Here is a 72089-nt window from a genome sequence, read left to right on the forward strand (position 1 = left end):
TGAAGGATTAATGGATTTTATTCATAATCTTTAAGGCATGGTTACATACTAATGATCATGAAGTAGAGACACAAAACATAGATAAACACAACATTAAAAACCGAAAACAGAAAGAAATAAAGAACAAGGAATGAATCCACCTGAGTGAGGGTGGCGCCTTCTTGAAGGTCCACTGGTGCTTTTTGAGCTTCTCTATGTCTCTTCCTTGTTTCTGTTGAATGATTCCTAATGATTTTGGTACTCCTATCCATAGTTGCTCCCAATAGTTGTGCGGAGGACCATTTATTCCCTGAGGTATCTCAGGGATTTCTTGGATTTGCATTCAAATGTTCTACCACTGAGCTATGACGGCTTATATTTTCCATCTCCCAAGACTCAGAGGTGGAAGCTTTTGTCTTCCCTTTGAGGTTTTTCTGGCCTTAGGTGCCATTAATGGTAATGGAAAAGCAAAAAAAGCTATGCTTTTACCACACCAAACTTAAAATATTGCTCGCCCTCGAGCAAGAGAAGAAAGAAGAGAGGAAGAAGAAGAAGAAGAAAATGGAGGTGAGTGAGGGAAGATGAATTCGGCTATATGGGTGGGATTGGGTGGGAAAGAGAAGTTGAGGTGTATGGGGAAGAGTGGATAGATGTAGGTGGTGAATGAAAAACAGAAGGGATGACCATGAATGGAAAGAGAGAGGGCGAGGTAGGTGGGGATCCTGTGGGGTCCACAGATCCTGAGGTGAAAAGAAATACCATTCCTTCACCATATAGGCATGTAAAATGCCTTCATGCATCATTCTGGCGTTCAAACGCCCATTGGTGCATGTTCTGGGCGTTCAACGCCCATGTAATGCATGTTTCTGGCGTTGAACGCCAGTTTCATGCTTGTTACTGGCGTTCAGCGCCAGTTTGTCCTCTCTGTGCACCATCCTGGCGTTTAACGCCAGGTTGTTGCTTGTTTTGGGCGTTCAGCGCCAGAATGGTGCTCTGTTCTGGCGTTGAACGCCGGCCAGATGCACCTTCTGGGCGTTGAACGCCAGCCCGTGCATCCTCCAGGGTGAAAAATTTTTTTCTTCTGTTTTTGACTCTGTTTTTAATTTTGTTTTATTTTTTCGTGACTCCTCATGATCATGTACCTAATTAAACACAAAATAGCAATAATATAGAATAAAATAAAAATTAAATAAAATTGGGTTGCCTCCCAACAAGCGCTTCTTTAATGTCAATAGCTTGACAGTGGCTCTCATGGAGCCACAAGGTGATCAGGTCAATGTTGTATAGTTGTCCACACCAAACTTAGAGTTTGGATATGGGATCTTAACACCAAACTTAGAGTTTGGTTGTGGCCTCACAACACCAAACTTAGAGTTTGACTGTGGGGGCTCTTCTTGACTCTGAACTGAGAGAAGCTCTTCATGCTTACTCTCTTCTGTCACAGAGGAATGGCCATATGCCTTAAACACAAGGTAGTCCCCATTCAATTGAAGGACTAACTCACCTCTGTTGACATCTATCACAGCTCCTGCTGTGGCTAGGAAAGGTCTTCCAAGGATGATGCAATCATCCTCTTCCTTCCTAGTGTCTAAGATTATGAAATCAGTAGGGATGTAAAGGCCTTCAACCTTTACTAACACGTCCTCTACTATTCCATAAGCTTGTCTCAATGACTTGTCTGCCAGTTGTAATGAGAACAAGGCAGGTTGTACCTCAATGATCCCCAGCTTCTCCATTACAGAGAGTGGCATAAGATTTATCCCTGACCCCAGATCACACAGAGCTTTTTCAAAGATCATGGTGCCTATGGTACAAGGTATTAAGAACTTGCCAGGATCTTGTTTCTTTTGAGGTAGAATTTTCTGAATCCAGGTATCTAGTTCATTAATGAGCAAGGGAGGTTCACTTTCCCAAGTCTCATTACCAAATAACTTGGCATTCAGCTTCATGATAGCTCCTAAATATTGAGCAACTTGCTCTCCAGTCACATTTTCATCCTCTTCAGAGGAAGAATAGTCTTCAGAGCTCATGAATGGCAGAAGGAGATTTAATGGAATCTCTATGGTCTCTGTATGGGCCTCAGATTCCCTTGGATCCTTAATGGAAAACTCCTTCTTGCTTGAGGGACGTCCCAGGAGGTCTTCCTCACTAGGATTTTCGTCCTCCTCCTCCCTAGTGCATTCGGCCACTTTGATTAAATCAATGGCCTTGCACTCTCCTTTTGGATTTTCTTCTGTATTGCTTGGGAGAGTACTGGGAGGAGTTTCAATGACTTTCCTGCTCAGCTGGCCCACCTGTGCCTCCAAATTTCTAATGGAGGATCTGGTTTCATTCATGAAACTGAAAGTGGCCTTTGACAGCTCAGAGACTATATTAGCTAAATTAGAATTATTTTGTTCAGAGTTCTCTGTCTGTTGCTGAGGAGATGATGGATATGGCTTACTATTATTCAGCCTATTGCGTCCACCATTGTTAAAGCCTTGTTGAGGCTTTTGTTGATCCTTCCAGGAGAAATTTGGATGATTTCTCCATGATGGGTTATAGGTGTTTCCATATGGTTCACCCATGTAATTAACCTCTGCCAGGATCATAAGCTTCTTCAGAAGCTGCCTCTCTAGTACTAATGGATGCATGTTGCAATCCATTCAGATTTTGAGAGATCATGTTGACCTGTTGAGTCAACATTTTGTTCTGAGCCAATATGGCATTCAGAGCATCAATTTCAAGAACTCCTTTCTTCTGAGGTATCCCATTATTCACGGAATTCCTCTCAGAGGTATACATGAATTGGTTGTTTGCAACCATGTCAATGAGTTCTTGAGCCTCTTCAGGCATTTTCTTCAGGTGAATAGATCCACCTGCAGAATGGTCCAGTGACATTTTCGAAAATTCAGAGAGACCATAATAGAATATATCTAATATGGTCCCTTCTGAAAACATGTCAGATGGACATCTTTTGGTCAGCTGCTTGTATCTTTCCCAAGCTTCATAGAGGGATTCACCATCTTTTTGTTTGAAGGTTTGAACATCCACTCTCAGCTTGCTCAGCTTTTGAGGAGGAAAGAATTTATCCAAAAGGCAGTGACCAGCTTATCCCAGGAGTCCAGGCTATCCTTAGGTTGTGAATCCAACCATATTCTAGCTCTGTCTCTTACAGCAAAAGGGAAAAGCATGAGTCTGTAGACTTCAGGATTAACTCCATTTGTCTTTACAGTCTCACAGATCTGCAAGAACTCAGTTAAAAACTGATAAGGATCTTCAGATGGAAGTCCATAAAACTTGCAGTTTTGTTGCATTAATGCAACTAGTTGAGGCTTAAGCTCAAAGTTATTGGCTCCAATGGCAGGAATGGAGATGCTTCTTCCATCAAACTTGGATGTTGGCTTTGTGAAGTCACCAAGCATTCTCCTTGCATTATTATTATTATTATTTTCGGCTGCCATGTCCTTCTCTTGTTCGAAAATTTCTGAAAGGTTGTTTCTGGATTGTTGTAATTTAGCTTCTCTTAATTTTCTCTTCAGAGTCCTTTCAGGTTCTGGATCAACTTCAACAAGAGTGCCTTTTTCCCTGTTCCTGCTCATATGAAAGAGAAGAAAACGAGAAAAGAAAGAGGAATCCTCTATGTCACAGTATAGAGATTCCTTTATGTTAGTAGAAGAAGAAAGGGGTAGAAGAAAGAAGAAGGATGGATTCGGATTTTTGGATGAAGAGAGGTGAAGAGAAGTGTTAGTAATTAAATAATTAAATAGAATAAGAGAAGAGAAGAGAAATTTTCGAAAATAATTTTGAAAAAGGGGTTAGTAATTTTCGAAAATTAAAGATAAGATAAGTTTAGAATTAAAATTTAAAACAAAAAGAATTTTTGAAAAAGAGAGAGAGAATTTTCGAAAATTAGAGAGGGAAAAGTAGTTAGGTGGTTTTGAAAAAGATAAGAAACAAACAAAAAGTTAGTTAGTTGATTGAAAAAGATTTGAAATCAAATTTTGAAAAAGATAAGAGGATAAGAAGTTAGATAAGATATTTTGAAATCAAATTTTGAAAAAGATAAAATTTTTGAAAAAGATAAGATAAAAGATAAAAAGATATATTTGAAAAAGGATATTTTGAAAAAGATTTAAATTTAAAATTGACTTAACTAACAAGAAATTACAAGATAAGATTCTAGAACTTAAAGATTGAACCTTTCTTAACAAGAAAGTAACAAACTTCAAATTTTTGAACCAATCACATTAATTGTTAGCTAATTTTCGAAAATTTGATATAAAGATAAGAAAAAGATTTTTGAAAATATTTTGAAAAATAATCTAAAAAAAATTTCGAAAATAAGAAAAAATGGAAAAGATATGATTTTTGAAAAAGATTTTGAAAAGATAAGATTTTTAAAATTGAAATTTTGACTTGACTTGTAAGAAACAACTAATTTTAAAAATTTTTGACCAAGTCAACCCAAAATTTCGAAAATTTGGAGGGAAATAAGGAAACGATATTTTTTTGATTTTTGAATTTTTAATTTTGAATGAGAAAAACAACAAAAGTATTCAATGCATGAAATTTTTAGATCAAAACAATGAATGCATGCAAGAATGCTATGAATGTCAAGATGAACACCAAGAACACTTTGAAGATCATGATGAACATCAAGAACATATTTTTGAAAAAAATTTTGATGCAAAGAAAACATGAAAGACACCAAACTTAGAAATCTTTAATGCATGGAAAATATGAATGCAAAAATGCACATGAAAAACAACAAAAGACACCAAACAAGAAATCATCAAGATCAAACAAGAAGACTTGTCAAGAACAACTTGAAGATCATGAAGAACACCACGAATGCATGAATTTTCGAAAAATGCAAGAAAATTTTTAAAGCATGCAATTGACACAAAACTTTAAAATTAACACAAGACTCAAACAAGAAACACAAAATATTTTTGATTTTTATGATTTTCTAATTTTTTTTTGTATTTTTATTGATTTTTTTCGAAAAACATTTTTTGAAAAACGAAAAATAAAAGAAAAATTTTTGAAAAAGATTTTTGAAAAGAAAATTACCTAATCTGAGCAACAAGATGAACCGTCAGTTGTCCATACTCGAACAATCCCCGGCAACGGCGCCAAAAACTTGGTGGACGAAATTGTGATTACTATCTTTTGAGCTTTAGCATATATTTACTCTTAGGGCACTGTTTATTTTCACAACTCCGTTCAACTAACCAGCAAGTGTACTGGGTCGTCCAAGTAATAAACCTTACGTGAGTAAGGGTCGAATCCACAGAGATTGTTGGTATGAAGCAAGCTATGGTCACCTTGCAAATCTCAGTTAGGGAGATTAAAGGGTAATTGTGATTATTGGAATGAATAAATAAATAAAAAGGGATAGAATACTTATGCAGATTCATTGGTTGGAATTTCAGATAAGCGGATGGAGATGTTGTAGAGCCTAGGGACGCCTGCTCTCCTACTGCTTCTACTCAATCCTTCTTACTCATTTCCATGGCAAGCTTTGTATAGGGGTTCACCATCAACTGTGGCTACTTTCTTCCTCTCGGGGAAATATCCTATGCGGCTGTCACTCGCACAGCTAACCAGTCTGGAGGCATCACCCATGGCTGATGGCTACATCCCATCCTCGCAGTGAAAACTAATGCTCACGCACTCTGTCACAGTACGGCTAATCACCGGTTGGTTCCCTCCCCTACTGGAATAGAATCCCTCTTTTGCGTCTGTCACTAACGCCCAGCAGGTTACAAGTTTGAAGCACGTCACAGTCATTCATTACCGGAATCCTACTCGGAATACCACAGACAAGGTGAGACTTTCCGGATTCCCAGGATCCTACTCGGAATACCACAGACAAGGTGAGACTTTCCGGATCCTCATAAATGCCGCCATCTATCTAGCTTATACCACGAAGATTCTGTTGGGGAATATAAGAGATGCGCATTCAAGCTCTGTTGCATGTAGAACGGAAGTGGTTGTCAATCACGCGCGTTCATAAGTGAGAATGATAATGAGGGTAATCTGACTCATCACATTCATCATGTTCTTGGGTACGAATGAATATCTTGGAATAAGAATAAGAGAGATTTGAATAAAAGATAATAGAATTTCATTAATACTTGAGGTACAGCAGAGCTCCACACCCTTAATCTATGGTGTGCAGAAACTCCACCGTTGAAAATACATAAGCAAAGGGTTCAGGCATGGCCGAATGGCCAGCCCCCAAAACGTGATCACAGGATTCAAATTACAATCCAGGATGTCTAATACAATAGATAAATGTCCTATATATACTAGACTAGCTACTAGGGTTTACATGAATAAGTAATTGATGCATAAATCCACTTCCGGGGCCCACTTGGTGTATGCTTGGGCTGAGCTTGATCATTCCACGAGCTAAGGCATTTCTTGGCGTCAAACTCCAGGTTATGACGTGTTTTGGGCGTTCAACTCCGGATCATGACGTTTTTCTGGCGTTTAACTCCAGACAGCAGCATGAACTTGGCGTTTAACGCCAAGTTACGTCGTCATTCTTCGAATAAAGTATGGACTATTATATATTGCTGGAAAGCCCTGGATGTCTACTTTCCAACGCCGTTGAGAGCGCGCCAATTGGAGTTCTGTAGCTCCAGAAAATCCATTTCGAGTGCAGGGAGGTCAGATTCCAACAGCATCAGCAGTCCTTTTGTCAGCCTTTTTCAGAGTTTTGCTCAAGTCCCTCAATTTCAGCCAGAATTTACCTGAAATCACAGAAAAACACACAAACTCATAGTAAAGTCCAGAAATGTGAATTTAACATAAAAACTAATGAAAACATCCCTAAAAGTAGCTCAAACTTACTAAAAACTATATAAAAACAATGCCAAAAAGCGTATAAATTATCCGCTCATCACATGCATACAATTATCATGAGGTCTTTTCTTTAGGTTGTAATGGGGCTAGGGTTAAGGTAGGATGCATATTTGGTCAAGTGAGCTTGAAATTTGAATCTTTGATAAGCTTAAACTTCCCACCTAACCTATGACATCCTATACAATTAAATTCTAACCTAACTACCCATTCTTCACTTTTTCACATACTCATGTATCCCTTTTCATTTCACAACACTTATGCATTGATCTTTATTGAGCTTCACTTTGGGGCATTTTGTCCCCTTTATTGCTTTTTTTCTTTCTTTTTCTATATACATTTTTTTCTTTTCTTTCCTTTTCTTTTTTTTTCACTTTTATTTCTTTTTTTTTTCTTTTCATTTTTTCTTTTTCTTTCAAACTATACACACGAACATCAATGCATAAGGTCTATACATTTAATCAATACATGAGTATGTACCCAATTTCCCAATATAAAAATACAAAACATAAACACCTTTTTATCCCAACCAATGTCCCAAAGTTTTCCCACTCTTGAATGACACTCACACTCACTAGCCTAAGCCAATCAAAGATCCAAATAAAGGACATTCATTGTTTTCTGCTTTAAGGCTTGTACTGTGCTAAAATAAGAACAAGTGGGTTAATCATAGGCTCAAATTTGGCCAACAAAGGAAGATAAAAGGTAAGGCCATTTGGGTAAGTGAGCTAATGAAATGATGGCCTCAATCATATAAATGCATGAATACAAGGAATAATAGGACATATAGATTCAAACAAATCAAAGATTACAATCATAGAAAGAGAATAATTACACACAAGAAGGAAAATAAGTGGTTATAAGATGTAACCACACAATTAGGCTCAAAACTCACATGCTTGTGTTCTTAGCTCAAAAACCATGTTCCAAAATAAATTCTTTCAAGCAAGTTCCACAAATTTTCTTTTTCAAATTGGTAGGGTGCCCTAAAACAGTTTCTTGGAAAGAAATCATCACTCTAACCAAGTAGTCCTAATAAGAAGAAGGTAGTAAAATATGTACAAATTCTAACTAACATGCAACCTATCATGCAATGCAATAACTAATCTAACAAAGAAAACTAAGAATTGGTGTTGAAAAGGAAAATTGTTACCCATGGAGATCGGTCGACGACCTCCCCACACTTGAAGATTGCACCGTCCTCGGTGCATGCAAAGAAGAGCAAGGTGGATGGGTTGCTACAATTGATGAGCTCCTTCACAAGGTTGCACGGATGACTTGTTTGTTGCCCCATTTAGAAACTTTCCTTTTCTTCCGTATTGGTGGCCAACCCAAAAGGAAGGAAAGAAAGAAAATTAAGCCTATAACAAAGATATCAAGGCAATTAGAACATAGGCGGGGGCTAATGCCAAATAAGAGTATGATTCCCTACTACATGGTAGCTACAACATGTGAGTGAGAAAATAATATAAGCTAATGGCATATCAATGATACTTGATGCAAGAGTAAAGTTAAAGCATGAAAAACATATTGAGCATCAAGATCAAATAAGAATTGACACAAACAAGATTAGTGATAAGCATGAGGGCATTTGGTCCCAACCTAACTCAATGATGATGAAGCACAAAAACAAAGGACAATGAGTTAAGAAGGACTAAAGCACTACCTTGTATGTGGAACAAAATATTTCAATTAATGTTAAACAGGTCACAAAGCGCCAAGATAAAGCAAGAGAGACTCAATAATTGAGTATAAGAATTCAACACCATTATTGAAATGACTTAGAAAAAAAAACGAAAACATGCTACAAAAACTAAATGAAAATGGGAAGAGTAGAAGTATGCGAATGTGATAAGCAAAAGAAAATGGAAGGTAAGAAAACTTTATTAACAAAATGGTCTTGGCAAGATTTGGTTGTCAAGGGTCTTCATCATTATCACTAGCCACAAGTATGGTAGTTGCAAGGATTAATCCCACTTAGTCATCCTTAAATCAATTAACAAAGGAAAGTCAAGTGAGTTATATCAATCCTAGTCCATAAGTCCTAGCTTTCCACTAATTGGATTAATGAAGGCTAGAGTTAATGGCTATCAACTAGCAATCAATTGGACACTAGTGACTCAAGAAATCCTAAGTTACCTTCTCAAGCCAAGAACATAAAATCCTACTCTAACATCCTCTCAAGCATTTCATCAAACACTTGGAGGGTAATGAAAGAAAGCATTTTTATTTGTAAGAATAAAAGGAATCAACAACCAACAATTACAAAGAATTAACAAAACAACAATGAACAACATCACAATCACATGAATTATCTCAAATTGCATTATTAAAAGAAAACAAAAGAACAAGACTATCTCAATTACAAACCTAGAAACAAAATAAGAGAAATTACAACAAGAGGATAGGGATAGAAAGAAGAACCAAAGTGTAGCAATCACCACTTGAAGGTAGAAGTAGAAGGAGACTTGAATTAAACCTAGAATTATGAGATCCTAATCTAACCCTAATTCCTAATCCTAGAGAGAAGTGAGAGCTTCTCTCTCTAAAACTAACTCTAACTCCTAAAACTAAGCTAATGATCAAAAGTATCTAAAAGTATCTTGATTCCCCTTCAATACTTGACTTAAATAGCATCAGAAATGAGTTGGATTGGGCCCACAAGGCTCCTAAAACCGCTGGGGACGATTTCATTAAAGTGGGCAAGGACAGAATCGGCGCGTGCGCGCCCCTGAACGCAAAGCAACATGTGGCAAAATTTATATCATTTTGAAGCTCCGGATGTTAGCTTTCCAACCCAACTAGAACCGCATCATTTGGACCTCTGTAGCTCAAGTTATGGTCAATTAAGTGCGAAGAGGTCAGGCTTGACAGCTTTTTGGTTCCATCATTTCTTCATGAGTTCTCCAACTTTACATGCTTTTTTCTTCATTCCCTTGATCCAATCTTTGCCTCCTAAATCTGAAATCACTTAACAAACATATCAAGGCATCTAATGGAATCAAGGTAAATTACATTTAGCTATTTTAAGATCTAAAAAGCATGTTTTCACTCTTAAGCACAATTAAAGGAGAATATACAAAACCATGCTATTTCATTGAGTAAATGTGGGTAAAAGGTGATAAAATCCCCTAAACTCAATACAAAATAAACCGTCAAATTGGGGTTTGTCAACCTCCCCACACTTAAACCAAGCATGTCATCATGCTTAATCCAAGAGAGAAACAAAGGGTATCAACATTTATTCCATGTAAATGAGCTATATGCAACCTAAACTATATGCAACTAAAATGCAAAATGGTTTTACCTACTTGGTTAAAAATAAATCATTCCTCCAAGGTATACATGCACAAGTAGGGCCAAGATCATATAACGATTCATGAGTCCTACCAATTGAAGTATAAACATGAAGTTCACATAGACTTGCAAGAAGAACACTCGTGAAAGCCGGGAATCAAGGAATTGAACATCGAACCCTCACCGGGAGTGTTTGCACTCTAGTCGCTCGGTGTTTGGGGTTGATTCTCTCAATTCTCCCCTAATCATGCTTTCCAAAATTTGTTTTTCATCTAACAATCAACAATTATTTCATGCATGCATACAATTATCATGAGGTCTTTTCTTTAGGTTGTAATGGGGCTAGGGTTAAGGTAGGATGCATATTTGGTCAAGTGAGCTTGAAATTTGAATCTTTGATAAGCTTAAACTTCCCACCTAACCTATGACATCCTATACAATTTCAAAGCTAACCTAACTACCCATTTCTCACTTTTTCACATACTCATGCAATTTCTTTTCATTTCACAACACTTATGCATTGATCTTTATTGAGCTTCACTTTGTTTTTAGGCATTTTGTCCCCTTTTTATTTCTTTCTTTTTCTATATTTTTTTTTCTTTTCCTTTTCCATATTATTTTTCTTTTCTTTTTCTTTTGTTTTTCTTATTTTTTCCTTTCTATATGCAAAAATCTCAATGCATAAGGTTTTACATTTGATCAATACATGAGTATGTACCCAATTCCCAATATTTTTCAATAACAATACAAAATTACCCTTTTATTCACCCAATGTCCCAAGATTCCCACACTTGAATGATACTCACACACACTAGCCTAAGCCAATCAAAGATCCAAATTAAGGACATTTATTGTTTTTCGCTTTAAGGCTTGTAATGTGCTAAAATAAGAATAAGTGGGTTAAGTGTAGGCTCAAAGTTGGCTAACAAAGGAAGATAAAAGGTAAGGCTTTTTGGGTAAGTAAGCTAATGAAGTGATGGCCTCAATCATATAAATGCATGTATACATAAAATAATGGACATAAAGAATCAAACAAATCAAAGATTACAATCATAGGAGGAGAATAATGCACACAAGAAGGAAAATAAGTGGTTATAAGATGTAACCACGCAATTAGGCTCAAGTCTCACAAGCTTGTGTTCTTAGCTCAAAAACCATGTTCCAAAATAAATTCTTTCAAGCAAGTTCCACAAATTTTCTTTTTCAAATTGGTAGGTTGCCCCAAAATGGTTTCTTGGGAAAGAAATCATCACTCTAACCAAGTAGTCCTAATAAGAAGAAGGTAGTAAAATATGTACAAATTCTAACTAACATGCAACCTATCATGCAATGCAATAACTAATCTAACAAAGAAAACTAAGAATTGGTGTTGAAAAGGAAAATTGTTACCCATGGAGATCGGTCGACGACCTCCCCACACTTGAAGATTGCACCGTCCTCGGTGCATGCAAAGAAGAGCAAGGTGGATGGGTTGCTACAATTGATGAGCTCCTTCACAAGGTTGCACGGATGACTTGTTTGTTGCCCCATTTAGAAACTTTCCTTTTCTTCCGTATTGGTGGCCAACCCAAAAGGAAGGAAAGAAAGAAAATTAAGCCTATAACAAAGATATCAAGGCAATTAGAACATAGGCGGGGGCTAATGCCAGATAAGAGTATGATTCCCTACTACATGGTAGCTACAACATGTGAGTGAGAAAATAATATAAGCTAATGGCATATCAATGATACTTGATGCAAGAGTAAAGTTAAAGCATGAAAAACATATTGAGCATCAAGATCAAATAAGAATTGATACAAACAAGATTAGTGATAAGCATGAGGGCATTTGGTCCCAACCTAACTCAATGATGATGAAGCACAAAAACAAAGGACAATGAATTAAGAAGGACTAAAGCACTACCTTGTATGTGGAACAAAATATTTCAATTAATGTTAAACAGGTCACAAAGCGCCAAGATAAAGCAAGAGAGACTCAATAATTGAGTATAAGAATTCAACACCATTATTGAAATGACTTAGAAAAAAAAACGAAAACATGCTACAAAAACTAAATGAAAATGGGAAGAGTAGAAGTATGCGAATGTGATAAGCAAAAGAAAATGGAAGGGGAGAAAAAAACTCTTTTTTTTTTTTACCGACGCGTGCGCGTCATGCAAGTTTACGCGTCAATGGGCATATTGGTTGAAAGACGCGTACGCGCCAGGTGCGCGCACGCGTGCATCGAGTTAGGCCAGAGGCATAATGTCGGCCCAAGTCTGGCACAACTCTCGGGTAAAAGTACCAGGAGTGTAGATTGTGCAATCGACGCGCACGCGCACAGTGTGCGTGCGCGTGCATTGCGTTTTTAAGGTCATGTGCGCGTACGCGCCAGGTGCGCGCACGCGTGCATAGACTTGTGCCTTAGGCCCAATGTTCGCACAGTGCAGGCCTAACTCTCGGGTTTTTGGCTGGAGGTGAAATTTTGCATCCCCGCGTACGCGTACAGTGCGCGTCTGCGTGGATGGTCAAAAAATGCTCAGGTGCGCGTACGCGTTAGGTGCGCGCACGCGCGGATGGTGTTCTGTTTTTCAAAATTTCTCTAAGTTTTTGCACCAATCCAAGCCTTTCAATCCTCCAAACAGCTACCAAAACACCCTAAAACCTTATTTATCATATTATACTTCTAACTAAACTCAATAAAACAATAAAAACAAGAAATTAAACTAATTCTACCAATATTTACAAAAGATAAAAAATGAAAATGAGAATCTACCTACAATGGCAACTCAATTCATTTATTAACAAAACTAAAAGAGTATGGAAAGAGTTTACCATGGTGGGGTGTCTCCCACCTAGCACTTTTAGTTTAAGTCCTTAAGTTGGACTTATGGGGAGCTCTTCTCAAGGTGGCTTGTGCTTGTACTCATCTTGGAACTTCCACCAATGCTTGAATCTCCAATAAGATCCATTCTTCAATTTCAATATCTTCAAGCTTTGATGGAGTTCTCCACAAACCATGAGCTCCCAAATTTGATTTTCATTGTGCGATCCGGGATCCCATACTTTGTTTTGACACCCGTCCTTAGATTGATCGTCATTATTCCATCCGGGTGGTATGGCCTTGGAATTCTCAAAGAAACCTCCAAACAACTTCCTAGACCCATGCCATTTGGTTTCACACCAACCATTGCTCTTAAATTTTGAGCTTTCAACCGTCATGAGCTTAGAATGATGTTTCCAACCACCACACAATTCTTTCCTACTCTTAACTCCACAAAGAGCTCTAAGTTGACCATCATTTTCAATTAAACCATATTCAAGTGAGAAAGTAAAGCTTAGAGATAAGAATTTTACCCACTTGAATGTTGTTTTGGATGGTGACTTGGGAAGGGAGACCTCCCCACACTTAGACAATGCAAGGTCTACTTCTTTAGGCTCTTCTTTAGTTATTTCCACCTCTTCACAAGCTTCTTCAATTTCAACCTCATCCCCTTTGTTACGTGGCTTGGTGTTGTCTTCAAGAGCTTCATCTTGTTTATTGGGAGGTGATCCAACTTTGGATAGGAATTCATTGATGAATGAATCCATCTCTTGATCAACCTCTTCATGTTCTTCAATTTCAATATACGCCACGCCAACGTTCTCTCCTTGGTAGATCTCTTTCTCATTGCTCACCAAGGGTATGGGAGGTTGTGCACACTCTTCTATAATTTCAACTCCATGTCCAATGGGAGAAGATTCCATTGTAGAGAGAAATTCATCCATGATTGAATCCATCTCTTGATAAGCCTCTTCCAAGTCTCCAATGATGATATGCCTTGGAGGTTGCGCGCCCTCCTCAACATCAATATCAAGCTTCTTGGAAGAGTGCTCCATGATGCTACATTCCCTTGGACTTTCAACATCTCCTAAATCTTCAACCACTTCTTCCTTTTCTTCAATGATTATAGCTTCCTCTAGTTGCTCCAATACGAAATGACATTTCTTATCCCCCACCGGAGTTTCTAATCTCTCCTTCTTGCTTTGCTCTTCTTTTGCGGTTCCACATGTGGCTACGGAAGCACCTTGAGTATTCAAACATCGGTAGGCTAAGGTGGACACTACCTTGGTCAAGTTGGTCACAAACTCAAGTGTATCCCGCTTCATGGCCTCTTGTCCTTGAAGTAACAAAGTGAGAGAATCGTCTATTGGGGCTTGTGGTGGGTAGGAAGGTTCATCATTTTGGAGAGAGGGTTCATAATAGGAAGGTGGTTCTTCTTGGTAAGGTTGTGGAGATTGTGTGCATTGAGGTGGTTCTTGGTAGTGATCTTGATAGGGTTGTGGTGGTGCTGAGGGTTCTTGCTCATAATGGTCATAAGAATATGGTATGAATGGTTGGTTGTATGGTAAATATGGATCATAGGAAGGTGCTTGGTATGGAAAGGCTTGTGAGAATGGTTGAGGTTCATGTTGAGGATGAGATTCATAGGCATATGATGGTGGTTGTTGAGTGTCACAAGAAGAGTCATCATAGCCATTAAATTGACATGCATTAGGATGGAAATTATACCTATAAGTGTCCGGAGGTTGATGCCAATGGGAGTGATCAATTCCTTGAGGCTCCTCCCATCTTGGAGTGTTCCATCCTTGGTACATGTTAGCATTGAAGTTCACATTCCCTACAACACAATTAGAGCCAAACTCATAGCCAAAGTGAGAACTCATTATGGAAAAACAAAATAAAACTAACAAAAATTAAGAAACAAACAAAAGATAAACCTATTCACAATATTCACATATGTACAATGACCAATAACATAACACCATTGCAAATCCCCGGCAACGGCGCCATTTTGACGATTGGATTTTTGACGGTTTAGAATTTCACAAATGAAATCTCGTTGTAAAGTATAGTTTCTAAACCAAGCAATAATCCTTTCATACAAAAATTTGTTTGTCACAAGTACAAACCCCTAAAATTAATAACCGAAGTATTTAAACCTCGGGTCGTTCTCCCTAGGATTTACAATAAAGTGTTTTGTTATTGGTTGTGAGTTATATTCGGGGTTTTAGAGGAGAAACATGAATAGTAAATGGTAAGAAAACTTTATTAACAAAATGGTCTTGGCAAGATTTGGTTGTCAAGGGTCTTCATCATTATCACTAGCCACAAGTATGGTAGTTGCAAGGATTAATCCCACTTAGTCATCCTTAAATCAATTAACAAAGGAAAGTCAAGTGAGTTATATCAATCCTAGTCCATAAGTCCTAGCTTTCCACTAATTGGATTAATGAAGGCTAGAGTTAATGGCTATCAACTAGCAATCAATTGGACACTAGTGACTCAAGAAATCCTAAGTTACCTTCTCAAGCCAAGAACATAAAATCCTACTCTAACATCCTCTCAAGCATTTCATCAAACACTTGGAGGGTAATGAAAGAAAGCATTTTTATTTGTAAGAATAAAAGGAATCAACAACCAACAATTACAAAGAATTAACAAAACAACAATGAACAACATCACAATCACATGAATTATCTCAAATTGCATTATTAAAAGAAAACAAAAGAACAAGAATATCTCAATTACAAACCTAGAAACAAAATAAGAGAAATTACAACAAGAGAATAGGGATAGAAAGAAGAACCAAAGTGTAGCAATCACCACTTGAAGGTAGAAGTAGAAGGAGACTTGAATTAAACCTAGAATTATGAGATCCTAATCTAACCCTAATTCCTAATCCTAGAGAGAAGTGAGAGCTTCTCTCTCTAAAACTAACTCTAACTCCTAAAACTAAGCTAATGATCAAAAGTATCTAAAAGTATCTTGATTCCCCTTCAATACTTGACTTAAATAGCATCAGAAATGAGTTGGATTGGGCCCACAAGGCTCCTAAAACCGCTGGGGACGATTTCATTAAAGTGGGCAAGGACAGAATCGGCGCGTGCGCGCCCCTGAACGCAAAGCAACATGTGGCAAAATTTATATCATTTTGAAGCTCCGGATGTTAGCTTTCCAACCCAACTGGAACCGCATCATTTGGACCTCTGTAGCTCAAGTTATGGTCAATTAAGTGCGAAGAGGTCAGGCTTGACAGCTTTTTGGTTCCATCATTTCTTCATGAGTTCTCCAACTTTACATGCTTTTTTCTTCATTCCCTTGATCCAATCTTTGCCTCCTAAATCTGAAATCACTTAACAAACATATCAAGGCATCTAATGGAATCAAGGTAAATTACATTTAGCTATTTTAAGATCTAAAAAGCATGTTTTCACTCTTAAGCACAATTAAAGGAGAATATACAAAACCATGCTATTTCATTGAGTAAATGTGGGTAAAATGTGATAAAATCCCCTAAACTCAATACAAAAAAACGAAAACATGCTACAAAAACTAAATGAAAATGGGAAGAGTAGAAGTATGCGAATGTGATAAGCAAAAGAAAATGGAAGGGGAGAAAAAAACTCTTTTTTTTTTTACCGACGCGTGCGCGTCATGCAAGTTTACGCGTCAATGGGCATATTGGTTGAAAGACGCGTACGCGCCAGGTGCCCGCACGCGTGCATCGAGTTAGGCCAGAGGCATAATGTCGGCCCAAGTCTGGCACAACTCTCGGGTAAAAGTACCAGGAGTGTAGATTGTGCAATTGACGCGCACGCGCACAGTGTGCGTGCGCGTGCATTGCGTTTTTAAGGTCATGTGCGCGTACGCACCAGGTGCGCGCACGCGTGCATAGACTTGTGCCTTAGGCCCAATGTTCGCACAGTGCAGGCCTAACTCTCGGGTTTTTGGCTGGAGGTGAAATTTTGCATCCCCGCGTACGCGTACAGTGCGCGTCTGCGTGGATGGTCAAAAAATGCTCAGGTGCGCGTACGCGTTAGGTGCGCGCACGCGTGGATGGTGTTCTGTTTTTCAAAATTTCTCTAAGTTCTTGCACCAATCCAAGCCTTTCAATCCTCCAAACAGCTACCAAAACACCCTAAAACCTTATTTATCATATTATACTTCTAACTAAACTCAATAAAACAATAAAAACAAGAAATTATACTAATTCTACCAATATTTACAAAAGAGAAAATGAAAAGATTTTTACCATGGTGGGGTGTCTCCCACCTAGCACTTTTGTTTATTGTCCTTAAGTTGGACTTATGGGGAGCTCCTCTCAAGGTGGCTTGTGCTTGTATTCATCTTGGAACTCCCACCAATGCTTGGTTCTCCATTGTGCCCCAAGATTCTTTATGGATTGAGCCAAGTGTTGATGGAGTTCTTCACAAGCTTGGGGTTCCCAAAGTTGATCCTCTCCTTGTGATCCGGGATCCCACACTTTATTTTCACACCCGTCTTGAGGTTGATCATCATTATTAGTCCATCCGGGTAGTGAGTAAGGTGAATTCTCTATGAAGTGGCCAACAATCCTCCTAGACCCATCTATTTGAGCACTACTCCAACCTTTATATCTCATGTTTGATGCATCAACCATAATGAGCCTTGATTTGCAACGCCCACCACAAAACCTTTTTCGCTTACGCTTCATCCCACAAACTTCCCTAAGTTGGCCATCCGTTTCAAGCAAACCATATTCAAGTGGGATAATAAAACTAATAGAAATGAATTTCACCCACTCAAATGAAGGTATAGATGGCAACCTAGGCAAAGATGCTTCCAAAGATCTCGACAAAGCATAACCAACCCTTGTTCTTGTATTTCTAGGGGCTTCCACCTCTTCACAAGATCTCTTAATCTCAATCCTTTGTTCAAAAATTTTATCTAAACCTTTTCCTTTACTCAAATCATAATAGGGAGGGTGAGAAAAATTTACCTCCTTAACGCTTTCAAATCCAACGGGAGAAGGTTCTTCATGCTCAAAGGATTCTTCACCACTAAGACTTGATGCTTGATCTTCATCACCAAGGGAACTCAATCCTTGCTCTATCCCATCCAAGTCTTCATATGGAGTATGCCTTGGAAGGTGTGCACTTTCCTCCCTAGCATCAATTTCAATCATCTTGGAGGGGTTTTCTTCAAATCTATGTTCCCATGGAAGCTTCGCATCTCCTAAGTCTTCTACCACTTCTTCCTTGTCTTCAATAATTAAAGCTTCCTCCAATTGTTCCAATACAAAGCAACTTCCTTCATTTCCCACCGGAGTTTCCAATCTCTCCTTCATGCTATGTTCTTCATTGGATTCTCCACATGTAGCCATGGGAGTTCCTTGAGTGTTCAAGCATTGGGAGGCTAATTGATTTGTTACTGCATCCAAGGCGGCCATAAAATTTTGCACATCCCTTTTCATCTCTTCTTGCCCTTGGACAAGAACACCAAGGGTTTCATCCATTAGAGGTTGGGGTGGATGGAAGGATTCATCATTTTGGGGGAAGGATTCATAGTAGGAAGATGGTTCTTCTTGGTAGAGTTGTGGTGGTTCAATATTCTCCACTCTTTCCACTTGTTGCACAACACACTCCATGGTTGCTTGAAATTGATCCAATGCTTCCTTGAGATGATCCCTTGACTCTTGTTCCGCTTGGATAATATGATTAGGATCATGTGGCTCTTGGTTCAATGGATATGAGTATTCTTCCATAGGAGGTTGTGGTGGAAAGTAGTATTCATCTTGTGGTTGAAAATTTTCATATATTGGAGGTGGTTCATCTTGGTAATAATGTGGAGGGGGTGGTTCTTGAAAGGGTTGATATTGTGGTGGTTCCATATATGGCTCATATGGCTCAAAAGTTGGTTGGTGTGATGGATATGGATTAGGGTCATATGAAGGTGGTTGGTAAGAAGGGGCTTGTGAGTGTGGTTGAAAGTTATGTTGAGGGTATGGATCATAGGCATATGGTGGTGGTTCTTGAAAATCACAAGGAGATTCACCATAGTCATTTGATTGGTATGCATCATAGAATGGCTCTTCTTCATAGTGCATTGGTGGGGGTTGTTGCCATGAGGATTGATCATAAGCATATGGCTCTTCCCACCTTTGGTTATCCCATCCTTGATACACATCTCCATTATAGTTCTCATCACCTACAACATAATTGTAATCACACTCATAGCCAAAATGAGAATTCATGGTAGCAAGAGAAAATAAGAAACAAAAACTAATAAGAAATAATGAAACAAAATACTAAGACTAGCAAAAACTAACAAGCAATCTAAAAATCAAGCTATTCACAATATTCACATATATACAATAACCAATAACATAACACCATTGCAATTCCCCGGCAACGGCGCCATTTTGACGATTGGATTTTTGACGGTTTAGAATTTCACAAATGAAATCTCGTTGTAAAGTATAGTTTCTAAACCAAGCAATAATCCTTTCATACAAAAATTTGTTTGTCACAAGTACAAACCCCTAAAATTAATAACCGAAGTATTTAAACCTCGGGTCGTTCTCCCTAGGATTTACAATAAAGTGTTTTGTTATTGGTTGTGAGTTATATTCGGGGTTTTAGAGGAGAAACATGAATAGTAAATGGTAAGAAAACTTTATTAACAAAATGGTCTTGGCAAGATTTGGTTGTCAAGGGTCTTCATCATTATCACTAGCCACAAGTATGGTAGTTGCAAGGATTAATCCCACTTAGTCATCCTTAAATCAATTAACAAAGGAAAGTCAAGTGAGTTATATCAATCCTAGTCCATAAGTCCTAGCTTTCCACTAATTGGATTAATAAAGGCTAGAGTTAATGGCTATCAACTAGCAATCAATTGGACACTAGTGACTCAAGAAATCCTAAGTTACCTTCTCAAGCCAAGAACATAAAATCCTACTTTAACATCCTCTCAAGCATTTCATCAAACACTTGGAGGGTAATGAAAGAAAGCATTTTTATTTGTAAGAATAAAAGGAATCAACAACCAACAATTACAAAGAATTAACAAAACAACAATGAACAACATCACAATCACATGAATTATCTCAAATTGCATTATTAAAAGAAAACAAAAGAACAAGAATATCTCAATTACAAACCTAGAAACAAAATAAGAGAAATTACAACAAGAGGATAGGGATAGAAAGAAGAACCAAAGTGTAGCAATCACCACTTGAAGGTAGAAGTAGAAGGAGACTTGAATTAAACCTAGAATTATGAGATCCTAATCTAACCCTAATTCCTAATCCTAGAGAGAAGTGAGAGCTTCTCTCTCTAAAACTAACTCTAACTCCTAAAACTAAGCTAATGATCAAAAGTATCTAAAAGTATCTTGATTCCCCTTCAATACTTGACTTAAATAGCATCAGAAATGAGTTGGATTGGGCCCACAAGGCTCTTAAAACCGCTGGGGACGATTTCATTAAAGTGGGCAAGGACAGAATCAGCGCGCGCGCGCAAAGTGCGCGTGCGCGCCCCTGAACGCGAAGCAACATATGGCAAAATTTATATCATTTTGAAGCTCCGGATGTTAGCTTTCCAACCCAACTGGAACCGCATCATTTGGACCTCTATAGCTCAAGTTATGGTCAATTAAGTGCGAAGAGGTCAGGCTTGACAGCTTTTTGGTTCCATCATTTCTTCATGAGTTCTCCAACTTTACATGCTTTTTCTTCATTCCCTTGATCCAATCTTTGCCTCCTAAATCTGAAATCACTTAACAAACATATCAAGGCATCTAATGGAATCAAGGTAAATTACATTCAGCTATTTTAAGATCTAAAAAGCATGTTTTCACTCTTAAGCACAATTAAAGGAGAATATACAAAACCATGCTATTTCATTGAGTAAATGTGGGTAAAAGGTGATAAAATCCCCTAAACTCAATACAAAATAAACCGTCAAATTGGGGTTTGTCAAGTGCCTACAGCCCTCGCGGCATCAACCCGAGCTCAAGACCTCCTCTTGGCATCTTGGACCTTTTAGTAAGAGGAGCTGGAACTTTTCTTCACCATCTCTGTAAAAGAAGAAAACAAAGAGTCAATCTACAAATCGGAAGACTACAAGTTGGAAGTAACGATCGGAAGATTGCAAGTCGAAAGTTATCAAAAAAAACAACAAAGCTACCTAATTGGGTCCGCACAAAACTCAGAGACCCCTGAAGAAACTTTTTCGTATCCAGATTAGGGGCCCTTCCCGAAACTTCTCGGAGGAATCCCACAACGGCCTCCTCAACCTCATCCAAGTCATCTAGGCCATATTTCTCCACAGGAGAGGCCTCAAACAGTAAAGAGAAAAACAGAAAGAAGAATTTTCGTCCAGAAAAAAGGGATTGTGACCCTCTACAGCTTGAATTTTGAAGAAAAAGTTTTTTAAATCATGAAAAACTCATCAAAGATAGAGAAAACTTTCCAACCTTGAATGGCCCAGAAAGACACCTACTGCGACTTGTTATTTTGGCCATTAAAAGGCTTGGTCAGATAAAAAAGATAGAAAAAGATTTTTGTGAAGATCGGAAAATCCAGCTCTCGACTAACAAGCTGGTAAATTTTCATAAAATCCCAAGAATTGGGGTGGAGCTTGGTGGGAGCAACTCGGCAATGGTTTAGAACCTCTATTTCAAAGCCAAAAAAGGCATAAAAACCCCCAAACGGGTAAAGAGACTCTCATACATAAAAAAGAAATGAGGGTCAGCATCGGCAGCCTTCCCTAAACAAACCCGGTCTTCAGGATCCGGGACAATCAACTCATACTTAGACTCATCATCATCAGAGCCACAAATCCTATGGTAGGTGCGGAGGTCGGTGATATAGTCTGTGTCTACTAGGAGTTCCTCCCCAAGAACAGTAACATCTATCCACTCAGAAACATGAGAAGACATCTTTTTCGGTAAAAAATAGGTGAAAAGTTGACGAGACCTACAAAGAAAAGCGGAAAATGATCAAAAACAGGGTTCCTAAAAGGCAAAAACAGTCTCTCAAAAGAAAGAACAGAATCACTAAGTCTACTAACAAACTCGTTACAAGCACGCAAAAACTCCTCAAAAAATGCGAAATAAAAGCATTTAATAATAAAGAGGAGAAAGAAAAAACCTAACCTTTGTATATGGAAGTAAGCACGAGCAGGAACAGCAGCGAAGCACTCTAAAAAGGAAGGCAAAAAAGCTTTTCTTTTAGAGGAGTAAGGATTACAGGCGAGGGATTTCAGAATGCGAAAGAAAGCAGAAGAAAGCAGAAGAAAGAGAGGAAAAAGTATTTATAAACACACCAGTGGCAGAATAGTAAAATGACACGATCATTAAAGAAATGCGCCGTTACCACTGTAACTGCTCCCCACGTGTAAATACAAAACCCATAACGGACGCGACGTTTGATTAGACGCAACTGTTGCAAAAATTTTAAATCACGTCGGTTTCCATACCACGTCGGTTACAAGTTCGAGTTCAAATACTCGAGCCAAACTCGTAAGTGGAAGAGATCGGACTCGAGTAGGGGCACTGTTCATACCCTGGCCTAACATTAAGGCCTAGATCCAAATAAGCCAGAAAGGCCCAATCCAAAGATTGGCCTTCTCTATTCACCGACCTCCTCAGACGAGGTCAGAACTCGACACAAACTCCATTTTAAGGAAGTCGGGATTAATAATTAGTTGGAAGATAACACTTATTCAAATAAGTAATTGTCCCTAAAATCTCTCAACCTACTTCCAGGAACCATGTCTCAACTTTCTTAAGATAAAGGGACGGTTATCCACCTTAAAAGGTGGAGCTACTCCAACGGTGATTATTGGTTCACCACTATAAATACACTGACGCCCCTCAGGTATCTTTAAGTTACAATACTCTCTAAACCTACTAAAATCCCTTGCTGACTTAGGCATCGGAGTGTCTTTGCAGGTACCACCCCCTATTCCTTCATACACACAAGTCGAACTGCGGCTCCCGGACGCACACAAAGTCGGAGACTACCTCCTTCAGACAGTTGGGCCATCCTAACAAGTCCAGCCCATTAATCTCTAGTTACCCATCGTAGCAATAATATTTTTATTTTATTCTTTTAATTTTATCCCAAACCCTAATTTTTAAAAGATCCAATCCTTCAATCTTTACAATCCCACCCTACCACCCCGATCAAAGTCGCACCTTCACTTCATCTTACCATTATCATCGCAGTCCCCTCAACTCATTCTACCAGCACAACACTATCTATCATCATCAACGATAACACCCAACCAAATTGAGTTGGCCTAGTGGTTAGCTTTCTAATCTGCTTAAGCAAGTATCGGGAGTTCAAATCCCGCCTTATGCATATGTAGCAACCCAATGGCCAGCAACAAATTTTTAAATGGAGCTCAGTACCACACTAGATTAGTAAAATTTTGATAATTATTTTTACAAAAATAAAAATTAAAAAATATTATTTAAAAACTTTTCTTTAATAAAAATATATTTAGTTATAATATACGAAATTTAGTGTTTACAAGAATAATTAAACTTTCAAAGCATTTAAAAATATGTAAAAGTATGTATCATAAAAATAATAAATTTAAAATATTTAATAATTTTTAATTATAAAAAATTATACATATGTGTATTTTAACTAAGATTCTGAAAACTGGATCGGTCATCGAACCTCTAGTTACTGATTCATTAATTTACTAGTCCAACTAATTCAATCGTATTCCAATTAAAAAAACTTTTATAATAAAATAATAAATAATTTATAAATAAACACTCTATATAATCTAATATAAACTTTAAAAATATCTTCTAAATTTAAAGTAATACGTAAAATATAATTAATTAAAGTCTTAAAATCTTTAAAATAAGTACAAACTTAAATCTAAATATGAAATTCCAACATAAAATTGTTATCAATCATCAAAATTTGCACACATTTACATATAAAATGATATGAAATGAAAGTAAAAGCTCAATTTAATTCTCCAAAGATTTTAGCACCATCAAGTTGGTTCTTTACACTCTAAATATTTTGTACATCAATTTAGCCACTCTATTTAAAATGGCACCAATTAAGTCCTTCAGTCCTTTAGTCTAATCTATATTTAAATATCAGTTGGTCTCTAAATCGATGATTATTTTGTTCTACAAAGAACCACCTCAATGTTAAAAATTTTAGAACCAACTAATTTGATATCCGATATGTTTTAAACAAATTCAAACATTTACTACTTTATCAGTTAACATATATAGAAGAATAAGCAAGATGAACTAGAAAAAAATTCTATAGACATTGATAAAGTTTTAGTAGGATAGAATAGTGTGATTATAGAGGAGAAAAATTCTAAATTCCTATGTTTGTGTTCGAATTCATTGTCAGGATGGAGCGTAACGTTTACAACCTTCATCTCACACAGGACTCTTTGATGCGTAATTGCAAGGAGTTTCAAATTCCTTTAGAATGGATGCTTGATAATGGAATCATTGGCAAGGTACAATAACAGAGCAATGTAATCATCCAGCTAGCTGTATACTTTCATAAGATCTTTGATCCAACAAATAAATTTGTAGATAAAGCTAGGATCGGTTAAATTGGGAAAAAAGTATATGAAAAGGGTGGCTATGGAACTGCAAGCAAATTCATCACTAGAAAAAGATTCAGCAATGGATTACATACTTCTCCAAGGAGTGAGATTTGCTTTAAGGATCCATCAGGTTTGTCCAATTTTATAATTTATAATTTAGCACCTTTATCTATCCTTTTGAGGTTTTCAGTTCATACATATCTCAATAACTTTCTGTAGAATCATTATTAAACATGGTAGAGGTATAACTATTAATCATTTATGCAGTTTCCAGGAGGATTTGATGCAGAAAAAATGCATGAATTTGAGGAACTTCGCAGCCTTGCCTCTTTACTTAACAAAATGTAAATAGAAATATTGGACAAGTGAGCTCTGAGTCACTGATCTTCAACCATAGAGGAGGACGGATGGATGGCGACAGACGACAACCGCCGAGCTCAAAGAAAAAGCGGCACGCCTGCGACTAGTGACTGCGAAAAAATCGAAGACTTGGACAATTCCCCTGACTGCGATGCATGAAGACTCGAGGAGACAAGCCTTTGACTGCGATGGATGGCGGCAAACACGGCTCCTTCTTGCTAGGAGTGACAATGGGTAGGGTAGGGTTTGGATCCAACCTTAACCCTATTCGCGGGTTGAGATTTTTATATAACTCAACCCTACTCTATTCGCGGGTTGAAAATATCCCAACTTTAACTCTATCCGTTCTTAACCCGTGGGTTACTAAAAAGATGCAACATTATTATACAACTTGATAATAATTTAAAATAGAACTGATTTTTATGTAAAAAAATTAAATTATCAATTAATGATCTTCTCCTAGTGACTAAGGATCTTTTGCATTTAGTAAGAGATCCTTGGTTCAATAGAATTTGCATGGATTCATCTTCGAGTTGGAGAGCTCCCCACGTTTTAGGCCGGTTCACATCCGATGTGGAAGTTCCCTTCCTTCATGGCATCTCCTCTTCAACAATTCACGTGTTCGCTTCTGATTCTGCCGCTCCAATGTCACTTCTCCGAATTTCCTCCAGCATGTCGCTGCTTTTGGGGATACTACTCCGAATTTCCTCCCACATGTTGCTGCTTTTGGGGATTTAGTTCCACAGGTGATGGTTACTTCGAACCCTAGCTCCCATGGTTTTCTCTCCTATTCTTCTTTTCTCCATAATACTAATCTCTCTCACTCATATTCTCCTTCTTGTTCTCTTTCTTTCATTTTACGGTATTCCCTACTCTCGCTGGTCTGCTCTCTCTCAATCTCTGGCCAACTACCGTTCGTAGTCTCTCTGGTCTAGGTCGGTGCAATCGGCTCCGGTGAAGAGTTTAGTCCGATGGATGGTGACAGTTACGAAGAATTCGGGTTCAACATTTATCAGGCTCCTCTTCTGTAGCTGTCTGGTCACAAGCGAGGATTTCGACCAGTTTTTCCAGGTGAGGTGCCATATTTTTCATTGTGATTTGGATCTTGGTTGCTCTTCTCCTATTTCGATTTTATTGTGAACCTATCTTAATTTGTCTTTAAATTTTGATTTTTCCCTCTTTTTGACATTTTTTCGGTTCTTCGGAGGATAAGCGGTAGTGCTGAAGATGATAATATAGAATAGTGGGTTGAAGTCATTTTTTGGGAGTCTCGAGCTTATGATTATCATAATTTTCTAGTCATTTGAATTCTCCAGATCTGAGATCTGAAAATTGCGAAGATAACGATTTTTTTATATTCATGATGTGATTTTTTTAAAAAGATTAAATTATGTTTTTATTGGAAATATATTTATTTCTTATATTTTGGGGTACAATTGCTTGAACTATTTCTGAGTTATGTTTCTTTGAGTTATGCTAATGTATGTATTTTGTTGTTTTTTTTTTGCCTCAAGGAGCAGTAAATTAAAAATAGAGTGCTACATCTTGCTAAACTCATGGTAATTTTTAATTTCTGAAGTCTTTACATTTTTTAACAATGTTTATGGACACGTATTCTTATTAAACTTTATGTTTTGCTGTTTATAGTGACGAACAACGCATAGAGTAGAGTTCCAAGAAATTGTGTTTTGCTGTTCTTATTAGATATTTTTCTACAGCTACATATTTTTTCTTTATTTTTCAGAATAAAGAGAAAGGAAACATTTTAATAGCTATACTGAGTTCAGCTGCTTCTTCAATTGCAAGTCTTCTTGCGGAAGGAAAAAAGAGTCGGCCAAGGCCGAAGAAGCATAGACCCTCGGTAGGTATATTTTTTTCTTTGAGAAATCATTTTTGGCAAAAGAATGTATTATTTCTTTCAGAAATGGTATAAGTACAGTTTGTAAATCGAACGTTATGTTAGCTTTCTATTTGATGAAAACCTTTTTGTGTTCATATTTTTATATTTGCATAGGTGTTTTTAATTTTGAATACTTTGGCATATCTGTTGAGGCATAGCTAGAATCAAGTCCATTGAACTTAAAGACTTTGAAGAGAGGTCTAATCCTGTGTATGCCATGGTCCCTGTTCTAATCCACAAGGCAAACCCATCTCTGAGTCTCTCATCATATTTGAATACATTGATCAAATTTGGTCCAATAATAACACCCCTTCAATCCTTCCTTCTGATCCTTATAACAGAGCAATTGCTCGCTTTTGGGCCACTTATATAGATGAAAAGGTGATTCCTTTTTTGTTTTTTTCGATATGAGTTTTTGCTATTTTTGCTGTTCTTTTCTCATTGTTTCATTGAAGTTGGTATTAAACCATTCTTCTACCTTAGCCCATGACAACAATAAAGAAGTCTCACGGCTCATAAATTCATCCTAACAAAATACATAAATTCAATTTTAGTTTTAGCCTTTATCATCTTATCTTATCTTTATGTTACCTTCTTATCTTATCTTTGCTTTTATCTTTCATAGGCAATACTCTATATATATTTAGTTTTACTTTCATAATTCATTCAACCAAGAATACATAACAAAGTGTTCTTTATCTTTGCATGCTCTTTATGTACTCTTTCAATTTTATTATGATATCAGAGCTCCTCTTGAGCTCTACTGACATCCATGGATAAACCAACCAATTCAGATCTTAAAACCCCTCAACTCTCCTGCCTACCATGACTAATCAACCTTCCAATTTAGCTCAGGATACAACCAATCCCTATTATATTCATCCAAGCGAAAATCCTACCTCAGTCTTGGTTACCCCTGTACTCACAGAAAACAACTACCATTCATGGAACAGATCCTTCACTGTGGCTATGATTTTCAAAAACAAATATGGATTTCTTACCGGTTTTATCTCCTCTCCTCTACCTAATGATCCTCTTTTCTCGGCTTGGAAATGTTGCAACAACTTGGTCCTATCTTGGTTGTTCCATTCTTTGTCCCCTTTTATCACCCAAAGTGTCATCTATTTTGCCACTACCTCCTCTGTTTGGACCGATTTGAAAGAACGATTTGCTCAGAATGATCTTCTCCAAATTGATGAGTTGTAAGAAGAAATCTATGCACTCAAGTAGGGCACTCTGTCTGTTACCGAGTTCTACACATCACTGAAGTCTCTTTGGGAGGAACTCGTCAGTTCTCGTGCTCTCCCGGTCTGTTCATGTCCAGCAACATCACACAGATCACAAGATTTTATAATTTGCTTTCTTAAGGGATTGGATGAATGGTTTTCGCTGGTGGGATCTCAAGTACTTCTCCTAGACCCATTACCTCCAGTAACCAGAGTTTTTAAATTGGTCATCCAACATGAATGACAGATACAAGTCACCGCTGGATTCTAGACAATCCACATTCCATCACTGCTGCCGTCAATTTGTGGCACCCCTTACAAGGTCGCAGTCGCAGTCCAGCAAGGGTCGCGGTGGTTTCCCCTTCGGCGCAGGACGTGATGGTTCTTCTAAGTTCTGTATGCATTGTGGTCATAGTGGCCACACGATTGAAGTCTGCTATTCGAAACATTGGTACCCGCCAGGGCATCCACGTCACCATGTATCACTCCGCTACCTCCGCCAAAGCTGTCGCCGCCACTCCTCCTTCTATCGCCCCTCCAGTTCATGATGAGAGGGCATCCCTAGGTCATGTTGAAGGGCATACCCAGCAAACCAATTCAAACCCAATTTTGGACCTCTCACTAGCCCAACAACAAGCTCTGATAGCACTTCTTAAAAAAGTTGAGTCTCCCTCTTGAGAATATAGAGATAATGGTTCATCAAATCAAAATGGGTTTTTAAATGATTTTTCCAACAAAAATACCTTTTTCAATTCTTGGATTATTAATTCTGATGCCACAGATCATATTGCGTCAAATTTATCTTGGTTTATTTCATATTACAAAGTCTCTCCCATTATCATTCACTTACCAAATAACACTAAAGTCATTGCTTCCTATAAGGATGTTGTGCAATTTTCTTCATTCTTAATCCTTCATGATGTTCTTTTTCTGCCTTACTTCAATTTTAACATTATTTTCATATCCAAAATTACTTCCAATCTTCAATCTCAACTCACTTTTTCATCTTCTTCTTGTACTTTACAGGCCAACACTTTGAGGACGATTGGTTTGGGTAGAATGAGAGAAGGCTTGTATATTGTTGAAAGTACTCTCACTCACACACCATCAACTTTACATTCCATTCATACTATCAAAACAAAATCAGCCATTACATCATCCGACCTATGGCATTTTTGTTTAGGCCATTTTTCTGAACAAAGACTTAATTATTTACATAAGCAATTTCCTTTTATTTCTGTGCATCATGATAAAACTTGTGATATTTGTCATTTTTCTAAGCTAAAGAAACTTTCATTTTCTCAAAACTTTAATAAAGATAATGCAATTTTTTATTTATTATATTTTGATATTTGGGGCCCATTTCGACAAAATTCTATTCATAATCATAAATATTTCTTAACTATCGTTGATGATTTTAGTCGCTTTACATGAGTTGTTTTGTTTTTTCTCTGAGGTAGTACTTTTATTGCAATAAAAGGAGTTCTATTACAATTACCACAATTAGGGGTACAGAAGCAATAAAACATAAATTAGGGTCACTCCCAAAAAATTAATAATAGCAAGCTTAAGAGATTAGGTCTTCAGACAAAAGAGAAACAGAAAGTCTTCTTACATCTTCGTCTTCTATGGCTATGGAAACCCACTTGACTTAATCAAGCTCTTGAATCCTTTCTTCTTTGTGCTTCGCCGAACCCACCATTTCCAAGGGTGCAGTTTCTGATTCCTGGGTATCAAAACTCAAGAATTAATTCAATGTTGCTGATTTCTACTCCTTCTGAATTCTACCACGAGATTCATTGCCTGGGCCAGAATTTCCCCAGGTTCTTTTCTGCTTCCTTCGAATACCAAAGAGTTTCTATCCAGCCAAATGCCCCAAAGAAGGTAAGCTATTCCAGTCATGTTGAATCTGGCCTCACTTCCATTTCTCACCGCTTCCACAACATCAATCCGGCGTTGCCAAGGTTGAAGAAGATTTTTTCTGGGAATTGCACTTGCCATTGGAGAGTTGTTCCATATTTTGCAATTTGTGGACAAAAAACCAGCATATGCAGGGCTGATTCCAGAGCGGCGGAGCATCGAGGACAATGCGGATTTGCCTGAGATATGCGCTCATGAAGCTTTTCTTTCACTGGTAGGTCGTTGTGAATTAATATCCAGATGAAAATTCTAATTTTTGGCTAACAATTAGTCTTCCAGATGGCTTTCCAGATCCCTTTTTCTCCGAATCGTTCATGAAGTATCACTAAAGTTGGATGGAAAATGAGATATGCAATGTTGTATCCAGATTTTGCAGAGTACTCACCGAAGCTAGTATGTATCCAGATTAATTTGTCTTTATCCTCTTCAATATTTCTTTAGCATATTTTGGAACTGGTTCCACTGTTTGAAAATTGCATTGATTTTGTCCAGGTTCCATTTTCCTGAGGCATCCATCAGCTGTTTAACCCATAGTAATTGTTGGTTGCTCGGCTCATTTGGTGGAATTCGAAAGGGGGTTCATCTCCAAACCAAGGGTCTTCCTATATCTTTACTATCCCTTGCCGAGAGACTGCCTATTTTACGCCTTTTTTGAGGACATTTCTTCTTTCCAAGAGACTCTGTCATGCCCAAGATGGTCTACTCCCTTTTTTTCCTTCAAGGAAGGAGGTTAGTCTGTAGTATTTATTTTTAAAGATTTTGTAGAATAGAGAATGTGGCTTGGTTAATAATCCCCACCCCTGTTTTGCCAACATTGCTAGATTGAAAGCTTTTAGGTCTTTGAATCCCAAACCACCTTTCTGTTTATCTCTGCTTATCGTATCCCAGCTAATCCAGTGCATCTTCCTTTCATTATGTTTCTATCCCCACCAAAAGTTCATCATCAACCTATGTAGGTCTTCAATTAATGTCTCAGACAGCTTAAAACAACTTAGCGAGTATATAGGAATAGCAGTGCTAATTACTTTGATTAGGATTTCTCTTCCGCTGACAGATAGTAGATTTTTTTCCAGTAGTTCAGTTTTTTAGTGACCTTGTCCTTTACGTAAGCAAAAGTTTCATTCTTTGATCTGTTAACCATGAAGGGCAAGCCCAAATATTTATCTTGAGTACCCACATTAGGAACTCCAAGTAGAACCGCCAACTCGCTTCTTACCTCCTGTTGTGTATTCTTGCTAAAAAACACCGCTAATTTATTCAAATTGACTTCTTGGCCACTTAGACTGCTGTACTGCTTTAGAATGGCTTGTAAATGAATGCAACTTTGCTGGTTTGCCTTGCAAAATAGGATAGAATCATCTGCGAATAATAGGTGGTTAATGGATGGGCATCTTCTGTTCAATCGCAGTCCCTGTTTTATCTCTGCTTACCGTATCCCAGCTAATCCAGTGCATCTTCTTTTTATTATGTTTCTGTCCCCACCAAAAGTTCATCATCAACCTATGTAGGCCTTCAATTAATGTCTCAGGCAGCTTAAAACAACTTAGTGAGTATATAGGAATAGCAGTGCCAATTGCTTTGATTAGGATTTCTCTTCCGTTGACAGATAGTAGATTTTTTTTCCAGTAGTTCAGTTTTTTAGTGACCTTGTCCTTTACGTATGCAAAATTTTCCTTCTTTGATCTGTTAACCATAGAGGGCAAGCCCAAATATTTATCTTGAGTATCCACATTAGGAACTCCAAGTAGAACTGCCAACTCGCTTCTTACCTCCTGTTGTGTATTCTTACTAAAAAAATACCGCTGATTTATTCAAATGGACTTCTTGGCCACTTAGACTGCTGTACTGCTTTAGAATGGCTTATAAATGAATGTAACTTTGTTGGTTTACCTTGAAAAATAGGATAGAATCATCTGCGAATAATAGGTGGTTGATGGATGGGCATCTCCTGTTCAACCGCAGTCCTTGAAATAGGTTATTCTGTTCTCCTTTCTAGAGCAGATAGAAAAGTCCGTCTGCGCAAATTAAAAATAGGTATGGAGAGAATGGATCTTCTTGTCGGAGCCCTCTAGTTGGCTTAAAAAAATCAATTGGTGAGCCATCCATAATAACAGAATAAAAAATAGTTGACATGCACTCCTTCATCCACTCTATCCATCTATTATAGAAACCCAATTTTTCCATAACAAACCATACAAAACTCCACTCAACACGATCATAGGCCTTACTCATATCGTGTTTTAAAGCTATGTCACTATCACCATAGGTTTTATTTTTCAGGAAATGAATACATTCATGCGCCACCAGAATATTATCACTAATAAGTCTACCCCGAATGAAAGTACTTTGATTATCACTAATAATTCTACTCAGAAGTGATTGCATTCTATGAACAAGAATTTTAGAAATAATCTTGTAGAAAACTGTGTTTAGACTTATAGGTCGGATTTGAGACATCATCGTAGCATTAGGCACTTTTGATATCAAACAAATTTGGATATGATTAAAACTTTTTAGAATTTTGTTACCTCTAAAAAAGCTTTTAACAGCGCGACAAACATCTCCTTTAATGATACTCCAATAGTGCTGATAAAATTTAGTGGTGGATCCATCATCTCCTGGTGCTGCTGCAGCATTAATTGAGAACAAAACTTTCTTAATCTCCTCTTCAATGACTGGCCTTGTTAGTCCCCTGTTGTTTTTAGCTGAGATCTTTCTGCTTATTTTGCCTAAAACTTTTGTTGGATCACTAGGAGAACTAGTTGAAAACAGGCCCTCAAAGTATCTCTGTGCTCTCTCTCCAATAGTCTCGGGGGTAGTACACCACTGTCCGTCCTCGTCTTCTAGCTTCCAGATTTTATTCCTTTGATTCCTCTCTTGATGTTTGGAATGAAAGAACCTAGTATTCTAGTCATCCCATTGCACCCAATTCACCCTTGATTTCTCCTTCCAGAACCTTTCTTCCATAGTATAAGCCTCTGCCAATTGATCCTCCAGCTACAGTATTTCCTCCTTCCATACTTGTTTGGCCATTCTTTCATGCTTGCTAGTCTGCCTTCTATTTGTTCCATAGCTCTCCTGCTATTTCCTGTCCCTGAGACTTGCCATTTCACCAGCTCATGCTTGCAACATTTGAGTTTCTGAAACAATTGGAACATTGCTGACCCATTCACTCTCAATTGCCAATTTTCCTTTATAATTTTATTCACTGCCTCCAACCCGCACCATCTCTCCTAGAAGCGAAACCTTCTCTTGCCCTAATGAGCCTCCAGATTAGTGTGAACTAAAAGCGGTCTATGATCTGAACTGTTGTCATCAAGGTGTGTAACATTAGCCATAGGATAATCTTCTCGTAGTTTTGACGAGATTAGTGCCCGATCCAGTTGTTCCTTAATTGCTCTCTCCTGACAACTTCGATTTTGCCATGTATATTTATCTCCGATATATCATGCATCTATCAATCCCCCCTTGTTGATAAAATCTTGGAACTACTGCATCGCTTGGGATGATTTCTCCCTGCCTCTTTTCTTTTCATGGGACATCACAATAGAATTAAAATCCCCAGCTACCATGCATCTTTCTCCTACTTGCTGGATTATAAGAAGAAGTACTTCAAACTGGCCATTGCAAATCTGATCAACGCTATGAAGGTGAACCCCTAATACCTCCAAGTGGCATTGCTGGTCTAGGTCCTCAATTGTGAACCAAATGTAAAAGTCCTCACTGCCTTTCACCAATAAATTAACTTCTTCTTTCCAAGCGACCACCAAACTTACAGCTGTACCATTTGTATCAACACAATAGGTTTTTTTAAATCCACATGTATGTAACTGACCATTAACATACGAGGTTTGATGTTTAGTCTCGCATAAAAACATCACCTTGGGGGAATGGGATCTTACTATCCCTTTTGTTAAAATCAAAAGGAGAAGTGCAAAATTATGTAAAGAATTTTATTGCTTTAGTTGAAACACAATTCAACTCTAAAGTCAAAACTGTCCATTCCGATAATGGACCAGAATTTATTTTACATGATTTTTATGCTTCATAGGGCATTATTCATCAACGTAATTGTGTCAAAACCCCTCAACAAAATGGACGGGTAGAACGTAAGCATCAACATATATTAAATATAGCTCGTGCTCTTATGTTTCAATCTAATTTACCATTATCTTTTTTGTCTTATGCTATTAAACAGGCTATTTATTTGCTTAATAGAGTTCCATCATCTGCAATTAATTTTTAAACATCATTTGAGATTTTATTTAATCATCCACTAAATTATCATGACCTTAAAGTTTTTGGATGTTTATATTTTGTTTCTACCCTAATGACAAATAGATCAAAATTTGATCAAAGAGCTAAAAAGGGTGTTTTCATTGGTTTTCAAAATGGTTTTTAAAGGATATATCATTTATCTTTTGGATGACAAAAAGATTGAAATTTTTTGAAATATTATATTTTATGAATTAGTCTTTCCTTTGGTCCACACAAATGACTCAATTTCTCCTTCCAACCTAACAGCAAATTCTGAACCAAATAATTTTTCTCTCAACACACATAACCTGAAAATACCAACCCATTGACCTATCTATATCTAATTTTTTATTTTCTCTGACAACTTCTCTTTCTTCCTCACTGTTGTGTCCTAGCTAACTTGAACCCATGACAATCGAATCTTTTTCAAGGCCCACACCCTCCTCTTCTTCTGCACTAGACACTAGTCCACCATCACCTCCTCATCCCCCGTCATCTTCCTCACCACCTGAGCAACCCCATCCTCGTCATTTTGACCAAACTCATCGACCTCTAGCATATCTCTTTGATTACTTATGCAATTCCTCTCTCACCTCTACAAATCAATCTCTCTCAAAGTGCAGGTATCCTTTATCTTCTAGTCATGTATTTTTCTTCTCTTTCATCTTCACATGAAAGGTTTCTTTTATCTCTACATTCTGACGTTGAGTCAAAGTTCTTTAAGGATGCCAATCAATATCCTAATTGGCGTAGTGCTATGAAAGATGAGCTGGATACTCTTGAGTTGAACAAAACTTGGCATCTTGTTGATTGTCCTGCAAGTGTTAATCCAGTTGGCTGTAAATGGGTCTATCACATCAAACGCAAGCCTGATATTCAGTTGATCGATATAAAGCTCGCCTTATGGCCAAAGGATTCACCTAGACTAAAGGTGTTGATTTCTTGGAAACCTTCTCTCCTGTTGTCAAGCCTGCCACCATCAGATTAGTTTTGGCATTGGCCTCTATAAAGCATTGGCCCATACATCAGTTAGATGTCAATAATGCTTTCTTACATGGGAATCTTTCTGAAGATGTATACATGACTCTGCCACCCGAGTTCACATCACCTCGGCCAAATCAATTCTGCAAGTTACTAAAGTCATTGTATGGCTTACGACAATCTAGTCGTATGTGGTATGATAAAGTTTCTCATCTTTTGCTATCCCATGGATATCAGCAGACCTTATCAGATTATAGTCTATTTGTTAAATTTACTGGTGCTCAAATTTCTATACTTCTAGTCTATGTCGACGACATCGTTCTCACTGGTAACTCCATTTCTGAACTTGATGCCATTAAGTCTATTTTTCACCAACACTTCCGAATTAAAGACTTGGGCCCGTTAGAATATTTTTTGGGTATTGAAGTAGCTTAATCAACAAAAAGGAATTTGTTTATCTCAAAGAAAATATTGTCTTGATCTTTTGGAGGATTCTGGTTTATTAAGTGCTAAACCTACCTCTATTCCAATGGATAGTTCCACAAAACTACATCAAGACAAAAGTTCCCTGCTATCCGACCCTTCTGTGTATCGCCGTTTGGTTGGGTGTCTTATCTACCTTACCATTACTCGACCAGACATCATGTATGCCACTCAAAAATTAATTCAATTTATGGCATCTTCTACTGAATCTCATCTTCAAGCTTCCAAGCATGTGTTACGATATCTGAAAACTAGCCCCGGCAAAGGACTTTTTTTTCTAAGAGAATCAGAAATTCAGCTTCTCGGCTTTAGTGACTCTGATTGGACCGGATGTCCTGACACTCGACGATCTTTAACAGGCTATTGTTTCTTCTTAGGCAACTCTTTAGTCTCTTGGAAGACCAAGAAACCAACCACCGTTGTCCGCTCATCCACTGAAGTAGAATATCGTGCACTTGCCAACACAACTTGTGAACTTCAATAGATATTAAATGTGTTACAATTTTTACGCATCTCTCCTATCCGCCCACCAATTTTATATTGTGATAATCAAAATACTCTTCATATTGCTGGTAATCCGATTTTTCATGAACGAACCAAATATTTAGAGGTTGATTGTCACTTGGTTCAACAAAAAGCTCAAGCTGGAGTGATGAAACTTCTCCCCATTCCTTTTTCTGGGCAGTTAGCTGACATCTTCACCAAGCCTTTGTCTCCTCAACCCTTCCATCTTAATCTCAATAAGTTTGGTGTTCTTGACATCCTTCATCCTCCAGCTTGCGGGATCGTATTAAACCATTCTTCTACCTTAGCCCATGATAACAATAGAGAAGTCTCACAGCCCACAAATTCAGTCCAACAGAATACATAAATTCAGTTTTAATTCTAGCCTTTATCATTTTATCTTATCTTTATGCTACCTTCTTATCTTATCTTTACTTTTATCTTTCGTAGGCAATACTCTATATATATTTAGTTTTATTTGCATAATTCATTCAACCAAGAAATATATAACAAAGTGTTCTTTATCTTTGTGTACTTTTTATGTACTCTTTCAATTTTATTAGTTAGATTGTTTCTAATTATTGAGTAGAAGATCTTAAAATTTTATATTGGTGAGTTTTTCAAGACTTTTAATTGTTTAAAAGCTACTAGTAATTCCATTCTTTATTAACAACTTTACAACTAGCTCAATATGATTAGATTAGTTCTATTAATTATATTAATTATACTATTATTTCAATAAAATAAACTTCCATGGATTTCAAATGGAAGTTTGTTACATGTTGTCAGTTAATAACTTAAAATTAGTTGGTAGGTTATAATAATTACTCTAATTAGTTAACTTTCTCTTACTATATGTAATTTTTTCTCTACCGAAAAACTATATGTCAATTGTAGATCAATTGATTCTTAACAGTTTTTTTTCTTTCTGTGCAAATGAGAGTAGTAGTTTCCTTCTATGAAAAGCATTATAATTGTTCAAATAGAAGAAGAGAGGGACCCATATTATAAGATGATGAAAGAAGTGATTGAGAGGGTGGAAGAAGCTTTTCGAAAGTGCAGCAAAGAGAAACCCTTCTTTGGTAGGGACAATGTTGGATTCCTTGATATTGCTTTTAACTTTGCTTAACTTTCAATTTTATTATGTCTTTCATAATTTTTGAAAAGTTTGTTTCATTTTTACCAAGTTGAGACTAAAACTCTTGAGAAAGTTAAAGAAGTATTACATTATGCTTCCCAAACAAACACTTTTTTTACCCGGATAATGTTGGATAATATGGTTTTATCTCTACCTAATAGGGATGTGGATATCTCAATGCTGAAAGAAGCTGTGCAGTTAGTCAATGAAAAATTTGAGACTGAAATATTCATGACTAAATTTGTTTTACTCTTCATCGAGTTTTCAAAAGCTAAATGGACTTGATTGGAATGTGGTGGTGCTTTTTTTAGCTGTGGTTGGATAAGAGCCAGAGAACTCATTGGTAATTGAAGAAGTGGAGGTTACGCCACCTAAGGCTGGTGAAGTCCATTTGAAGATACTCTACACTTCATTTTGCCATACTAATGTTTACTTCTGAGAAGTCAAGGTTTGAAATTTATATAGTGATGTAGCTTGGTCACAAGTTGATTAGGGAATAGGAATTACTTTATGATTGTTTCTTCATTTCTCAAGTTCTTTTTCTTTTTTATTATTATTATTATTATTATTATTATTATTATTATTATTATTATTATTATTATATGCATCACAAGAGTTTAATATGTTTATATTTCTTTTTTCAATTTCAGGGCCAGACTCCATTATTTTTTTGAATATTTGGTCATGAAGCTGGAGGGTATGTATATTCTCTACTATTTTTTAAACTGAGTGTCATAAGAATTGAATGCCTCAGCTTAAACTTCTTTGTATTAAGTCCTGTGATTCTTTACCATGTATATTGGTTCATTCATTATACAATATTATATAAAATAAGATTAAAAAAGTTAAAGAACAATGATATTGGTAATAGTGTAGGATTGTGGAGAGTGTAAGAAAAGGAGTGACTCATCTGAAACCAAGTGACCATGTCCTCCCTGTGTTCACCGAAAAATGTGGTGAATGCCCTCATTGCAAGTAAAAAGAGAGCAACATGTGTGACCTTCTCAGGATCAATACTGACAGGAGTGTCATGATCCATGATCAAAAATTAAGATTCTCCGTTGAGAAAAACCAATTTACTATTTTATTGGGACCTCCAAATTCAGTGAATGTACTGTGGTTTATGCTGGATATGTTACAAAGATCAACGCTTAAGCACCACTTGACAAAGTTTGTGTTCTTAGCTGTAGAATTTGCACAGGTTTGCAACATCATCCTAGATTAGTATATGTCCTCACATTTTGTTTGTTGGTGATTCTATTCTCTGATAAATAAGAATGCAATACAGTAGAAAGATGTTCATTCAAATCTAATATGAGAAGTAATGCTCCTAAAAAAAGAAATAAGAGCAACAGAAAAAATGCAACATTAAATAAGATATTTTTGTGTTTTTGTAGTAAAATTTCGGTGTCAAAACTAAAAAATTTATGTGTTATTGTTAAGAAATTTCGGTGTTATTGTTATGATAAATTTTATATAATTCAAAACTCTTCCTCTTCCTCCTCCTCATTTTCTATTGCTTCTTTTCTTTTATCTTTTTTTTTCTTATTTTATTTTCTCATAATTCTTCTTGTTTCACTTTGGTAAAAAGAATAGAACAAAAAAAAGAGAAGAAAAAAATTAAAATAAATAAATAACGTAATATCATATGAGGAATAGGAGGAAAAGAAAAAGAAAAATAAAATACAGCAACAACAACACCAATAGAAAAAGGAGGAGAAAGCACACGAAGAAACACGAAGAAGAAGAACGGTGTGATTTCACACGCATGTTGTGTGAGTGGGTTTTGTTGGGTTTGGACCAACTTGGCTTGACTTGGTTGTCAAAAAGACTTAGATGTATATAGTAAGACTCTTTTTTAATATTTTCTGTGGAGCAAGAGGCTCTAATTGAGGGATTGAAAAATAATCCAAATCTGTGGGCATTCGCTAGGATTACCGCGATGGAGAAAAAAATGGAGACCTGCTAAGTCCTCATGGAAATGGGGATCCGTCCCCACAAATAAATGAGAACGAGAGAAGGAGTTGAAGTACCCGTTAAATTTTCACTAGAGTGAAATTTCTTAAATACCCTTTATATATAATTATACATGATGTAAGTATATGTTTATTTTTTTTCAAATTTATTTAAAAACAAATTAATAATGTGCATAATATCTAAATTTGCACCAACTAATTATTTAAATTTATATCATTACAAGAAAGGAGTATTATCATTAAACTATAATCGTCGACCAAGATTTATTAAGTTAAAAAATTTTTTATTTTAGTTTAGTTTGTATGTTGGAGATTTAGTTGAATAATTAGATTTACTAATATTGAATGTATTTGAATTGGATTTAATTTATTATATTTCAATTAAATTATATAAAATTTTATCATAAATAATTTTTTTAAATTTAATATCTACAAATACTCACGAATATTTGCTTCTGCCTGAACAAAATAAATAAAAACCCATAAAAAAAAAATGAGCAGAAATAAAAGGCAATTTTCTATTGACACCGAAAACGAAAGGAGTCCATGGATATTCCTTGTCATTCCTATTTAAAACAGTTAGATTGTTAAAAGAGGAATGGAGGTCCATTTAACCCACGTGTCATTGATTCATTGGAGCAGCTATGATTATAACTCAATGATAGTGAATTAGATTTGGAGAACACCTTCCGAATAACACCAAATCCTGAACCTCTCAACTAATGGCCAAGAATCACGACAGATATTGCCATCATCACCAAATTTTCTTCACAAAAACAGCGGGTAATTTTCTCCCTCTTCCACAACATATTTGCATGGTGGAACAATATATAAAAAAAAGCGGGGTTAGTTGCTTCACAGCAAGTATATCCAAATTCAATAACTGAGCGCTGAGGCTACCAAAACATAAATAATTGCCATAATTTTCTTCTCAATTTCCATTATTTTTCATTCAACAAACCGTTGAATCACCAGTGAACAAAAGGAAAGAATGCCTCCCATGGCAACAATTCCAACACACAGACCTGAGTTGCATGCTTTGTTCTTCAATCGGTCCATTAGCTGTTTCAAATGCCCAAAAATTGTTGCCTCATGGTCCATGTAACTTTCAAATATTGTTTTTCTTTCATCGTATATCTTCTTTTTTTTTCGAACCATTTTATTTTGTTGGGTTTTTATTTATTTATTTATTTTGGGATATTGAACACGAATAGGGCACATACGAAATCTTCCCCAATATTGGAAAACACTAATGATAATAAGACGACGACTAATTTGAAGAAGAAAGAAGAACTTTGTGTGCAGCATTTAAGGCCACCGATTCCAAAAACCGAAAATTTAGGGTCCAAGAATCTTCGATTTGAACGGTTGCAGCCATCTGATCAAGAAGTGGCTCAAGGAAATAGGTTTGAATTCGGGGAATTTGTTGCGCGTGAAGCTGTGCTTGATGAAGAATATTGGGTATGTCATTTATTGAATATTGATTTTTTTTTTTTTTTAAAGAAAGGAACATTGATTTCTATGTATTTATGTGTTTATTTTAAATGTTGTGGTAGACAGCGGCATGGCTGAGATCAGAATGTCAATGGGAGAATAGAATGTATGAAAGGTATGATACATATACATCAGAAATTTGGTTTTTGAGAATTCTATAATATAAATATAAACCATATTAAGATAGGTACGAGTAAACGTTGGCACCAATAAATTTTAAATGGGACACTTTGGTCTTTGTTAAGACTCATTCCTCGCTTTCAATCAAATTTTTAATATGTTTATTGGACGTATAAGCCCCTAACAAATTTTATTATAAGACCATTAGGTCTCAAAATGATGAAGGGACCAAAATGATTCTCTAGGACTTCTAGAGATTAAAATTTTATTCAGGAGCAAAGTGTTCAATCTGAAATTCTTTGAAAACCAATTTAGTTTATAGTCAATAGGAATTGTTGGGCATTGTTTTAACTACTAGTAGTTTTTGATCGAGACATCTGAAGGGATCAGCCGAAGGGTGGTCCATTAAGTTTGCATTGATCCACAGTATATGAAAATCTGGGTACCACCATGCCACTGATTCTCGTTGTGTTTTATCCAGATATATTGATAACTTCAAACGGAAATTTGCTGAGCAGGTAGAGGTTCGGGATAATTATTACTTCGTGCAGTGTATATATTGTATGTCTTAAATGAAAATCTTGACAAGAATTCCTATTGCATAGGAATTTATTGCGTTAAGAAGGCGGTGCAAGGTTCTAAATGGGGAGACCTGCACATGCATTATCACGGTAAATCAATCTCATCTTAGATCCTGATTTAGTTTACTTGAGATTTCAGGTTCCTATATATGAGAAAGAAAACTTGTTAAGTTCCTCACGATTTGATGATAGTTGATTATTTGGGGTCAAGTTTGTCAGGTAAGGAAGCAGCACAACAATTTAAAACATTCAGTATTAAAAAGTGTTGTGGGAACCCTTGATTTGAATATCCGCTATTTGCTGCAAGGCGAGACCTTTCCCGGGGTATTACACTTCATTATTTTCTAATTTCTTATTGATGAATGCATCTCTTGTTCTGCTTAGCCTTATGGTTGTGATGCTTTAGCTTTTCAATTGTTTCTTCAGGAACACGTAAAGGCTCCACTTTTTGTTAGCATCGACAGAACGGCACCGAGCAGATATGGCTACATTGCAAACTTATGTGTCACCAAACCAGCTCGACAACAGGGAATAGCGAGCAACATGTTATATTTTGCTATTGAAGCTGCAAAATATAATGGTAATATGAAACATTGAAGTTAGAGTCGCTCTTACAATGTATGCCTGATACGTCACACATTTGACCACAAGTTTAACATAAATTCCTGTTTTTAACAGGGGTGACTCAAATATATGTTCATGTTGATAGAAATAATAGGCCTGCACAGATGTTGTACCAGAAGTTGGGCTTCCAGGTAACAAAGTTTTATGAATTATTTTCCATTATTTTGAATTCTAGTTAAAAGTCAAAAATCGGTTATGATTTACCATGGTTGTTTAACTTATGATGATGGAAGTTCCATGTTCTATAAACCTATGAAGTGGCTTGTATTTTGATGTTATAACATTAATTTTCAATTTACTAATTTTGATAAACTAACAATTATCAATAAACCGCAGGAGCGCATAACTTGAAATATTAAAATTATTCATATTATTTCTTGGGAATAAAGTTTCTTTGTTCAATTTTGAGGATTCATAGATGCATGGGTCTTGGGTATTTTCAAAATGTTATTATACTAGTTGGAGTGTTGATTCCACACTAATAATAGTTTCGCCATTTTTTGTACTAGATTTTATTGCTTCTAACCTTGGTGTATTTCAGATGGTTGAGACGGCAAACACCAAATTGTCGCTAGAGGAAACATTCTTGCTACGTTTGCAGACTTAAATACAAAAGATTATTGGTTATACTTCAATTGGATGGTTCTGGAGCTGGTGCGAGTTTCAAATTTAAAACGCTTCATGTTCCCGTAATTATTGGATGTAGATATGTTTATGTTGTTCGCAACTCGCAAGTAATTAGCTCCCCTATTTAGTGCATCGCTCTTTTTGTAGATGCAAGTATGTAACAGATTCTATTCTTCCCATAGTTAAATTTGACGAAAGAAACAACTCAGATATATTAAGAATGAACAAACTGAATATGGATCCAATTTATCTCGCAATTATTGGATTTATGTTGGTGGGTATGATCCCATCCCCATTTTTTTGTATTTCCCTTTGTTAATGACATGCCATATATATATATATATATATATATATATATATATATATATATATATATATATATATATATATATATATATATATATATATATATAACTTTGCTATTTTAATTATTAAATTATATTATTATACACTAACAATGTTAAGAGTTTTACATATTGATTCAATTAGATTCATATATTTAGATGAATTTTTAAATAGTATCTTTGAAAATTAATTATTTTTATTGATGTGTTAATACACAATGTATAAAATTCTTACACTATCTGTATATGAAAATTAAATTTCTATATTAATACCTAAAACTAGATATAAAAAAAAGGCCAATTGAGGCCTTTAGTATTTATAAGGTTTAGACCTTAACATTTGACATTTGAGGTTTGAAATTTTCAATTGATTCATTTGTCCAAGATTTTGAAGTTTATCGTAGCACATTGCCATAACAGAATCAAGAATGTTATCGATAGAAATTCCATTGTACTATACGCTAACATTAATTTAATTTAAAGCCTAGTGTTACGTGTATACTAATATCTAAATTCTTGCTTTTTCATTTTGAATTGAATTTATTCTTAGGTGTTTTAATAACACGTCTAGATGCTGCAGCAATGTCATGTCCACCATGGACAAGATATGTCTTCAGTCATGGCAGTGTTATAGGGTTGTGCTACTCTATTTTGGCAGTCATGGCAGTGTTATACGCTCAGGATGATTCTATTTTACAGGTCATTAGACACTCACATAGTAGGTGAACAAGTGCACATTTTTGCAAGATGTTTTTTGGTTAGAATGGGGCTGAAAAGTTGCACATTTATCAGAATTTGTAGGATGGGAATTGGATCTTGGTCAAATACTCCATGCATACCACCAATCGAGTAGGATCCTAAATCATGCATCACATCACATGTATTTTTCTAATGGAAAAGTATAGGGTATCAATATACTATCTGCTAACTTATTACTAACAATAATTAATTATTGTATTTTAAACACATGTATAAGAAGACACATTCAGAAAATATATATATAAAGACATTTCTATTAGATACAGTCATAAAAAAGACATTTTTGTTAAACACATCCACAAAAACATTTCTGTTAAACACAATTATAAACAAGAGTTGGCAGAAATTGGCAGAAATGCTATTGATAACGTAGCGAAATTGTTCTCTAATAAAGGGATACGATTCGCTCTGTTGAACAAAGTAAAAAAATAAAAAGGTACACGATTCCTTCTCATATCATTTGATCCTAATAACAGGGAATATGGTACTCCCTAAGCAACCAAAATATGCATCTACAATAACTCTTTGAAGGGAAACCCAACTTGAGTGTCAAAAGTGTTTCTGGGAAAGACATAAAAAGTAAACAACAAATTTACACGATAATAAGCATACACCCTTTAGAATTTGTTCCATATTCATATTGGTAGAAAGTTTTCACCTGGTCTCATTCTTACATCGAAATATATTTTACTTATGCCAAAAATGTCACCAACTACTACGTAAGTTCATATCTGGTACTAATCCTAATTTATACACCATCCATGGATACTGACGAATAATTCAAAGCACCCTGATAAGGATCAGGGACTTTGACATGACGCAACAAAGGAGAGTTCTGCAAACCAATTATCTCAAGCTGCATGTTTGAGTGGCCCTTCAGAAAAATATCTGTTACCTGCAGAAAAGACATCACATTAAAACCTTTTTCCAACGTCCCACTACTCCAATCAACATTCATTGCACCATATTTTATGATGCCATCATAGTTCGACCATAGATACGGCGTGAAGTATAATGATTGATATACCTGTGTGCATCCAAAAAGATTAAGTGATATCAGTGACGAGCAGCTATCTACTATTAAACCCAATGCATTGTCTGTCAAATTTCGGCACCAAGATAGATCTAGAGCACGCAAATTTTTTGCATGGCTTGCAAGTGATAGGGCTGTGTGGTAGCCAACCTGCATTAAATAGAACTTGGCCCTCAGAAACTGAAACAATACAACTTATCACGTGTGTAAAGAGTTCTTTTTTCTTTTTCTTTTTCCTTTTTTGAATACTAACTCAAATAGGAAGGATGTTTTGACACTTAGTAAACCACACAGCAATTCCAGCTCCTCACAAATGCTTAAGTGTGCATATGTGGTGGGTTATATAGCATTTATAGCCATATGGGGAGAGAAACACGGAGACAAATAAACGAAGTACCTTCTTAACACTATTAAGTGACAGTTCTTGCAAGGACTCCCCACTTGTCTCCAAAAATGCAGCAATGGCTTCATCACTGCATTAGCAAAGGGGAACAAAAATTTAACAGTTAGTAGCAGACCCTACCAACATAGATATTGAATTAGATAAAATTGATTATCTCAAATCCTGAGTACAAAGGACCATTTAGATCGAAGACTACAAGGGAATCAAACACTTTTGGATGCATAAAAAATGTATAAGAGTTCAAATTCGAAAATTTATATAGCAGTCTTGATAGTGCAAAAACCATTAGAAACTATTTTGAGTCGTCTGTTGCAAATAACAGACTGATCTAAGAAGCATCCTAATAAAAATAAGAAAAGATATATGCTCTGTCTATACTAAAGAGAAAGATAGCAGGGAAAATAAGGACCTGAAATGATTACGGCAAAGCTTCAGTGTATGAAGTGCACGGCAATGATTACTTAGATAACCTATGGATAAATCTGTTAATGTCTCCAAGTGCATAATATCAAGCACGCATAATCCATGACAATGTTCTGCAATGATTTTTATTGATGCATCTGTCACATTTCTGCACATCAAAAGAAATGTAAATCAACAAGTTTTGACAATAATAGAAAAATATGGAGTTTAAATCAAGGGGAAATAAAAGTATCCAAATTCACAAGTAATAGTTAAGTCCACATACGATAAGCAGCCAACCAAAGTTTGAACCAACCACAATGACGGTTTCAAATAAAATTTTCGGTCATACACAGGAAAATACTTACTGAATTTATGTATCACATCTTAAAAGAGTTTCCAGACATGAAACAACCATACCTAACTCTGATAATACTTAGTAGTTAGTACTTACACACAATTTTGTAAAACGAGCTCTTTTAAGTTGTGACCCCGAGCAGTGATGTAATCCTTGACAAATTCATCACAAACAGTTTTAACACTGGCTACTGACAAAACTTCCAAATGTTCAAGCTCCAGAAGTGCTGGCAGAACCAGTGCAGCATCAATGCCATTGCATTCATCGAGATACAATTCCTTTAGAAGAGATCTTAATGATTCAGCCAAATGAAAAATGCCAGAAGATGTGAGAAGGGAGCACCGGCTGAGGTTGACTGATCTAAGTGCTGGAGCAGAAGAGACAAGTGCTCGCAACCCTAAATCTGAAAGACGACATGCACCCGTAATGGATAGGCTAGTTAATCTAGGCAAGTGCCCCCTTGATTGTGCCAAAGTAGCATATATTACATAATCTGCCAAACATCGCCCACACTGGTCGAGTTGCAGCACCTATTCAAAATGTAAATAAAAATAACCAGAACTCAGGTATCTGTGATGTTAATAATAGAAGCAGACAAGAAGTTAATCAAATCTTCAACAATACAATTGAAATTGAACAAGCCAAGAATATAAACCTTTTAAAAAGAACAAAGATTCCCAGTTACACAATCAAAATATAGCAAAATATAGTACCATAAATACTGGCAAATAAGTCAAACATAAACTTAATAGAAAATCTAACACTAAACTATACGTGAGATGAATCACCGTTAACACATAAGTTCAAAACGAGCATATTACATAGAAGGACGTACCACCAAATTGGTAGTGTCACACATTTGGAAACATTTAATAAAGTGCTCCTCCGACAGCCAAGAGCAATTCCTCAACCGAATCTCTGTGGGCGATCCACAAACAAGTAGTCCAAAAAAGTGATCGGTAATCCTATCCGAGTCACACAACAATTGGCTAAGCCTGTGCCTCAGGGAATCAGGCACACTGTCAAGTGAAGCTATGTCATCAACATTCCGAGCAAGAATATCAAGGCAAAGCTCCTGCAATGAAGGGGCCAAGAACTTTCTACCGGTTAGCGCTTGATTCCTCTTAGGAACCCACTTAATAGACTCCACTAAGCTTCTTTCCGAAGGCCCACACCCTGTTTGAAAACTCTTCTTCTCCCTATCCCGTATGATCTTCATAGCCGTTGAGAAAGGACCTGGCCAATCCTCAATCTCATGCTCAACTTCAGGCTCAGGAACCGAATTGTCATTGGTGTTTTCTTCATCTTCAGCAGTGAAATGAGCAAATCGGGATGCGTTCTCCCTGGCTATGTCCCTAAACCGGTCCATCCTATTCGAGCCATGCTCTCTTTGATTACCATTGTTATTGTTGTTGTTGTTAGTGTCTCTTGATCGTTCTCGAGCTCTCATTTGGACAGGAACTGCATTACCCTCTTCTGAAGGGAGCTTGGCATCTGATCCATTCTCCAATGTAGTTTCATGAGCAACAGCATTGCGTGGTGGTTCGCCATTAGCAACAACCGCAGATTTCCCTTTCTCTTCCCTGCTGAGTCTCCTTCGTCCCACACTCATGCTTCCAACTTCCACCGTAACCGCATCTCTGCTGCTGCTACCGCCGCCCAGTTTCCTCTTCCCACTATTACCAGAAACAACATTTTCCAAACCCTCATCAATATTCTGCTTCTCGATCTTCACCGCATCAACATAACTATTTGTGTCCTTCGTTTCACACTTTTGCTGCTCTTCTTCTTCTTCTTCTTCGCTTTTCTGTGATATGGTTTTCCTACCACGCTTGGCGCTACCACTTCCCGGATCGCCGTTACTGACAGCGTTATATTGGTTTGCTTCCATTCCTCTCATGAGAACCTTCTTTCCTGACCGTAAGTTCAGAAAACCCTTCCCACTCTCGTCCAACTTGACAGTTGCTGTTCCGGAAACAGCTGACCTGCCCTTTCTTTTTCCCTTTCCACTGGCGGCGTTTCCGGTGGGGCCAGAGTCGGTGTCATTGGAAACCCTAACGGCGGTTGCGGTTGAACCATCGACAGCACCGAATTGGGGAGGATCGGAGTTTGGAATGGAATTGAGGCGGAGACTGCGTCTACGAGGGGGAAACGAAGAGGGTTCGTTGGTTTGGGTGGGAGTGTGCGGATGCATAGAGTCGATGGTTTTTGAAGATTTTGGTGTAGTTTTGGTAGGTACCATTGTGTGAGTGAGAGTGAAGTGCAAGTGGAACAAGTGAAAAGAGGGGAGGGGGAATGAAGAGAGAGAGATTTGGAGATCTAGAGAGAAAAATAAGTTTTTTTTTTTTTTGAAAGCGAGAATACTTTTTTGGTAGGTTATTGGCGAGGGATTAATTATGTCATCGAAGGAGGAAAGAAAGAGGAATCCAAGTGGTTGGTTTAGTTGGCAAAAGCAGGAACCTTGGTTTTAAGTGCAGACTGCAGAGTGTAGAGAGTGGAGAGTTGGGAGAGATAATTGAGAAGGGCGAGCGGCAGAGTGTCTTGCGTTAGGTTTTCTGGAAAGGAGGGAAGAGAAACTTCTCCTGTACACTTGATGTACCGGTCTATCTTTCCCGCCATATCGTTATTTTATTATTTTTATTTTCCTTTTTCGTTTTTATCGGAATTGAATTCAGAGGTATTTTCATAATCAAAAGTCAACATCGAACCTGCATCAGTAAATGCAGTCAAATCACATGATCAACAGTAATTCAACTAGTAATTTAAGTAAAAATTTACTTGGTAGTTATTTTTATATAAAATTGATAATTAAAATTTATTTAATAATTTAATATATTTAATAAAATTATTTTTTAATAATTTTTAATTATTAATTTTATATAAACATAATTACATGTTAATTATTACTATAAATTATTGTATAATAACATATCAAATTTAATAAAATAAATATAAAAAAATTAATTTAATTTTGAATTTAGGATATGTACAATATTTAGGAAAATAAAATGGCCTCATAACATAAGAATTTGCTATTTGTTTGGCCTAGTAGCCGGACTAGTACATGACTCGTGTTTGAACTTTGAACCCTAATTGTGGCATTTTACGAAATATTTTTCGTTTTAAATCATTGTAAAATGAATTATATTTTTCTTAATCATCTCTTAATTTTGTAGCTATTATCAGCACAATTTATATGTTTTATTTCAATTTTGCAACTATTGCTAGCAAAATTAAGGAAGAATATTTGATAACTTTGAAATTGATTAATGTTACATAAATACACTCTTGCATTAAAGAACAAACACGTGAGAAATATTAAGTGAAAATGAGATTAAGTTTGATGCTGGTTCAATTTCGTCTTAATTTAACAAATTTAGACCAAGGCTTGTTAGAAGCTCCTATCTTATAGGGTAAAAACTGAATTTAGGACACTTACAATGCTTTACAGGCTCAATTTTTTCGTTATGGAACCATAAATGTGATGTGCCTGAATATGGAAATAGGGCTTGTTAAACCAAATAGTGGGACAGCTTTATGTGAGTGGCAGGGGTTAGAACTCGTACGGTCCAAATTTTGTATTGGAAAAAATTGGCTAACAAGTTGGAGAGTTTGATTTGACAGGAGCTGAAATTTGAATTTCACAGCATGCAAATCGGACGGTATATATATATATATATATATATATATATATATATATATATATATATATATATATATATATATATATGATTTTTTGTATATATCTAAAAATGAAGTCGCACGGTCCAAGTTGTATTTTTTAAATTTAATTTGAATCAGTTCTCCCTAATCGGTGGGTCTGATTTATGGATATTGTATATATAAAAGTGTGTAACTCGTAGAAGAGTCTCAAACCCCGTCTTCTTCTTCTTCATCTTGCTCGGCTTCTTCCTCTGGTTTCTTTCATTTGTGTTTTTCTCCCTCTTGGTATGTAGCCCAAAAATCTGGTAGTGTAGTTTCTATTGTTATTTAATAGAGTGAGAGAAATGAATGACAGAGTTCTTTTAAAAGTGTATTATTTTGGCCATTTTTTGTTACAAACATTTGAAGGAGTAAAATTCATTTTTGAAAATCCGTTAGATGTTGTTATTCCCTTCACAATCTCATTTAAAGAGCTCAAAGGTGTGATCTGTAAGAAAATAGAGATGTCAAGGAAAATATATTGTATTTTATACAGATATCCCATACCGGTGTTTAGTGGATTCGTCCAATTTTAAACCAAATATGTAATGGACGAAGCGAGTTTACAAGAGATGTTTTCAATGTATATTGAAAGTCGTGCTCAAATCTCGTTCATCGAGTTGTACGTTGAGTTCGAACAATCTGAGGTCGACCGGAATATTGTACATGAAGATTACAATAGTGACAGTGAAGAAGAGTTCGAAAGCAATTACGAGGTTGTTGGTCCAGACGGTGATGAAGATCAAGGTAACGGCATCATAGCTCCAAATGTGACAGACGTGGCAAATGCACTAGCAAACGAAGTGCTGTTTGAGGAGCCATCTTGAATGCGAGTTTTGGATTTGGATGCCATGCATGTTCCAGAGTTTTAGAAATATATAAGTGCAGGTACGTGGTTGCCTATATTTATAAATAGGATTAGAAGCTTGTAATAATTTAGATTGACCGATAGATCAAATAGTTAAGTGAAGTGTGAAAATATACTCAACTAGCATTTGTTTATCGGTTTATTTAGTTAAGTTTAAGATAATAATATTGTTAGTTAGTTATTGATTTAGTTAAAAAAAATTAGTATTTATTAATCAGTATTTAATTACGTGTTTATATTGTTATTTTGTTTAGAATGAGATAATGACCAGATGTACAACTTATTTATATCATAATTGATGCTGTGAGTATTGATTTACTTCTAGTTTTGTTTATTAAATATTCATGTATTAAGTATTTTCTGTTCGGCTGCCTTCGCCACAGAAATTTCTATTGTCGCATAAGGTGAATTTGCCGTTGGGATGGAATTCAGTTTCAGGGAAGCTGTTATTAAGGCAATGAAAGAGTATACCATTCGAAGAAGTGTAGACTACCGGGTGTATGAGTCAGAGCAGTTGACATTTTATGCCAAGTGTACACAGTATGAGTCAGGGTGTGATTGACTTGTCAGGGTTACCATGATCAGCAGGAAGCACTGTTGGGTTATAAGGAGGTATAATGGTAGTCATACCTGTATTAGAGCCAATATTTCTCAGGATCATTCTAAGCTGGATTCGATCACAATTGCAGAAGTCATCAAGCCGTTGGTCAAAGCTGACCCCTCGTTAAAGGTAAAATCAGTTATTGCAGAAGTGCAATCGAAGTTCAACTACACCGTCAGTTATCGGAAAGCATGGTTGGCTAAGCAAAAGGCAGTAGAAAAAATATATGGAGGTTGGGAAGCATCGTACGAAGCATTGCCTATATGGTTTGAGGCCATGTATCATAAGGAGCCATCAACTGTCGTCCATTTTGAGACTATGCCTGCATATCAAAGTGATGACTTGGTGACTGATATTCGGGTATTGCGTAGAGTATTTTGGAGTTATTACCACTGCATTAGAACATTCCGACATTGTAAGCCAATTGTCCAGGTAGAAGGGACTCACTTGTACGGAAAGTATAAGGGTTGTCTTTTAGTGGCAGTTTCACAGGATGACAACAACAATATCGTCCCAATTGCATTTGCTATTGTGGAGGGAGAGACTTCTGATGAGTGGCACTTTTTTCTCAGTAACCTGCGACAACATGTTGTCACTCGGGATGGTGTGTGGCTGATATCCGACTGATGAACGGATAATTTATACGCTTTTTGGCATTGTTTTTAGGTAGTTTTTAGTAGGATATATTTACTTTTAGGGATGTTTTCATTAGTTTTTATGCTAAATTCACATTTCTGGACTTTACTATGAGTTTGTGTATTTTTCTGTGATTTCAGGTAATTTCTGGCTGAAATTAAGGGACTTGAGCAAAACTCTGATAAAAGGCTGACAAAGGACTGCTGATGCTATTGGATTCTGACCTCCCTGCACTCGAAATAGATTTTCTCAAGCTACAGAACTCCAAATGGCGCGCTCTCAACGGTGTTGGAAAGTAGACATCCAGAGCTTTCCATAAATATATAATAGTTCATACTTTATTCGAGATTAGACGACGTAAACTGGCGCTCAACGCCAGTTCCATGCTGCATTCTGGAGTCAAACACCAGAAACATATCACGAACCAGAGTTGAACGCCAAACACACGTTACAACTTGGCGTTCAACTCCAAAAGAAGCCTATGCACGTGTAAAGTTCAAGTTCAGCCCAAGCACACACCAAGTGGGCCCTGGAAGTGGATTTCTGCATCAATTACTTACTTCTGTAAACCCTAGTAGCTAGTCTAGTATAAATAGGACATTTTATTATTGTATTAGACATCCTGGATCCTGGATGGTATTTTGATCCTGTGATCACGTTTTGGGGGCTAGCCATTCGGCCATGCCTGGACCCCTTTCACTTATGTATTTTCAACGGTGGAGTCTCTACACACCATAGATTAAGGGTGTGGAGCTCTGCTGTACCTCGAGTTTTAATGCAATTACTACTATTTTCTATTCAATTCAATTTATTCCTGTTCTAAGATACCATTCGTACTTCAACCTGATGGATGTGATGATCCGTGACACTCATCATTATCCATCCTTATGAACGCGTGCCTGACAACCACTTCCGTTCTACAAGCGAGAGCTAGGGTGCGTATCTCTTGGATTCCTGATACACGATGCATGGTTGCCCCTCGCCTGACAACCGAGCCTTCCATTCCGTGAGATTAGAATCTTCGTGGTATAAGCTAGAATTGATGGCGGCATTCATGAGAATCCGGAAAGTCTAAACCTTGTCTGTGGTATTCCGAGTAGGATTCGGGTATTGAATGACTCTGACGAGTTTCAAACTCGCGATTGTTGGGCGTGATGACAAACGCAAAAGAATCAATGGATTCTATTCCGACATGATCGAGAACCGACAGATGATTAGTCGTGCTGTGACAAGAGCATTTGGACCTTTTTTACTGAGAGGATGGGATGTAGCCATTGACAACGGTGATGCCCTACATACAGCTTGCCATGGAAAGGAGTAAGAAGGATTGTATGAAAGCAGCAGGAAAGCAGAGATTCAGAAGGAATACAGCATCTCCATACACTTATCTGAAATTCCCACCATTAAATTACATGAGTAACTCTATCTTTATTTTCTGTTTATTTATTTATTATTCAAAAACTCCATAACCTTTTATTATCCGCCTAACTGAGATTTACAAGATGACCTTAGCTTGCTTCATACCTACAATCTCCGTGGGATCGACCCTTACTCACGTAAGGTATTACTTGGACGACCCAGTGCACTTACTGGTTAGTTGTGCGGAGTTGTGACAAAGTGTGATTCATGTTTGAGAGCGCTACCAAGTTTATTGGCGCCATTGTTGATTATCACAAATCCGTGCACTACCGACCGGCACGAATCCATCAATGCAGTTGTGGCACGCAATAACGGAGCTTGACCTCTCAGAGCTTTCCACATGTTTTGCATCAGGCATATAGAGTCAAATTTTCTGAGAAAATTCAAGGCACTGTACCTACAAAAACTGGTCATCAATATAGGTAACGTTGAGTAATTCTAAGTTCGTTGCTAATAGAGTTACCTTTAACAAGTGCTTGTCATCCATTTTTTTACAATTGTTTTTTGTTATCGTGCAAGTTATTCGCGGATGGTGCATGAGTACGAAGTGCGTTACCAGTGTTTATGAGAACGAGGCGAGGCTTACACTAACTGGTTAGACCGAATTTCCCACGAACAGTATGCGTTGGCATTTGATGGTGGCTACTGATGGAGCCACATGACGACGAACCAAGTGGAATGTATCAACTCAGTGTTGTGGGGTGCACGCAATCTCCCTATCACTGCTCTTGTCAAGCAACATCTACAGGCTTAACGAGTTGTTCACCCGAAAAAGAGCTGAGGCGGAAGCACGGGTTAATGCTGGGCATGTTTTTTCTGAGCTCGTGACCTCAAAGTTGCATGCAAACCAGCTAGCATCAGGAAACATCCAGGTCAGTTACTTCGACTGGCAGAATGAGGTCTTTGAGGTGCGTGAGATGCCAAGTGGACTGGAATATGCCGTCGACCTCCGTTGACAATGATGTAACTGTGGTGAATTCCAGGTGGACCGGATTCCTTATCGACATGTATTTGCATGTTGTGCAAATCATTGACTGGATTGGAAAGGGTATGTGCATGATGTGTATAAGATGGACCAAGTTTGGCGGGTGTACCGAGCTAGGCTTAGGCCACTGGGTAATCCTACTACATGGTTGTCTTACAATGGGCCTCGATTTGTACCGAATCCGTTCCTGAGACGCGTTACGAAAGGTCGCCCCTGGATGACGCGCTTCTTGAATAAGATGGACACGCGAATGTTTGATAAACCCCAATTTTAGGGTTTATCTTGTGTTGAATTTAGAGGGTTTTGTCAACTTTTCTCCCATATATCCAATGAAATAGCATGGTTTTGTACATTCCCCTTTAATTGTGCTTAAGAGTGAAAACATGCTTTTTAGGTATTAAAATAGCTAGATTTAATTCACCTTGATTCTATTAGGTTCCTTGATATGTTTGCTAAGTGATTTTAGGTTTAGGAGACAAAGATTGGATTGATGGAATGAAGAAAAAAAGCATGTAGAAATGGAGAACTCATGAAGGAATGAAGGAATCGCAAAGCTATCAAGCCCAACCTCTTCGCACTTAATCGACCGTAACTTGAGCTATAGAGGTAAAAATGATGCGGTTTCAGTTGCGTTGGAAAGCTAACATCTGGGGCTTCAAATTGATATAAGATTTGCCTTGGTTTCCATGCGTCTAAGGATGTGTGCGTGCACTGTACGTGTACACACTGATGGGTGCACGTAATTCACTTAATGCAACTCGTGGCCAGCGATTTTTGGAGCATTTTGAGCCCAATCCAACTCATTTCTGATGCTATTTAACCCAAGGATTGAAGAGGGATGAGGCATCTTTAGTCATAGTTAGTTTTAGTTTAAGTTTTGGAGGGAAAGTTAGTTTTTAGAGAGAGAAGCTCTCACTTCTCTCTAGAATTAGGATTAGGTTAGATCTAGATTAGGAATTCTTATATCTAGGTTAATTTCAAGCTTTGATTCACTTTTCCTTTTGTAATTCTTCTTCTTCGACATCTCTTCTCTCTAGTTTAGCATTTAATTCTTGTAATTCTCTACTTTTATGTTGATGCATTTTTGTTCTTCTATTTCTCTTTAATGCAATTTATCTTTTCATGTACCTTTATTGTTCATTTCATTTGTTGTTGTTTAATTCCTTGCAATTGAGTAGTGTAGATTTACTTTCCTTGCAATTTTACTATGCTTTTCCTTTTATGCCTTCTAAGTGTTTGATGAAATGCTTGGAAGGATGTTAGAGTAAAATTTTAGTGCTCTTGGCTTGCAAAGGTAACTTAGGAACTCTTGAGTTACTAATATCCAAGTAATTGATGATTGGGATGCATTGACTCTAGTTCTCACTAATTGAATTAGTGGAGAGTTAGAACTTATGGACTAGGATTGATATAGCTCATTTGACTTTCCTCTACTACTAGTCAGAGGATGATTTAATGAAATTGATCCTTGCCAATTTTCATGTTGTGGTTAGTGATCGGGATAGAGATCCTTGACCACCAAACCTTGTCAAGACCTTTTTAGCTATTAGTTTACTTCCATTGCCATTTATCTTTCATGCCTCTTATCAAAACCCCAAACATAACTCATAACTAATAACAAGAACACTTTGTTGCAATTCCTAGGGAGAACGACCCGAGGTTTGAATACTTCGGTTTATAATTTTAGGGGTTTGTACTTGTGACAAATAAATTTTTGTATGAAAGGATTATTGTTGGTTTAGAAACTATACTTGCAACGAGATTTCATTTGTGAAATTCTAAACCGTCAATTTTTCGTTCATCAAAATGGCACCGTTGTCGGGGAATTGCAATGGTGTTGTGTTATTGGTTATTGTACATATGTGAATATTGTGAATATGCTTCTTTGTTGATTGTTGCTAGTTTTAGTAGTTTGTTTTCATTATTTCTTACTAGTTTTTGCTTTCATTTTCCCTTGCTATCATGAATTCTCACTTTGGCTATGAGTTTGGTTCTAACTATGTTGTAGGAGATGTGAATTTCAATGACAACATGCATCAAGGATGGGATATTCAAAGGTGGGAGGAGCCATATGCATATCATCAATCTTCATGGCAACAACCTCCACCAATACACTATGAACAAGAGCCATTCCATGATGCATACCTATCCAACGGCTATAGTGAATTTCCTTGTGACTATCAAGAACCACCACCATATGCCTATGAGCCATATCCTCAATATAGCTCTCAACCATACTCACAAGCTTTTTTTCACCAAACACCTCCACATGACCCTAATTCTTATCTGCCATACCAACCACCTTTTGAGACACATGAGCCATACATAGAACCACCCGAATTCCAATGTAATTACTTCCAAGAACTACCACCTTCACACCCTTACCAAAAGGAACCACCTTCTTATCATGAATCCTTTCTCCAAATTGATGAACCTTCCTATCCACCCCATTCCTCAATGGATGAAACCCTTGGCCTTATTTTGCTAGGGCAAGATGAAATAAAAAGGGATGTGCAATAAGTTATGGCTACCTTGACCGAGGTGGTAAGCCAATTAGCCTCCCAATGCTTGAATACTCAAGAGACTTCCCTAGCTACATGTGAAGAGTCCAAGGAAGAGCATAGCATAAAAAAGATATTGGAAACTCTGGTGGAGAAGGAGGAATGCCACTTTTTGTTAGAACAATTGGAGGAACCTATAATCATTGAAGAAAAGGAAGAAGTGGTTGAAGATCTAGGAGATGCAGAATCGCCATGGGAATCTAAAGTTAAAGAGAACCCCTCCAAGAAGATTGAAATTGATATTGAGGAGGAGAGTGCACAACCTCCAAAATAATTTTTGAATGAATACTTGGAAGGAATGAAGTAAGAATTGAGTTCCCTTGGTGATGAAGATCATGCATCCAAACTTCTTGGTGGTGAATCCTTTGAACTTGAAGAAGTTTCTCCTAATGAGATAGAGAGCAATATAGAGGTAGATTTCTCTCTTCCTCCCATTTATGATTTGAGTGATGGAGAAGAATTAGATGAAGTTGACGAACAAAGGATTGAAATTAAAGAAGTTTGTCAAGAGGTGGAGGTAACCAAGGAAGAACACAAGGGAGTAAAGATTGGAAGGACATTGGAAATACCTCTCCCCAAGCCATCACCATCCATTCTCTCATTCAAGTGGGCAAACCTCTTATCTCTTAGCTTTCTTGTCCCACTTGAGTATGGTTTGCTTGAAATGAATGGTCAACTTAGAGCATTTTGTGGGATGAAGCGTAAAAGAAAGATGTTTCGTGGTTGGCGTTGCAAATCAAGGCTCATCATGGTTGATACTTCAAAGATTAGATGCAAAGGTTGGACTAATGCTCAATTAGAGGGGTCTAGGAGGATTGTTGGGCACTTCATCGAGAATTCATCTTGCTTGCTACCCGGAAGGATTAATAATGATAAACTTCAAGACGGGTGTGAAAATAAGGTGTGGGATCCCGGATTACAAGAAGAGGATCGACTTTGGGAGCCCCAAGCTTGTGAAGAACTCCATCAAGACTTGGTGAAACTCATGAGAAATCTTGGGGCACAATGGAGAACCAAGCATTGGTGGGAGTTCTAAGATGAGTTCAAGCACAAGCCACCTTGATGAGGAGCTCCCCATAAGTCCAACTTAAGGACAATAAATAAAAGTGCTAGGTGGGACACACCCCACCATGGTAAACTCTTTCCACTCTCTTCTAAATTTGATTAATAAGTGATTTGAGTTTCCATTGTATGTAGTTTTTCTCTTTATATCATTGTTTTAATAATTTGGTTGTTAGCTACTTGTGGAGCAAGTCTCCCTTGCTTGTATTTGAAAAGTCTCAAAAAGCCAAAAATATTTTTTGTATTTTTACAATTTTGCTTGGTTTTGAGTCGAAGGTAGTGTTAGGGAAATTTTTAGCTGTTTTTAGTATTTCTGGAAAAAAAAAGGGGAAGGACGCGCGCGCACGCTGTACGCGCACGCATCCATCCGCAAATGCAGCATCATTCTTGAATCCAGAGAGTTAGGTCAACGTTGTGCAACCACTAAGCTCTGCGCTTAAAGTCAGGGTGCGCGTACGCGTCGATGTGTCACAAAGCTGCACTATCATCACAACCCGAGAGTTGTGCTAACTCTGGGCTAACATCAAGCCCAGGCCCAACACTACCCGCACGTGTGCGCACCTAGTGCGTACGCGTCCTTCTGCCAACTCCCGTATCGGCGCGTGGGCATGTATGACGCGTTCACGTCGCTAAAAAAAAGAGAGTTTTTTTCCTCCTCTTCCATTTTCTTTTGTTTATTACATTTGTATACTTCTATTCTTTGCATTTCAATTTTTTTATAGCCTGTTTTTATTTTATTTTCTAAGTTTTTTTCATTTTAATAATGGTGTTGAATCCTTATACTCAATTGTTGAGACTTTCTTGCATTATTTTGGTGCTTCGTGACTTGTTGCATTAATGTAATATTTGTCCTACACACGAGACTAGTGCTTTAGTCCTTCCTGACTCATCATTCTTTGTTTTTATGCCTCGTCATCAATGAGTTAGGATGGGACCAAACGCTCTCATGCTTATGACTAATTTTGTTTGTGTCAATTCTTGTTTGAACTTGATGCTCAACATGCTCTTTTAGCTTTGATTTTACCCTTGCATCAAGTATTACTTGATATTAGGGATGGCAACGGGTCCCCATGGGGCGGAGACATGCCCCCGCCCCCCGCCCCCAATATCTTTCCCCGTCCCCGCCCCGTCCCCTCCCCGTCCCCATGACGGGTAACGGGGACCCCATATCCGCCGGGGACCTGGGTCTCCGCAGATATCCGCGGATTTTTGTAAAAATTAAAAAAATTGAAAAAAATGAAAAAAATTAGAGAAAATCAAAGATAATTCTCAATTGCCATTACAAACATAATATCCATAGTCTTTAAAGACTTAAATAACAATAATAACAAACATAAACATCCAAACATATCCACAAACAACCAAATATTACATAATCAACCAACCATATTCATAAACAACCAAATAAAGTTCATGACATCATAAAAATATAATTCCACCGTCTCAATCTTCCTTTCATCCCGTAATGGTAGTGATGGTAGATTCTGACTTACTTGAATCCTACATCGACAAGAAAACAATTTAAAGTTAAAATCATATAATAACTCAATAAGTCAATAATATAAAATCACTTTAATTCCAATCATGAATCAAAATATTCTCAATCATGAATCAAAATCACTTTAATTCCAAATCAAATCAAATAAAATCTGTGAGTTATAAATCATGAAATTAACAATTGCTATTCATGTAACTGAAGAGATGGATGAATATTCCTTAAGCATGCTTCAAAGAAAATCAACAGAATTAGAAAATCAATAAATATATATGTTATTAATCTCGTCAACATTATGTTTATAATGCCTAATTTGATGCTAATTTTCTTTAGACATGACAATCCATCATTATAATTGGTAGTATTAGGAGAGTGCACGCTAAGAGACAAACACTCCACATGACTTTTGGCTCAACTAAATTTGAAGTTTCTATCTAATCCACATATATGAATTATTACAAGCGAACTATTTAAAAAAAATAAAAATTAGGCATTCAAATAACTATTCATCTTTATGAATCAAAATCACTTTAATCCCAAATCAAATAAAATAAAATCTGCGAGTTACAATTGTCAAAATCACTTTAGAAGACATAAATGCTAAAATTCAAAATTGATACATAAAATTAATAATTGCTATTCATGTAACTGAAGAGATGCATGAATATTCTTTAAGCATGCTTCAAAGGAAATCAACGGATTTAGAAATTGCATGTCGATAATTTGATATCAAACCAGGGTGAATGTTGCAAATTTTTTAGATTCAAAAAACACATTGATCTGGTAATAATCACCAGAAAATTATAAAAAAAATTAAAATACCAAAATAGAAATTAGAATCACAAATTTAGAACTCAGAACCTAATTACCCAAATTTAAAAATTCAGAATCAAATAACCCTAAATAGAAATCAGAATCAGAAACCTAATTACCCTAAATCAAAAATTCAAAATCAAATCAACCCTAAATAGAAATCATAACCAGAAAATTTAGAACTCTAAACTTAATTACTCTAAATCAGAAATCCAGAATCAAATCAATCCTAAATAGAACTCAACAACAAAAATTTCAAAGCCATAAGACTGACTTACCTGACGGAGAAAAAGGGCAGACCAGTGAAGAGCTGAAGACCAGCGACGAGGAGAGGACGACGTGGCCGCCACAGTGAGATCGAGACCTGCAGTGAGCGACCGAGCCACTCAAGGGTTGGGAGGCGGCGCTGAGGAGAGGAGACACAAAGGAGAGGAGAGGAGACGGTTCGGTGATATTCGAGAAGGAGAGGAGATGAGACGCGGCAGTCAGCGGTCGGCGGTCGGCGGTCGGCGATGTTTGAGGAGAGGAGACGAGACAAGATTGATGGTTTCACGGTGAGGAGTGAAGAGGAGAGGAGTTTTTTTGTCTCTGAAGTAGCAGTAAAGTGTTAGCACTGAGCAGTGAGTATAATGTGATGACGGCTAGGTTTTCTTTCTCCAACAATGAATCACAAATGTTATATATATACTAAAAGCATTTTTGTTTTTTCATATACACGGGGATTAAACGGGTCTCCACGGGGCGGGGACCTTTACCCCCGCCCCCGCCCCGTTTATTATACGGGGCCCCGTCCCTTGTCCCCACGGGTAAAAATTGCCCCCCATACCTGTCCTCGGACAGGTAAATGCCCGTGGGTACCCGTCCCGCCGGGGATTTTTGCCATGCCTACTTAATATGTCTTAGCTCACATTGTTTTCTCATTCACATGTTGTAGCTACCATGTAGTTGGGAACTATACTCTTACTTGGCATTAGCCCCCGCCTACGTTTTATTTGCTTTGATATCCTTGTTGTAGGCTTAATTTTCTTTCTTTTTCTCCCCTTTTAGGTTGGCCACCAAGAAGAAAGAAAGGAAAGATTTTGAATGGGGCAACAAACAAGTCATCCGCACAATCTTTTGAGGAAGCTCATCAATTGTTTCAACCCGTCCACCTTGCTCTCCTTTGCATGCACCGAGGACGGTGCAATCTTCAAGTGTGGGGAGGTCATCCAACCGATCTCCATGGGTCACAATTTCCTTTTTCAACACCAATATTAGCTAGTTGTTGCATTGCATGATAGGTTGCATGTTAGTTAGAATTTGTACATATTTTTACCACTTCTTTCTTATTAGGACTACTTGGTTAGGGTAATGATTTCTTTTCCAAGAAACTATTTTAGGGCACCCTACCAATTTGAAAAATTTTGTTAAACTTGCTTGAAAGAATTTATTTTGGAACATGGTTTTGAGATAAGAACACAAGCTTGTGAGTTTTGAGCCTAATTACGTGGTTACATCTTATAACCACTTATTTTTCCTTCTTGTGTGCAATTTTTCTCTTTCTATGATTGTGATCTTTGATTTGTTTAATTCTATATGTCCATTATTCCTTGTATTCATGCACTTAGATGATTGAGACCATTGTTTCATTAGTTCACTTACCCAAATAGCCTACCTTTTACTCTCCATTGTTAACCAATTTTGAGCCTAAACTTAACCCAATTGTTCTTTGTTTTAGCACATTACAAGCTTAAAGTGAAAAACAATAAATGTCCTTTGTTTGGATCTTTGATTAGCTTAGGCTAGTGAGAGTGTTTATTATTAAAGTTTGGAGAGATTTGGGAACATTGGTTGGGATAAAAGGGTGTTTTATATTTCTATATTTGGGAATTGGGTGTATACTCATGGATTGATTAAATGTATAGACCTTATGCATTGATGTTCTTATATGTAGCTTAAAAGAAAAAAATGAGAAAAAACAAAAGAAAAATAGAAAAAAAAATATAAATGTGAGAAAGAAAAGAAAAGAGAAAAATAAAAAATAGAAAAAAGAAAGAAAAAGAAGAAAAACAATAAAAAGGGGACAAAATGCCCTAAAGTAATAAAGATCAATGCATATGTGTGGTAATCAAAAGAAAATGCATGAGTATGTGAAAAAGTGAAGGATGGGTAGTTAGGTTAGCACTTAAATTGTATAGGTTGCTATAGGTTAGGTGGGAAGTTTAAGTCAGTCAAAGATTCAAATTCTAGTCCACTTAACTATATACAATCCTACCTTGACCCTAGCCCCATTACAACCTATGAAAAGACCTCATGATGAATGTATGCATGAATAATTATTGATTGTTAGATGAAAAACAAATCTTGAAAAGTATGATTAGGGGAGAATTGAGAGAGTCGACCCTATACACTTGAGCGACTAGAGTGCAAACATTTCCGGTAAGGGTTCGATGTTCAATTCCTTGATTCCTGACTTTCATGAGCGTTCTTCTTGCAAGTCTACTTGAACTTCATTTTGATATTTGAATTGGTAGGATTCATGAATCATTATATGATCTTGGCCTTACTTGTGCATATATTTCTTGGAGATTGATTTACTTTTAACCAAGTAGGTAGAATCATTTTGCATTTAGTTACATTCATTTAGATAGGGTGCATATAGATAGGTTGCATTGAATAAATGTCATACCCCCTATTTCATTCTTGGTTTAGCATGAGGATATGCTATGGTTTAAGTGTGGGAAGGTTGATAAATCCCATTTTTAGGGTTTATCTTGTGTTGAATTTAGAGGGTTTTGTTAACTTTTCTCTCATGTATCCAATGAAATAGCATGGTTTTGTACATTCCCCTTTAATTGTGCTTAAGAGTGAAAACATGCTTTTTAGGTCTTTAAATAGCTAGATTTAATTCACCTTGATTCTATTAGGTGCCTTGATGTGTTTTCTAGGTGATTTCAGGTTTAGGAGGCAAATATTGGATTGAGGGAATAAAGAAAAAAAGCATGTATAAATGGAGAACTCATGAAGGAATGAAGGAATCGCAAAGCTGTCAAGTCCGACCTCTTCGCACTTAATCGACCATAACTTGAGCTACAGAGGTTCAAATGATGCGGTTCCAGTTTCGTTGGAAAGCTAACATCCGGTATTTCAAAATGATATAAGATTTGCCTTAGTTTCCACGCGTCTAGAGATGTGTATGCGCACTATACGCGTACGCGCCGATGGATGCACGTGATTCACTTAATGCAACTCGTGGCCAGCAAGTTTAGGAGCATTTTGGGCCCAATCCAACTCATTTCTGATGTTATTTAACCCAAGGATTGAAGAGGGATGAGGCATCTTTAGTCATAGTTAGTTGTAGTTTAAGTTTTGGAGAGAAAGTTACTTTTTAGAGAAAGAAGCTCTCACTTTTCTCTAGGATTAGGATTAGGTTAGATCTAGATTAGGAATTCTTATATCTAAGTTAATTTCATGCTTTGATTCACTTTTCCTTTTGTAATTCTTCTTCTTTGACATCTATTCTCTCTAGTTTAGCATTTAATTCTTGTAATTCTCTACTTTTATGTTGATGCATTTTTGTTCTTCTAGTTTTCTTTAATGCAATTTATGTTTTCATGTACCTTTATTGTTCATTTGATTTGTTGTTGTTTAATTCCTTGCAATTGAGTAGTGTAGATTTACTTTCCTTGCAATTTTACTATGTGTTTCCTTTTATTCCTTCCAAGTGTTTGATGAAATGCTTGGAAGGATGTTAGAGTAGAATTTTAGTGCTCTTGGCTTGGAAAGGTAACTTAGGAACTCTTGAGTTACTAATGTCCAAGTAATTGATGATTGGGATCCATTGACTCTAGTTCTCACTAATTGAATTAGTGGAGAGTTAGAACTTATGGACTAGGAATAATATAGCTCATTTGACTTTCCTCTACTACTAGTTAGAGGATGATTTAATGAGATTGATCCTTACCAATTCTCATGTTGTGGTTAGTGATAGGGATAGAGATCCTTGACCACCAAACCTTGCCAAGACATTTTTAGCTATTAGTTTACTTCCATTGCCATTTATCTTTCATGCCTCTTATCAAAACCCCAAACATAATTCATAACCAATAACAAGAACACTTTGTTGCAATTCCTAGAGAGAACGACCCGAGGTTTGAATACTTCGGTTTATAATTTTAGGGGTTTGTACTTGTGACAAACAAATTTGTATGAAAGGATTATTATTGGTTTAGAAACTATACTTGCAACGAGATTTCATTTGTGAAATTCTAAACCTTCAATTTTCTGTTCATCAATGTTATGTTGTCCTAGGCGATGTAGGCAATGTGAGGCTGAGGGACACAATTGTAGTAGATGCCGTTAGTCAGTTGGTGCAAATACCGACGGAGATGCTCAGTAGATTCATCCATTGTGATATTTGAAACATTGTAACATATGACAATCTACCATGTGACAAATGCAACTTTATGTATTATTCAAACATTCCTCCATATTATGATATTTGAAACATTATGTTATGATATCTGAAACATTATAACTATAGCAACTAGTCCATGACATAGATAGTAATTATACATAGAACAGTTAATTAATACATAAACAACTTGAAACAGTTAATTAATACATAAAGAAGTTAACTGATAAATAGAAAATGTTAACTACATAACAATTACTTTCTCATTGTCCACTTTATATCTATCACAAGATTCTTGCACTTCTTGGCGGCCTTTTTGAACACAGAAGGAGTGTACCGATTAGCGCTACGACGTGGCGGATCAACCCTGCGATTGTAACCTTTGCCTGCCTCATTTGGAGTACGTGCCTGACCTGTATACAATTTAATTAAACAAGTACATAAATTAATCAAACCAGCAAAGATACCACAGTCCTATAATAATAAGTTCTACAAACCAACCAAGTATACCATATAGTCAATTGAATCACAATATAATCAACCCATTAAACAAGTAAAGTAATGTATAAAATATAATACCATCATTACAGGATTCTTCATCCTCGTCGGACTCCTCTATTTCATCCTCCTCGTCTTCGTCCTCGTTGTTCGGTTCATCTAGATACCCATCGGTCTCTTGTTCAAGTGTGTTAGTATTTTCTTCAATGAGACCCATTGAAACACGATTAGGGTTTTGACTATTAAAAATCCCATTGAAGTGCGGCACGAATGCCTCGCATCCAAGGAATACCTACCCACCATAAAGTAATCAGGCTACTGGGTATATTGTGATTGTCCTGCATCTGCAGCCATGAAACCAAACAACTGGCTAAAATAACCTCCTTCTCCTGAGACAAACTGTGGTATATCCCAATACTGCTGATGTATTGGGTATGATGGGATAAACTGTGTTTGAGGTACATATTGGCTTGAGGACATAGGTTGTTCTTATGGAAGTGGATTTGGAGGTGGAGGGGGTGGTGGAGGTGACTCTGGCTCCTGCTCTTGATTGTCAACATCCATATCCTGGTTACCCTCATCATTCTCTTGAACCACAAGATTGGACAAGTTCAAACAGTCCCCAAATTTTGTCCGGTACCAGTACTTGTAAGTATCCAAGGGATGCTGTGAAGGCATGGGAAGCTCAGTGAGAACGTGATTATACCTGTTTGTCCACTACATCACCCAAAATGAATGAGTCGTGGTCGTGGCCCAGTTAAGATTCTTAGGACCAGTTAGGACTTCTCCGTGTGCCTTGTCTAGATTCCGTTCTTGATGAGGAACTTCCTGAACAAAACTGAACTGTCGCCTATACCTATCGGTTGCATGCCGCTCAATGCATTCCAAATAGACCAACGGCACCGTAGCACTCCAACAAACCTACTGCATGTAGATGTCTAGAGGAATTATGTCTGGGTCCACGCGATCGATAGCATAAGCAACCCACACAAACTGGGAAAGAAACTCATGATTACAATCCACTTCACAATCACAATGACAAGAACAATAACAATAACAATAAGATTAACACCAACACTAAACCCGAAACAAATATTTCTTTAATGAAAACACACCTGGCCTACCTGAAGATCATTGAAGGCCTTCCTAAAGTGAGCAAGCATAAGATATCTATAGCGTCGGTCTCCATGCTCCCAGTTACGCCACCTAATATGACTTATTTAATTAACACAATTGGATTCTAAATAATGAGATACGCAGTGAATGTAAGATAATATTACCTGTTTGCAAGTGAAAAACTGCGAGGATCCTTAGGAAGCGGTGCTAGATATGGCAGGCGGATCCAAGCCTAACCCAGCAGAAGTGTTAGTGGACCATCGATCTCCTCACAGTCATAACGAGATGCCCTACATAATGCCTTGTATAGGTGTGCTAGGTATGCTGATCCCTAACTATATTGTCTAATACTCCCAACATCACGAAGCAGAGGTAGAAACTTTCAATGCACACCTGCGCTAGACTTGTCCACAAACAAGATCGTTCCAATCAACAACATAATGTGGCACTTCACGTACCTCTGTATACTATTTTCATCAGTCAACTATAAATTTTCTTTTAGATCCCGCATCCAGGTTAGCTTTATACAGCTTCTTCTACAGTCCGACTTACTGGTGCAACTCCAAATTGGTGTAAACACTCTGCCTTCAAGACTTCAAAACTACTTATTGTCATCCCTGTGACTGGAAGACCGTCTGTCGGAAGACCAAGAATTATTACCACATCTTCAAGTGTCACAGCACATCCACCAATCGGAAGGTGAAAAGTATGTGTGTCTGGGTGCCACCTTTCTGACATTGGACTACTGACGAACGAATTTTTGCTAGTAAAGAGTTCACAAAAATAATCATGTTGCTAGTATAGTTTCTAAACCAACAAGAATCCTTTCGTACAAAAACTTGTTTGTCACTAAAGCAAACCCAATAAAAATAAATCGAAGTATTTAAACCTCGGGTCATCTCTCAAGGAATTGCAAGGAGGTGTGTTATTATTGGTTATGGGTTTTTTCAAGAATTTTTAGAGTGAGGAATGATAAAATAATTAAGTATAAATTAAAGCAATGAAAATAAACGAGAGGTTTATGTAATTAATTTAAAAAGCCTTGACTAGGAGAAGATTAATTGGAAGTTCTATCCTTGTTAGATTTCCCAAGATTAATAATAATAGGTTGTTTTTTCTACTTGGTTAACCCTCAACGAATGAAGAAAAGTCAAGTTAAGAGCCTACTTCTATTCACAAGTCCTAATCATCTTCCTTGGGAAGGATTAGCGTTGCAACTAGAGAGCTAGCCAACAAACTCCAATTATTATTTAACTCTGGAGTCTTCCAACTCAAGGGTCTCCAAATATTAATCAACTCTAAAGTCAAGTTGAGATCTACCTGGTTAACATGAATGCCATTTTCATAAATCATAAAAGAGGTGAAAAGGGAACATGGCAATTAAAATTAAATGGAAGCAATTAAACAAATAATAAGATTAAATGGAAAGATACTCTTTGCATTAATAAATTAAAGGAACATTGAACCTGGAATTGAGAAGAATTTGAAAGAAAAAATACTAAATCCTAAATCCTAAAACCTAAGGAGAGGAGAGAGCCTCTCTCTCTAGAATCTACATCTAAAACATAAAATTGTATGAATTAAAGTTGAATGAATGATTCTGCTCCACTCCCAGCCTCTAATCTATGTTTTTTGGGCCGAAAACTGAGTCAAAAATAGCCTAGAAAACACTAGGGGTAATTTTTGATACATACAGTTCGCGGCTCATGCACGCATACGCGTCATATGTGCATACGAGCCGTTTGTCTGCGCACCATCCATGCGTGCACGTGCTTTGCGCGTGCGCATCAACAAACAGCAAGAAAACTATGGCAAATTATATATTGTTGTGAAGCCCCAGATGTTAGCTTTCCAACGCAACTAAAAACGCCTCATTTGGACCTCTGTAGCTCAAGTTATGATAGATTGAGTGCAAAGAGGTCAGGCTGACAACTTTAGCAATTCCTTCAATTTCTTGTATTCCTTCCTCCTTTGCATGCTTCTTTTCTATCCTCTTAGCCATTCCTGCCCTGTAATCCTTGAAAACACTTAACACACATATCACGGCATCGAATGGTAATAAGAGATGATTAAAGTTAGCTAAATTAAGACCAAAGAAGCATGTTTTCAATCATAGCACAAAATCAGGAAGGAAAATGTAAAACATGCAATTTACATGAATAAGTGTGAGAATAGTGGATAAAATCCACTCAATTAAGCACAAGATGTACCACGAAATAGTAGTGCATCAAATCTCCCCATACTTAAACATTAGCATGTGCTCATGCTAAGCTCAAGAGAAGCCATAAAAGTGAAGAGAAATTGTAGAATGTATGAAATGCAACTTATCTATATGAATGCAACTACATGCAAAATGCTTCTACCAACTTGGTGAAAAGTAAATAAACCTTTCAAGAACAAATATGAACTGGATTTCACTAATTCAAAATCTTAAAAATGAAGTATAAATAGATTGGCAAGAAGAAAATAGCTCATGAAAGTTGGGAACAAAGAATCGAGTATCGAACCCTCACCGGAAGTGTATACACTCTAATCACTCAAGTGTTTAAGGTTCGATTCTCTCAATTCTATACTAATCTTACTTTCTAAGGCTTGCTCTTCTTCTACCAATCAACAAAGAATTAATACACAGATACACATATCAATAGGTCTTTTAAGGGTTGTAATGGGGTTAGGGTCAATGTAGGATTGTATTTGGTTAAGTGGACTAAAATATGAATCCTTAATTAACCTAAACTTCCCACCTAACTTAAAACAACCCATATAATCAGAATATAAAGCCTGACTACCCATTAACTATGTTTTGCCATATATTCATGCATCCATGTTTTAGTATAACTCATATGCATTGCTTTCACCATTTACTTTGGGGCATTTTGTCTCCCTTTTTTTTATTTGCTCTTTTTTTCTTTTCTTTTTCTCTCTTTTTTTCCTTTCTTTTATTTTTTTCTTTCTATTTTTCTTTTATTTTGTCTTTCTCAAGGCATATGATTAAGGTATTGCATGCATAAACATGTGCTTAACATTCTTGTTCATATTTTCTCAAGAATACACAACACTCAATTCTCAAACCAACTGTTTTCAATCCCAATTTTCTCCACACTTAATTCATGAGCACTCTCACTAGTCTAAGATAACCAAGAATTCAAATTAGGGACATTATTGTTTTCCGTTTAGAGTTAGTGATGAGCTAAAGTAAAGAACAAAGGGGTAAAATAGGCTTAGTGCACGAAATTGTGATCATCAACAATGGCGCCAAAAACTTGGTGCTCTCAAACGTGAATCACACTTTGTCACAACTTCGCATAACTAACCAGCAAGTGCACTGGGTCGTCCAAGTAATACCTTACGTGAGTAAGGGTCGATCCCACGGAGATTGTTGGTATGAAGCAAGCTATGGTCATCTTGTAAATCTCAGTTAGGCGGATTCAAATGGTTATAATGGTTTTCGAATATAACGATAAATAAAGCATAAAATAGAGATAGAGATACTTATGTAATTCATTGGTGGAAATTTCAGATAAGCGCATGGAGATACTGTGTTCCTTCTGAATCTCTGCTTTCCTACTGCTTCCATCCAATCATTCTTACTCCTTTCCATGGCAAGCTGTATGTTGGGTTTCACCGTCGTCAATGGCTACCTCCCGTCCTCTCAGTGAAAATGGTCCAAATGCTCTGTCACAGCACGGCTAATCATCTGTCGGTTCTCGATCATGTCGGAATAGAATCCAGTGATTCTTTTGCGTCTGTCACTATGCCTAACACTCGCAAGTTTGAAGCTCGTCACAATCATCCCATCTCAAATCCTACTCGGAATACCACAGACAAGGTTTAGACTTTTCGGATCTTAGGAATGGCTGCCAATATTCTAGCTTATACCACGAAGACTCCAATCTTGCGGAATGGAGGCTAAGAGATACGCGTTCATAGGTGAGAATGATAATGAGTGTCACGGATCATCACATTCATCATGTTGAAGTGCAGCGAATATCTTAGAATAAGAATAAGCTGAGTTGAATAGAAGAATAATAGTAATTACATTAATACTCGAGGTACAGCAGAGCTCCACACCTTAATCTATGGTGTGTAGAAACTCCACCGTTGAAAATACATAAGTGATGGTCCAGGCATGGCCGAATGGCCAGCCCCCATGAACGTCTAAAATTGCATACACTGATTAAAGATCCATCAAAAGACTTCGAATACAATAGTAAAAAGTTCTATTTATACTAAACTGGTTACTAGGGTTTACAGAAATAAGTCTAAGTGCAGAAATCCACTTCCGGGGCCCACTTTGGTGTGTGCTTGGGCTGAGCTTGAGCTTTACACATGCAGAGGCTTCTCTTGGGGTTAAATTCCAAGTTGTAACGTGTTTTGGCATTTAACTCTGGTTTGTGACGTGTTTCTGGCGTTTTACTCTAGAATGCAGCATGGAGCTGGCGTTGAACGCCAGTTTGCGTCGTCAAAACTAGAATAAAGTATGAACTATTATATATTGATGGAAAGCCCTAGATGTCTACTTTCCAACGCAGTTGAGAGTGTGCCATTTGGAGTTCTATAGCTCCAGAAAATCTATTTCGAGTGCAAGGAGGTCAGGATCCAACAACATCAGCATTCCTTTGTCAGCCTCCTATCAGATTTTTGCTTAGGTCCCTCAATTTCAGCCGAAAAATACCTGGAATCACAAAAAATAAACAAACTCATAGTAAAGTCCAGAAATGTGAATTTTGCATAAAACTAATAAAAACATCCCTAAAAGTAGCTAGATCCTACTAAAAACTACCTAAAAACAATGCCAAAAAGCGTATAAATTATCCGCTCATCACAACACCAAACTTAAATTGTTGCTTGTCCTCAAGCAACTGAAAACCAAATAGGATAAAAAGAAGAGAATATACTATAAATCTCAAAATATCAATGAAGCTTAGTTCTAATTAGATGAGCGGGACTAGTAGCTTTTTGCTTCTGAACAGTTTTGCCATCTCACTTTATCCTTTGAAGTTTAGAATGATTGGAATCCATAGGAACTCAGAGTTCAGATAGTGTTATTGATTCTCCTAGTTAAGTATGTTGATTCTTGAACACAGCTACTTTTATGAGTCTTGGCCGTGGCCCTAAGTACTTTGTTTTCCAGTATTACCACCGGATACATAAATGCCACAGACACATGACTGGGTGAACCTTTTCAGATTGTGACTCAGCTTTGCTAAAGTCCCCAGTTAAAGGTGTCCAGAGCTCTTAAGCACACTCTTTTTGCTTTGGATCATGACTTTAACCACTCAGTCTCAAGCTTTTCACTTGGACCTTCATGTCATAAGTACATGGTTAGGGACAACTTGATTTAGCCGCTTAGGCCTGGATTTTATTTCCTTGGGCCCTCCTATTCATTGATGCTCAAAGCCTTGGATCCTTTTTACCCTTGCCTTTTGGTTTTAAGGGCTATTGGCTTTTTCTGCTTGCTTTTTCTTTTTCTTTCTTTCATTTTTTTCGCCACTTTCTCTTCTTTTTTTTTTCGCAAGCTTTGTTCTTCACTGCTTTTTCTTGCTTCAAGAATCAATTTTATGATTTTTCAAATTATCAATAACATTTCACTTGTTCATCATTCTTTCAAGATCCAACAATTTTAACATTCATAAACAACAAGATAAAAAATATGCACTATTTAAGCATTCATTCAGAAAACAAAAAGTATTGTCACCACATCAATATAATTAAACTAATTTCAAGGATGAATTCGAAACTCATGTACTTCTTGTTCTTTTGTATTAAAAATATTTTTCATTTAAGAAAGGTGAAGGATTTATGGAATTATTCATAGCCTTAAGACATAGACACTAGACACTAATGATCATGTAATAAAGACACAAACACAGATAAACATGAAGCTCAAAAACCAAAAAATAGAGAGATAAAAATAAGGAAGTTAAGGAATGAG

General features: G+C 36.9%; 2 protein-coding genes across 3 annotated transcripts; one reads left to right on the forward strand and one right to left on the reverse strand.

Moving 5' to 3' along the window:
* Positions 1-39935: 39935 nt before the first annotated feature.
* LOC112790506 (GCN5-related N-acetyltransferase 6, chloroplastic) lies at positions 39936-43011 on the forward strand. 2 transcript variants are annotated; one of them, XM_025832944.2, is made up of 9 exons: positions 39936-40361; positions 40475-40721; positions 40817-40869; positions 41356-41392; positions 41480-41545; positions 41675-41779; positions 41882-42035; positions 42134-42210; positions 42621-43011. In XM_025832944.2, exons 1-9 carry the CDS (start codon positions 40252-40254, stop codon positions 42684-42686), a joined length of 915 nt encoding a protein of 304 aa, XP_025688729.1. In that variant the 5' UTR covers positions 39936-40251; the 3' UTR covers positions 42687-43011. The 2 variants fall into 2 exon arrangements, with proteins under 2 accessions (XP_025688729.1, XP_025688730.1); XM_025832945.2 differs by having other exon boundaries at positions 39937-40355.
* A 1224-nt stretch (positions 43012-44235) lies between these two features.
* Positions 44236-48635, reverse strand: LOC112790507 (DNA repair protein RAD7). The gene is made up of 6 exons (XM_025832946.3): positions 46841-48635; positions 46102-46535; positions 45655-45816; positions 45240-45315; positions 44837-44992; positions 44236-44704 (listed from the first exon to the last, which is right to left on the reverse strand). Exons 1-6 carry the CDS (start codon positions 48245-48247, stop codon positions 44558-44560), a joined length of 2382 nt encoding a protein of 793 aa, XP_025688731.1. The 5' UTR covers positions 48248-48635; the 3' UTR covers positions 44236-44557.
* Positions 48636-72089: the final 23454 nt, after the last annotated feature.

This window comes from Arachis hypogaea, chromosome 3, assembly GCF_003086295.3.
Source record: "Arachis hypogaea cultivar Tifrunner chromosome 3, arahy.Tifrunner.gnm2.J5K5, whole genome shotgun sequence".
NCBI lineage: Eukaryota > Viridiplantae > Streptophyta > Magnoliopsida > Fabales > Fabaceae > Arachis > Arachis hypogaea.

Coding starts and splice junctions, on each gene's coding strand:
- LOC112790507 (XM_025832946.3), bottom strand. CDS start 48,247: ATGGTACCTACCAAAACTACACCAAAATCTTCAAAAACCATCGACTCT. Junction 45,817..46,101: donor CTCGTTTTACAAAATTGTGT/GTAAGTACTAAC, acceptor TTTGATGTGCAG/AAATGTGACAGATGCATCAA. Junction 44,705..44,836: donor ATCTTTTTGGATGCACACAG/GTATATCAATCA, acceptor TCTTTTCTGCAG/GTAACAGATATTTTTCTGAA.
- LOC112790506 (XM_025832944.2), top strand. CDS start 40,252: ATGCCTCCCATGGCAACAATTCCAACACACAGACCTGAGTTGCATGCT. Junction 40,722..40,816: donor TGCTTGATGAAGAATATTGG/GTATGTCATTTA, acceptor ATGTTGTGGTAG/ACAGCGGCATGGCTGAGATC. Junction 40,870..41,355: donor GAGAATAGAATGTATGAAAG/GTATGATACATA, acceptor TGTTTTATCCAG/ATATATTGATAACTTCAAAC.